The sequence below is a fragment of the Mesoplodon densirostris genome, chromosome 2 (assembly GCF_025265405.1).
Source record: "Mesoplodon densirostris isolate mMesDen1 chromosome 2, mMesDen1 primary haplotype, whole genome shotgun sequence".
Lineage (NCBI taxonomy): Eukaryota > Metazoa > Chordata > Mammalia > Artiodactyla > Ziphiidae > Mesoplodon > Mesoplodon densirostris.
Window position 1 is genome coordinate 111,590,088 of NC_082662.1, and position 58,126 is coordinate 111,648,213.

General features: G+C 49.6%; 3 protein-coding genes across 13 annotated transcripts; 1 reads left to right on the forward strand and 2 right to left on the reverse strand.

Annotated features, from left to right (window-relative positions):
- Window positions 1–3,344: 3,344 nt before the first annotated feature.
- Window positions 3,345–12,351, forward strand: ZNF687 (zinc finger protein 687). 3 transcript variants are annotated; one of them, XM_060090518.1, is made up of 9 exons: window positions 3,345–3,470; window positions 6,865–8,990; window positions 9,140–9,318; window positions 9,739–9,915; window positions 10,010–10,172; window positions 10,318–10,650; window positions 10,775–10,887; window positions 11,082–11,223; window positions 11,371–12,351. In XM_060090518.1, exons 2-9 carry the CDS (start codon window positions 6,882–6,884, stop codon window positions 11,866–11,868), a joined length of 3,714 nt encoding a protein of 1,237 aa, XP_059946501.1. In that variant the 5' UTR covers window positions 3,345–3,470; window positions 6,865–6,881; the 3' UTR covers window positions 11,869–12,351. The 3 variants fall into 3 exon arrangements, with proteins under 3 accessions (XP_059946501.1, XP_059946500.1, XP_059946502.1); XM_060090517.1 differs by having other exon boundaries at window positions 3,345–3,455; XM_060090519.1 differs by lacking the exon at window positions 3,345–3,470 and adding an exon at window positions 4,848–4,972.
- Window positions 12,352–12,717: 366 nt separating this feature from the next.
- PI4KB (phosphatidylinositol 4-kinase beta) lies at window positions 12,718–40,371 on the reverse strand. 6 transcript variants are annotated; one of them, XM_060090523.1, is made up of 14 exons: window positions 39,985–40,371; window positions 37,783–37,961; window positions 36,836–36,966; window positions 31,929–32,865; window positions 27,342–27,386; window positions 24,673–24,900; window positions 23,083–23,310; window positions 21,337–21,446; window positions 20,647–20,751; window positions 20,334–20,457; window positions 19,342–19,607; window positions 15,040–15,172; window positions 14,675–14,795; window positions 12,718–13,607 (listed from the first exon to the last, which is right to left on the reverse strand). In XM_060090523.1, the coding sequence occupies exons 4-14, from the start codon at window positions 32,835–32,837 to the stop codon at window positions 13,426–13,428; spliced, it is 2,451 nt and encodes an 816-aa protein (XP_059946506.1). In that variant the 5' UTR covers window positions 32,838–32,865; window positions 36,836–36,966; window positions 37,783–37,961; window positions 39,985–40,371; the 3' UTR covers window positions 12,718–13,425. The 6 variants fall into 6 exon arrangements, with proteins under 6 accessions (XP_059946506.1, XP_059946505.1, XP_059946504.1 ...); XM_060090522.1 differs by lacking the exon at window positions 36,836–36,966; XM_060090521.1 differs by lacking the exons at window positions 36,836–36,966; window positions 37,783–37,961.
- Window positions 40,372–45,305: 4,934 nt separating this feature from the next.
- Window positions 45,306–54,579, reverse strand: RFX5 (regulatory factor X5). Of its 4 annotated transcripts, XM_060090530.1 has the most exons (11): window positions 54,046–54,086; window positions 53,461–53,589; window positions 53,179–53,212; window positions 52,682–52,764; window positions 52,082–52,201; window positions 51,776–51,895; window positions 51,553–51,634; window positions 51,047–51,248; window positions 50,722–50,822; window positions 50,464–50,568; window positions 45,306–46,037 (listed from the first exon to the last, which is right to left on the reverse strand). In XM_060090530.1, exons 2-11 carry the CDS (start codon window positions 53,574–53,576, stop codon window positions 45,960–45,962), a joined length of 1,041 nt encoding a protein of 346 aa, XP_059946513.1. In that variant the 5' UTR covers window positions 53,577–53,589; window positions 54,046–54,086; the 3' UTR covers window positions 45,306–45,959. The 4 variants fall into 4 exon arrangements, with proteins under 4 accessions (XP_059946513.1, XP_059946510.1, XP_059946512.1 ...); XM_060090527.1 differs by lacking the exons at window positions 45,306–46,037; window positions 54,046–54,086 and adding an exon at window positions 54,458–54,579 and having other exon boundaries at window positions 49,010–50,568; XM_060090529.1 differs by lacking the exons at window positions 45,306–46,037; window positions 54,046–54,086 and adding an exon at window positions 54,398–54,480 and having other exon boundaries at window positions 49,010–50,568.
- Between the last annotated feature and the right edge of the window lie 3,547 nt (window positions 54,580–58,126).

Genomic DNA, 58,126 nt, shown 5'->3' on the forward strand with positions numbered 1-58,126 from the left:
CCACTGCAATGAGAAGCCCGCGCACCGCACCGCAATGAAGCGTAGCCCCCGCTCGCCACAACTAGAGAGAGCCCGTGCAAAGCAATGAAGACCCAACACAGCCATAAGTAAATAAATAAATAAATAAATTTATTAAAAATAAAAGGTCAGTCCACCATGTCATTTGTCACCTTCCCATCTTACTTTGAGAGAAAGCCAAAGTCCTTCCATTAACCCCCAAAGCATCCCATGATCTGATCCACTCCTCTTACCTCTCCGGAAAATGCTCCCACCTCAAAACCTTGTAGTTGTTCCCTCTTCCTGGTATGTTCTTGTCCCAGATACCTGCATGGCTCATTTACAACTTTTCAGCCTTTACTTAAATGCCACCTTCTCAGAAAGGCCTTCACTGTCTACCCTATCTAAAATTGCACCCCTCCTCACATGTCTTGTCCTCCTTCCCTGCTTTGCTTTTTCACATTAAAAAAAAATTAATAGGCTTTATTTCTTAGAGCAGTTTTAGGTTATAGAAAAGTTGAGCAGAAATTACAGAGAGTTTCCATATGCTTCCTTTCCCCTAGTTTCTCCTGTTATTAACATCTTGTATTAGTGGTACATTTGTTACAATTAATGAATCAATATTGGTACATTATTAACTAAAGTCCATATCTTACGCTAGGGCTTTTGACAAATGTATAATGTCATGTAACAACTATTACAGTGTCATAAAGAATAGTTTTTTTTAATTAATAATTTATTTTTGGCTGCCTTGGGTTTTTGCTGCTGCGTGCTTTTTCTAGTTATGAGTGGGGGCTACTCTTCATTGCGGTGCGTGAGCTTCTCATTGCAGTGGTTTCTCTTGTTGTGGACCATGGGCTCTAGGTGCACGGGCCCAGTAGTTGTAGCACATGGGCTTAGTTACTCCGTGGCATGTGGGATCTTCCTGGACCAGGGATGGAACCCGTGTACCCTGCATTGGCAGGTGGATTCTTAACCACTGCACCACCAGGGAAGTCCCAAGAATAGTTTTACTACACTAAAAATCCCCTATACTCCACCCATTCATCCCTCCCTCCATCCAAAACCTTAGCAACTACTGATCTGTTTATTGTTTCCATAGTTTTGCATTTTCCAGAATGTCACATAGTTGGAATCATACAGTATATAGCCCTTTCAGATTAGTTTCTTTCACTTAGCAATGTGCATTTAAAGTTCTTCCATGTGTCTTCATGGCTTGATAGCCCTGCTTTATTTTTCTCCTGGGCAATTTCTTACATGGTTCTGTATATTTTTCACTTATCATATTTATTGTCTTGTCCACAGGAATGTATGTATCACAAGGACAGGGATTCTTGTCTGTTCTGTTCACTGCTGTATCCCCAGTGCCCACAACAGTGTCTTATAGACGGTGCTCAAGAAGTATTAGTTGAACTAAAATATTTCTTAAATACAATTAGTGTATCTAATTGAAGAACAAACCTATCCAGAACCCTCCTGGCAAGGGAATATGTGAAAAAGTGTTTAGCTGTCTGCACTCTTAAGAATTTCAACTTCACTGCCTTCGACCTTGGGCAAGTGACCTAACCGAACCTGTCTGTGCCAGTTTCCTGATCAGTAAAATGGAGCTAATAATAGCACTTCCCTCACAGGGTTTTGGTAACGATTAAATGAGTTACTATACATAAATTCTCATAATAGGTCCCACACATGGTGCGTGTATATGAGTAGTAATTATGGCTCCATACAGGAAGACTCAGAGAAGGAGATGAGAATGGAATGCCGGTTGGCTACATCCAGTATGCGATTCTAGTTAGTTGTTCAGAGGTGGACGAGGCGCTGTGAGCTGGGGCAATTGCAGGCAACCTTGAGAAAGACGGAGCCGGAATGGGGGGCACTAATCCCATTTGCCCATCGCTTTACAAAGCGCTTTTACATTCTAAACGCTTGAAATCCTCACAATCATGTCTGGTGGGCATTATGATCCCAATTTTATCCATGAAAAAACTGGTTCGGGGAGGTTGAACGGCTTGCCCGATGGAACCATGGGATAAATGGTGGCCCCAATATTCCCATCCAGAGGTTCTGATTCACACCTCAATACAGTCGCTATTACCCACGCAAACTCTCGGGGCGCGCCAGAGTGTCTGGGGTCCAGGGGTCCTGGACAGAGTAACAGAACCACCTTAATAACAACATCCAGGTTGTCAGCGACTGTGGGCAAGGCAGGATGTGCAGGCTCGCCGGCCGGCTAGGGTGTGGGAGAGCTGGCACGCTGGACTTGCAGACGAATTCTGCAAGCGCTTGCGGATTAGAGAGTATCAAGGTAACTCAATTTCCTAGCATCCCCTCCCCTTCCCCGCCTCCAGGGGGCGGGGCAACAAAGCGCGGGAAAAACCGGCCTCGACTCCACCCTCTACCCGCGTGCTGGGGGCGGGGAAAGGAGAACTCTTAAATGGGTAATGGACACGGGGCGGGTTTCCCCTCCCCCATCCCCGTGCTTAGGAAGCATTCCACAATGCCGCTTTAAGATCCCTTTGGAAATGGCCCAGGCCACGCCAGCACGCTAACGTCACCTCTCCCCTACTTCCGGTCTGCAAGCCCGTCCCAGGCTTCAGGTGCCGGTGCCTTCCACACTCCAAATCCCGCCCCTGCTACAAGCCCTCCTGCAGAGGGAGGAGCAGTAGGTGACGCCATCGCCCAGGAGCTAGCCCGTGCGAGGACCCCATCCATTCAGATTATATGACGATTTAGACAGTGGGAAAACCGCAAGGAAATGGTCAACCAGATGACGTGATGCTTTCGGTGACGTCCCATTCTGTGACTTCTGCACGGCATGACTGACATTGGGGTTTAGCTTGAGAAAACACCGCAAACGGATCACACATCCGGGCTCCACTCGGGGCCAACGCGGTTCTCCTTAACCTGCCTTGCAACAAATAGAAGCAGAGAGTTCTCTAAATTTGCATAAGTGAACTGCAGGCTTCAGGGATCGCGGCCAATAGAGAGTGAGGGGGCGGAGACACACCTGGGATAGTCACCGCCTCCTGTAGGAAAGCAGGGAATCAGACTGGCTTCTTTTTAAACGACAGTGGCGGAGGCCAATCATTTTTGAGATGCACAGATGGGGCAGTGGGCCGCGGCGCAACCAATGGGAAGAAGCATCTCCAGAAGGACTAGGCTTCTTGCCCAATGAGGCTGGGAAGCCTGTGCGGAGCTGTTTCCGAGCGGCGGTACTTAAGACCAACCCAGTACGGAGCTGGGCGGGGCGCAGTACTGAACGACGGGGGTCTTGACCAATGGCGAGTGCGAAAGCGGGCAGCCCAGACCTGGAACGCGAAGGGAGCTGAGGGAGGGGGAGGCTGAACGGGAGAGAAGCAGGAAGTAGCGGCGGTCGTGGGGAGGGCGGCGGCGGCGGCGGCAGCGACCGGAGCAGGGAAGAGACCGCCGGGTCTCGGCCCGCACTGGGAGCGGAACAAGTAAGCGTGCCTGGGGTAAATACCCGCCTTTGGCCCCGCCCCCTGGGGGGGCGGGTAAATACCCCCGCCCCTCCCCCACTTAGTCAACTGCCCCCTCTCCGTGCCGCCCCCCGGGATGGCTTCTACCGGGGCCCCGACGTCGCCTCCATTCCTTGGGGCCCGTGGGCGAAACTCCTAGCCTGTTGAAAGCACAGCCCCTAGCAGGGTAAACGTGGAGGGGGGGTCGGGGTCTCCAACTCCTGGCGCCCCCAGCCCGAGAGGCGTCCGAAGCGCGGCCCGGGGACTGGAAGCTGCGGGATGTCGCGACCTAAAATGGTGTCCGTGTCCGGGGGTGGGGGCGGGGGAACTGGGCCAGGCCGGAGCGGAGCGTGCACCCCGACTGGGCACGGGTCAACGTCCGGGCCCGGACGGGACCCAGGCTCGTGCCCCAGGCCGCGGCGTGCCTTCCGATTCCTCCCCAGTCTCGAGAGAGCCTCGGGAGCCCTCGTGGGGAGGAGGCTGCGCTGCGCAGGGAGGGAGGGGAGGAGGTCGGAGTTGGGACGGACCCCGGCTGGAGAGCTGCGAGTCTGGCAAAAACTGTCCCCTCCCCACTACTCTCTTTCCACGCCTCCCCTGCTCCGGTGTAGTCTTGGGCCGGGAGGTGCTGCGCGGCAGCTCCCCGAGGGCCTGGCCTGGCCAAGGCCCGTCCTTCCCTTAGCACGCTGGTGAGAGCTAGAAAAGCGCGGCGCGCCTCAGTTTCCCCTCTGGCTTCTCCCATGTACACCCCGCCCCCTTTTCGTAACCCTGGACATGCTCCCCGCGCCGGTCCTCGGCAGATGGCAGGGGCTTAATTCCGGCCGCTGCCCAGCTTGGCGGCAGTCTAATCGCCCCCGGCCGCCGGCCCCTTGCCCTGCTCTGCACAGCAGGCCCCGGGCCAGGGAAAGGGACGCGGAGCCCCCACCCGACCCAGGCGAGTTCCCCCTCTTCCTGTTCAGCCCTTTCCTTTGGCTTTTGGGGAAGAACAGAGGGAAGGAGGGGGGCTGGAGCCCAAGAGACAGGGCGCAGCAGCCGCAGAAAGGCCTGAGCCGTGGGGCGGGGAAGCCTCTTCGGCCTTGAGCTCCGCTGCTTGATCTACTGTCTGCTCCTGGCTCTCCGATGACCTCTAAGTCACTTGGACGCCAAAGGGGGAGTTGCTTGTGGGAGGCAAGTTTGCAGATGTTTTCTCATAGTCCCCACTGATCTGTGCTCCACCAGCCCACTTTTCTGAGGGCCTGAGCGGAAGGTAGCTCTGGTCTCTTGGGGTCGGGAGGGAGCCGGCCAGGGGAGGGCCCTAGCGATCCAGCTGGGCAGAGGCAAGGGGCGGAGGGCTTTGTTTAAACCCAGATCCTGTAAATTAAGTAGACGGGGATGAGAGGAGCACTCCCCTTTCGTTCTTCCTCTAGTTGGTACCCTCTCCCTCCACCCCCATCTTGGTCCCAGCAATGCCAGCTGCCACCTGCTGGGACTATCTCCAGTTACAGTCTAAAGGCTGGAAAGAGGTGAGAGAATTGGCCCTGGGAAATGGCTTGCCTTGTGGGCAGGGAATGTGGAGGGAAAGAGACTTTTTCAGTTGCTTCTTCCTAGATATAGAAACACTTGTGGGGAGAAATGGGTAGGGAACACACCTGGGTCCCCCACAAGCTCTAGGCTGGCCTTCTTGTTGGTCTAGTGCCACATAAGTCTTGTGGGACCTTTTTTTTTTTTTTTTTTGTACTGGGACAGATGGGGGTTGGGTGAGACTTCCTGGGCCACTGTTGCCAAGGGAAAATGAAAAGGGTGAGGAGTGTGAGTTGGGGATAAACTGGGGTGAGGAGCTCAGAGCACAAATGACGGGTGAGGGGCCTGGCTTTTCCCCGCTGAGGCAGCTGTGCTGGATAAGCTCATACCCTGGAGTTTTAGCCCTGAGAGAGCAAGATGGGGAAGGAGGGAAGGAGGAGGGGTTGGCTAGGAGAGGGCCAGGCACTCTTGGGCAGGTAGGTGAGCGAGCAGCAGGTGTTTGTGACAGGAGAGGCCTAGGCTGGGGCCCTTGTGACCAGACTGCTGTTACGGTTTTCCCGTTTCTTCTCTTTGTCTCTTTCTGTTCCTGTGTCTTATTCTTTCCATCTTGGTCTCTTGGGTAACTTCCCTGAGCCCACTTCTCCCTGTTAACCAAGCTAGATCTCCAGGTGCCAGTAATGACCCCAAGTGGCCCAGACTTGAGCTTACATGACCCCTGACTCTTGTCTCTGACCCCAGCCCTAAATTTCCAGTGCTTATTCCCTCCCAGCTCCTTTTCGGCCTGGCATATCCTTGTTGTCCTATCTGTGATAATAAATCATACTCTGGGTTCTGGCTCTCATGTTTATGATTCATATCATGCTCAGAACAACCCTATGATATATAGATTACTTGTCCCCTCTTTCAGACAGCAAAAGTAAGGCGGTGGAGTAACTTGCTTATACAGCAGGCCATTGATAAGGCTGGAACTAGAATCAATTCTTACATCTTGTCTTAAGTCACATGCCCCTTTGTACACATGGCCTTTCAGATCTCTGTGGACCCCCAGAAGATCCGTGAAGAATATGAATGGATCCCATGCTGCCATGAATGAGCCCTTAAACCTAGAGCATCATGTACATCCTCCTCCTTAATAGTAGTATTGATTAATTGATTCTGTGCTGGGCACAGGAGGGGTTGAAGTGGTTTCAGCTAAGATGCTCACTGAACTCCCTCCGTCTCTACTCCCTTATCTCTTATCTGTATTTTTTTTTTAAGATTTACTTATTATTTATTTTATTTATTTTTGGCTGCATCAGGTCTTAGTTGCGGCATGCGGAATCTTCGTTGAGGCATGTAGTATCTTTCGTTGCGGTGTGTGGGCTTCTCTCTAGTTGTGGCACGCAGGCTCCAGGGTGCGTGGGCTCTGTAGTTGTGGTGAGCGGGTTCCAGAAAACGTGGGCTCTGCAGTTTGCGGCCTGCAGGCTCTCTAGTTGAGGTGTACAAGCTCAGTATTTGTGGCGCGTGGGCTTAGTTGCCCCCACAGCATGTGAGATCTTAGTTCCCTGATCAGGGATCAAACCTGCGTCCCCTGCGTTGGAAGGTGGATTCTTTACCACTGGACCACCAGGGAAGTCCCTTTTATCTGTATTTCTGAGAAGTCTCTTTTCCTTTGCTTTCTCTGGATTTTGGTGTCCTCCCTGGAATGTGCATACTACATTCCTTTCAATTTTAGGGTTTGGCAAAACAGGTGCCTCCACCAGCTCTCTAGGATTTGCACTATGGTGGAGGTGTACCCAAGTCAGAGTGTGCGTGGGTTCTGAGAGCGGATGAATTTGGAGATCTTGAGGGAGGAGGTCCAGTGCTCCTGCTTCCAGAGGTCTCAGTTTCTCTCTCTTCTTCCTGTTTTCCTCAGGTCTGGGACCTGTTGCCATGGGGGACATGAAGACCCCTGATTTTGATGACCTCCTTGCTGCCTTTGACATCCCCGACATTGATGCAAATGAAGCCATACACTCTGGGCCAGAAGAAAATGAGGGGCCAGGAGGCCCAGGGAAGCCAGAACCCAGTGTAGGAGGTGAATCTGGAGAAGCAACAGCAGCAGCTGCCGGGGATGGCCCTGGCTTGCCCGCCCAGGCCTCTGACCATGGCCTGCCACCGCCAGACGTCTCAGCAGTCAGCGTCATTGTCAAGAACACTGTGTGTCCTGAGCAGTCAGAGTCCCTGGGTGGGAGTTCAGGAGGGGAAGGGGCCCGGGCTGGGGGAGTGACTAAGGAAGGGTCTATGGGACCTCGTCTGATGCAAAATGGTTTTGGGGGCCCTGAGCCGTCCCTTCCAGGAACCCCGCACTCTCCAGCTCCTCCCAGTGGGGGTACCTGGAAAGAAAAATCCATGGAAGGGAAAGCTCCCCTGGACCTCTTTGCTCATTTTGGGCCTGAGCCAGGGGAGCATCCCGATCCCCTTCCTCCCTCTGCGCCCTCCCCACCTCGGGAAGGGGCCATGACCCCACCTCCCTTCTCCTCTCCCTTTGAGCTGGCCCGGGAGAACGGCCCAGCCCTGCTGCCCCCTGGTTCTCCCCCACTGCTGGGGGCCTTGAAGCAGGAAAGCTGCAGCCCTCTTCATCCCCAGAGCCTACCAGGCTCAGGCTCAGGCTCTAGCCCTGAGGCCACGGGCGTCCCTGCCAGTGTGTCCCCTTCCCGGGTTGCAGGGGTGTCCTTCTTCAAGAAGTCTCCAGGGCACCAGAGCCCTCTTGCCTCCCCTAAAGTGCCCAGCTGTCAGCCCCTAAAGGAAGAAGAGGATGAGGGACCAGTGGACAAGTCTCCCCCAGGAAGTCCCCAGAGTCCCTCTAGTGGAGCCGAGGCTGCAGATGAGGACAGCAATGACTCCCCTGCCTCCTCCACCTCCTCTAGGCCCCTCAAGGTACGGATTAAGACCATTAAAACATCCTGCGGGAATATCACAAGGACTGTAACCCGGGTCCCCTCAGACCCTGATCCCCCTGCCCCCTTGCCTGAAGGGGGCTTCCTGGCAGAGGCTAGCCTCCTGAAGCTGTCCCCTGCAACCCCGACCCCTGAGGGTCCAAAGGTGGTGAGTGTCCAGCTGGGTGATGGCACGAGGCTAAAGGGCACCGTGCTGCCCGTGGCCACCATCCAGAACGCAAGCACTGCCATGCTGATGGCAGCCAGTGTGGCCCGCAAAGCCGTGGTTCTGCCTGGAGGTACTGCCCCCGGCCCTAAGACGATGGCTAAGAATGTGCTGGGTCTGGTGCCCCAAGCGCTGCCCAAGGCTGAGGGGAGGGCAGGGCTGGGGGCCGGGGGGCAGAAGGTGAACGGTGCCTCGGTGGTGATGGTGCAGCCCTCTAAGCCGGCCACCGGGCCGGGGGCAGGGGGTGGCACGGTGATCTCACGGACCCAGTCCAGCCTGGTGGAGGCCTTCAACAAGATCCTCAACAGCAAGAACCTGCTGCCTGCCTACCGGCCAAACCTGAGTCCACCGGCTGAGGCCGGGCTGGCCCTGCCTCCCACGGGCTACCGCTGCCTCGAGTGTGGGGACGCCTTCTCGTTGGAGAAGAGCCTGGCGCGACACTATGACCGCCGGAGCATGCGCATCGAGGTCACCTGCAACCACTGCGCCCGCCGCCTAGTCTTCTTCAACAAGTGCAGCCTGCTGCTGCATGCCCGTGAGCACAAGGACAAGGGGCTCGTCATGCAGTGCTCGCACCTGGTCATGAGGCCGGTGGCCCTGGACCAGATGGTGGGGCAGCCGGACATCACTCCCCTGCTGGCTGTCCCACCTGCCCTCGGACCTCCAGCCTTGCCTGCCTTGGGCAAGGGTGACGGGGCCGTCACCTCCTCCGCCGTTACCGCAGTTGCCGCTGAGGCCCCTGTGCTGCCACTCTCAGCCGAGCCGCCTGCCGCCCCTGCCACCTCTGCTTACACCTGCTTCCGCTGCCTGGAGTGCAAGGAGCAGTGCCGGGACAAGGCCGGCATGGCTGCCCACTTCCAGCAGCTCGGGCCCCCCGCTCCTGGCGCCACCAGCAACGTGAGTTACTTTTCCCAGCCCCTCCCTGGGACAGGGACAGCCAGATGCCACGGGGACAGGATCTAGGAAGGTGTGGGGACTCGGTTAGGAGAAGGAATGGGGGACAGGCCACTCCTCACAGACTCACCTGGTTTCAACCCCCTTGACAGGTGTGCCCAACCTGCCCCATGATGCTCCCCAATCGCTGCAGCTTCAGTGCCCACCAGCGCATGCATAAGAACCGACCTCCCCACGTCTGCCCTGAGTGTGGGGGCAACTTTCTGCAAGCCAATTTTCAGACCCACCTCCGGGAGGCCTGTCTGCATTTCTCTCGCCGCGTGGGATACAGGTGCCTCCCACCTCTCCTCCCCATAGTCCCTCAACACTTTTCCTCCTGTACTTGGTGGTCTCGTGGCTCCTGGGACCAGCCTTTCAGATGGCCTCTCACGGAGGCGAGCCCCATCTCTCCTGTTGGATCACTCAGCCCCGGTGTGTTAGCAAATGCAGCCAGAGCGCTCTCCGCCTTCCCCGCGTTCCCCACGGAGAGGCAGCAGGCGGGGCCCCCTCCGGAGCATCAGCTCTGCCTCTCTGCCCCTCAGGCTTCCCTGGGGGAGCTGGGTGCTGCAGCTCCCTCCGTCCTCCACCTGCCCGTGTTCCCCCGCTGATGAACTCCTTAGAGTCCACCCCGTCCCCGAGAATGAGTGTGGGGTTGGAGGTGGCTGTGGAGATGCCCGCAGCTCACCACGGCGCCTCCTGCTTACTCCCCAAGGTGCCCCAGCTGTGCAGTGGTGTTTGGGGGTGTGAACTCCATCAAGTCCCACATCCAGACGTCACACTGTGAGGTTTTCCACAAGTGCCCCATCTGCCCCATGGCCTTCAAGTCTGCGCCCAGCGCCCACGCCCACCTCTACACCCAGCATCCTAGCTTCCACACGCAGCAGGCCAAGTGAGACCTGGGGAGGGAGCGTGAGGAGGGGCGGGTGTAGGGGGCTGGGCCTCGATGGGGCAGGATGTCTGCACTGTCTTCTCCACCCGCCCAGGATGATCTACAAGTGCGCCATGTGTGACACAGTCTTCACTCACAAGCCCCTCCTCTCCTCGCACTTCGACCAGCACTTGCTGCCCCAGCGTGTCAGCGTCTTTAAGTGCCCATCTTGTCCTCTGCTTTTTGCCCAAAAAAGGACCATGCTGGAACATCTCAAGGTACAGGGGTCGAGGGATGGAGGCGGGGCGCTCAGCTGTGTTGACCGGGGACCCCTCCGGAAGTGGGAGCAGGGGAGGAGCCGGGACTCTGGCAAAGCCAGGCCCTCCCCCACACCAGCCATCCCCCCTTGTCTCCCTCTCACAGAACACCCATCAGTCTGGGCGCTCGGGGGAGGAGACTCCTGGGAAAGGGGCCGGGGGTGCCCTTCTGACCCCCAAGACTGAGCCTGAGGAGCTGGCTGTGTCTCGGGGAGGAGCAGCTGCCCCTACCGAGGAGTCGTCTTCATCCTCAGAAGAGGAAGAACTGCCCAGCTCCCCTGAGCCTCCTCGCCCAACCAAACGGCCCCGGCGAGAACTGGGGAGCAAAGGCGTCAAGGGCGGGGGTGGGGGCCCTGGAGGCTGGACCTGTGGCCTTTGTCACTCCTGGTTCCCTGAGCGTGATGAGTATGTGGGTCACATGAAGAAGGAGCATGGCAAGGTGAGTGGGGTGCCCCCGGGGAGCAAGATGAGCTGGAGGGGCAGCATTGGGATTGACCTGTGTGGCAGTGGAGATGGGGTGCTGCGTGGAGCCTGGCTGAGACCCCCAACCCCTGCTCTCCTAGTCAGTGAAGAAGTTTCCCTGCCGCCTGTGTGAGCGCTCCTTCTGCTCCGCCCCCAGCCTGAGGCGCCACGTCAGGGTCAATCACGAGGGTATCAAGCGAGTTTACCCATGCAGGTAACCCTTACCCCCTGGCCCCCTTCCTCTTTTCTGTCCAGCTGGGTGCCCCCAGCCCTGGTTCCCCAAAGTACCTTCCCACCTGCCTCCTAGGTCTGAGTGGACTGATGGTTGAGGCCTCCTTCTGCTCAAGCCACGAGCCTTGGCCTTCGGGCTGTGCCGCTGGCGCCCACCCCGCCCGCTCTCCCCTTTAGGTATTGCACAGAGGGAAAACGCACCTTCAGCAGCCGCCTGATCCTGGAGAAACACGTCCAGGTGCGGCACGGCTTGCCGCTCGGGGCCCAGTCCCCTGGCCGGGGGAGCGCCCTGGCTCGGGGCCCTGGTGCCAGAGCCCAGGTAGGCGGAGGCCCACCCTGCTGCATGAGGGCTGTGGGAGCGGGAGCCTGCACGGTTATAGCCGAGGCCTCAGGAAGCTGGGCAGGGGTGCCAGGGACGGTGGGGGTTGGTGACAGGGAGGCCCAGTTTCTTGACTCTCTTCTCCAGGGGCCAGGACGGAAACGCCGTCAGTCCTCTGACTCTTGCAGTGAGGAGCCTGACAGCACGACACCTCCAGCCAAGTCCCCCAGGGGTGGCCCCGGGGCGGGAGGCCACGGCCCCCTGCGCTACCGGAGCAGCAGCTCAGTGGAGCAGGGCCTCGTAGCGGGGCTGAGAGTGGAGGGCGGCACCCAGCAGTGCCTCGACTGCGGCCTGTGCTTCGCCTCCCCTGGCTCCCTGAGCCGGCACCGTTTCATCAGCCACAAGAAGAAACGGGGTGTGGGGAGTGCCAGTGCCCTGGGCCTGGGGGATGCAGAGGAAGAAGCCCCCCCCGCTTCCAGGTCTGACCCAGAGCGGGGAGATTCACCCTTGCCAGCTTCTGGAGGCCCACTGACATGTAAGGTCTGTGGCAAGAGCTGCGACAGCCCTCTCAACCTCAAGACCCATTTCCGCACACACGGCATGGCGTTCATCAGGGCTCGGCAAGGGGGCAGTGGGGACAACTAGGGCCCAGGCCTGGACTCACTAGCCCCCTCCCTCTTCCTTGGGAGCCTGGGTCACTGCTGCTGCCTGGTCCCTGGGCTGGGGAGTTCCATTAGAATTCATGTTTTGTTCAGCTCCTCTCCCGCTAACCCCCAAGGACAAGCTTTTGAGAATGGTAGTTATTTGAGGTTCCTGCCTTGGGTTTGGCCCTGGGGTCCTAGTAGAGTGGGTCCTCCATTCCTTCTTTCTGAGCCCAACACTAATTATTTTCTTGCTGCAGCCCCCCCATGTGGGACGGGGGGGTGGGAGGACGGGAAGGCCCAATGCTGGGGTGGTCAGGGGCACGCTCCTCAACCCCTGTGGGCACAGATGAAGGCCCTGGCCTTGCCCTAGTGCCCCCCTCAGACTCCCTGGCACTCAAGCCCTCCACCCCTGCAGTGCCTTTCACTTTTTTTTTTCCCCAGAAATCCGGGGTTGGGGGGGGGTTGGTGGAGATGAGTCCTGTCAAGGGGGGTCCCAGGGAGAGGAGGGGACGGGCTCTCAGGAATCCTTTATTCTTGTAGTAATAATAATACTAACAAACAGTGGGGGAAATGGGAAGGAGAAAACCAGACCATTAAAACTGCTCGTGGTTTAATCCCCATTCAAGCTCCTCTTTTTATGTGACTTAGACAATGTGGATGTGTCTGGGAGCGGGTGAGTGACAAAGCTGGGAAGGCCCTTCTTCAGGGAAGAGGTGGTATTGGCCGAGACAGGCAGGGAAAAAGCAATCTTCCTCCACCTCGTTGTGTGTGGTGCCTTTTGTATCCTGGACACTGAGGCATCTGTTCACTCCCTACCCCTGAAAGAAAAATACAACTCAGAAATGACACAGATGGCTAACTAAGGACTTTATTTCAAACAAAAATGAAAAATAAAAAATTGAGAGCTAGTTCCCTGGGTGTGGGGAAGGGATAAGGGCAAGGAATTCCCCACGGCTAGGCCAATACCCTCAGACCGGAGGGGCTGTGATCATTCCCTTCCTCACTCCTGGGATGGGGAACCTCAGCAAGTGCAGGACCCTATGCCAAAGCCCACCTACCAAGGGGAACTCGGGCTAGGGGGGCAGTCCCTGGGAGGCGACAGAGTCGGGCAGCAGCATGGCCAAAGGCCAACCACAGGATCGAGTCCTTAGTACCAAGAACCTACTCTTTTCTCCTTCCTGGGACCCAGGACACATTAAGAGGATGGCCTGCGGAAAGAACCTCTCGAATCCTAGTGAGGAGAAGGCAGGCCCCAGTGTCCCTCACATTGATCACTTCTGTTCTCTGGAGGGCGTGAGCCCTGGAGTCTGCCAGCTGGTAATACTGGCACAGCTGGTGGGGGGCGGTAGGGAAGCCCCAAGTCTGGACCCCACAGCTGGTTCTCCCAACCCCCCGGCAAGCTCTACAGTTACCACATGATCCTCTATTTCTTGCCTTGCATTTCCCTTGGTGGATGGCTGGGTGGGTGGGGCTTCCTGGTTTAGGGTTTCTCTGACATGGGCCTTCCCAGGGAGGGTCCCCTGCATCCCCCACTGCTCCGGGGCCTGAGAAGGAGGTGTCACATGATGCCGTTGGTGAGGTACTGGAAGCCATCGTAGAGTTTGGTGGTGATGGACCGCATGCTGCCGTCCACCATCTGCTCCACCAGCAGCTGGAGCTGCTCCTCAGTCATGCTCATGTGGAACCTCTCCTTGAGGTTGCGGATGGTACTGGAGCCATGGAAGCAAGGAAGCTGAGAACCTGGGGGCAGCAGCAAGCAAACAGGGTCACGGATGGAAAGGAGGGAGCGGCAAGGTAACAGCCGCCACAGCCAGTGCAGAGCCGGGCTATCTAAGGTGCCCCTTCCCTCCCACCTCAGATCCCTGACAGTGTGGATGCAGTTCTGCTTGGGCACAGAAGGGAGAATTGGCAGGAGGCCCTTCTTGAGCCCTTTGTCCCACAATCCTAAGCCCCTCTAGGTGAGGGCACGAGGGCAGAGGGCCAACACATCTCCCCCAGTAAGGGCGGAGGGAGCAGCCTTAGGACCCAGAGGGAGGGCTGGGAAGCGTCTAGGGAATGGGCCCTGAACTGGGCACTCATCTGCTTGCAGGCCTCTGCCTATGCTACGTCTGACACTCACAGATGACCTGGGCCACCGTCATCACGGGGCCAGACGGGGATGCTCCTGAGCAACAGCGACAGCCTGTGGGGTGGGGGCAGGGATGGGGAGGAGGAGACTGGCAGCTCAGACCGGGTGGACACCACAGCCTTGAGGGAGTGGGGACGAGGACCCAGGGATCCTGGACAAAAGACTGTAGATGGCAAGGCCGTGAGGAAACAGCAGTGAAAGTAGATAAAGATGAGAGAGGAACCCGTCTCGGCTCAAGAGCAGAAGGGCTGAGTGTCAGGACAGGGAAGGGGTCTGAGGAGAGGGCAATCAGAGGTCAAAGGCCAGTGGCTGCAAACACCTGAGCTGGTGAAGAGCCGAGCGATGGAAGTTAAACGAGGGGTGGGGAGATGAGACGGGACCAGGAGGCTGGAGACAGGGCTGTCCTTTCTCTGAACGCACCTGGGAGGTAGTTTTCTGCCGCCTCGCCCTCCCACCCCCAGGACTAGCTCTGTGAGGAATCGGGAGGAATGTGCGGGAGGAGAAAACGGGGGCACCGGACCAGAGCTGGAAACCCTCTGGGAGGCCCCACCCCCAGTCCTGAGGTGTAGTAATCAACTTTCTGGAGGTTCCATGCCCCAGGGCCCCAACGTAAGTGGGAATCCCAGGGCACTATGGGTACCGCCCTATCGCCAAACGCCTGGCTTCTCCCCAGCCCCACCTTGCTGCATGATCTCCACGATCTGCACCACTTTATCCATGTGTTTCCGAGCAGCAATCAGCCCCTGCAGCATCAGCATCTTGTAGTAGTTGAACATGTCGCCATCCAGGCCGCCCATCACCTGGGAGGAGAGGAGAGAGCTGTGTGCGCAAAGGGGCTCAGCGTCAGGACTTCCTCCCTTGGGCCAACGTGCCAAATTCCGTTACTTCCCCAACTCTTATCAGGCAGGAAGCCTCCCAGGACATCCAACCTCACCCTGACTTATGGCCATTTCTGTTCTGTTTGTCCCCATTTGGGGGGAGCCCGTCAGCTCCCCATCCCACGACAGAAAGAACACAGTGAGGCACCTCTCCTTCCTGACTCACGTCTACAAACTCTGTGGTCAGCTTAAAGGCTGATGTCTCAAAGCCCAGGTTTCGGGGTGAGCTGGACAGGATGAAGCCAAAGTCGATGTGGATGATGTGGCCTTCTGCGTCCAACAGGATGTTCCCATTGTGCCTGAGGAGGGGGCGGAGCAGAGGGAGAGGCAGCAGTAAGTCCCACGGAGGTGGGAGCTTCCAGCTGCGACACACTGGCCCCAGGGCACCAGGCAGGGGCCCCGCCACGTCTCCCGCTGCCTGTAACTCTGGGTCCAGCCTCCTAGAACCCAAAGCTAGCAGTGAGAAGAAAGGAAATCAGAAAAGGAAACTGCTAACAAAGCCTGTGGGGCCTCACTTGCTATCATTAACAGCTTAATAAAATAGGTTAAGATGATCCAAATTTCCCGGTAATTGTGATTCTAAGCACCCAAGCCAATCCCAATCTAGCAGAGAACTGGGAAGCTAGGAAAGAAGGCCTCTGCGCGCCAACCAGCTGTTACAGAGGCCAAGCACTTGGCTTAGGGGGAGGCCTCCAGTCACAACCTAATTACCTGTGTTCTGTTTGTAATTCCTATCGGCCCATTGCAGATCAGAAACCCCACCCCACCGGAAGGGAGCAGAGATCCCAGGCTGAGTGGAGTTTAAATGTGAAATGGTCTGGGGCTTCGAGGAGTCAGTGTTAACTATCTGGTAAAACCACTTATGTAAAAAAATTCTCAGGAGGCAATTCCTACAGGCTAGCTGCTGGAAGAACAGTTAAAGGGAGATAAATCCTAGGTCTCTGTGATTCCCACATGAATGGCCAGTCGAAAGAGGAACAATTAACATGCAAAGCATGTGAGGCCTGGCCCATAACAGACCTCCTCAGTGTCAACAGAGGCTTTGTTAGGCTAAGTGCTCACGGTCTGAGGCCACCTTCTCTGGGGTTGGTCTGACTGGCCAAAAGACGGGACAGAGGGAGAACCCAGTCCCACCCGAGTCCTTCCCCCTCTGGGAAAGCATGACAAGTTTAGCAACACACACAGTCTTGAAAGCCAGAAAGTTCTAGATGTCCTAGTCCAGCCTCTCATTTTACAGGTGAGAGGTGAGGAAACAGAGGCCATGAGAGGAAAACTGACTGACTTGTCCAAGGTCCCAGGCCAGTGAGAGGCAGTTTCACTCTCTCCTTAAGTGCTGGAGTTGGCTCCAGCCGCAAAGCTACGGGGAACTCATTCTGAAGCAGTTAAGGAGACCTTCAACTGCTTCCCGCTTGGGGCCCCCTTCACCGCTGCCACTTCTCTCCAGTGGATGAGTCCATTCATGACTTGACTATATCTACTCTTTTTTGAGTTATGAAAGGTTAACCAGCTGCCTGCCCCCCTCTCCCCCTTTTAAAGGATGGACTCCCATCTTCCAAATATATTAGTCTCCTAAGGAAAAGCCCAGAGGCCTGACTAGCACCTGCTTCCCTGCCTCCACTTACTCAACCCAGGGGTTCAGGCTCCAGGCTCTCTGGGCCCTGGGTTCCAAATGCTGACTCTTTAGGGACAGTCTAAAGCTTGCAACCAGATTCCTTATAAATAATGACATTTCCCCTCAGTCCTCAAATGCAAAGCCTCTGCTGGCTTTATCTGTAAGGCTGGCAGGGTGGAAGGAGCACAGGTTCTGAAAGTTCCCTGACCCTTATTTCCCTCCTGAGGAAACACCTGTCTGACAGCATTTTCATCTGGTTTCAATATAAGAATGTCAGGCCAAACAGGCCTGTGAAAAGATGCTCAACATTGCTAATTATTAGAGAAATGCAAGTCAAAACCAAAATGAGGTAACACCTCATACCAGTCAGAATGGCCATCATCAAAAAGTCTACAAATAATAAATGCTGGAGAGGGTGTGGAGAAAAGGGAATGTAAATTGGTGGAGCCACTATGGAAAACAGTATGGAGGTTCCTTAAAAAACTAAAATTAGGACTTCCCTGGTGGCACAGTGGTTAAGAATCCGCCTGCCAAAGCAGGGGACACGGGTTCAATCCCTGGTCCAGGAAGATCCCACATGCCGTGGAGCAACTAAGCCCGTGTGCCACAACTACTGACCCTGCATGCCACAACTACTGAGCCTGTGTGCCACAACTACTGAAGTCCGCACACCCTAGAGCCCGTGTTCCACAACAAAGAGAAGCCACCGCAATGAGAAGCCCACGCACCGCAACAAAGAGTAGCCCCCACTCGCAGCAACTAGAGAAAGCCCACGCTCAGCAACGAAGGCCCAACGCAGCCAAAAATAAATTAATTAATTAAAAAAAAGGATACATGCACCTCAATGTTCACTGCAGCATTATTTACAATAGCCAAGGCAAGGAAGCAACCTAAATGTCCATCAACAGATCAATGGATAAATAAGATGTGGTGTGTATGTGTGTATGTACACACACACACACACACACACACACACACAATGGAATATTACTCAGCCACAAAAAAGAATGAAATAATGCCATCTGCAGCAACAGGGATGGACCTAGAGATCATCATACTAAATGAAGTAAGTCAGAAAGACAAATATTATGTGGTATCACTTCTATGTGGAATCTAAAAAACTAATACAAATGAATTTATTCACAGAACAGAAACAGACTCATAGACACAGAAAACAAACTTATGATTACCAAAGGGGAAGGGGGCAATAAATTAGGAGTATGAGATTAACAGATACACACTACCATACATAAAATAAACAAGGGCTTTCCTGGTGGTGCAGTGGTTAAGAATCCGCCTGCCAGTGCAGGGGATACGTGTTCGAGCCCTGGTCTGGGAAGATCCCACATGCCACAGAAGCAACTAAGCCCATGCGCCACAACTACTGAGCCTGCGCTCTAGAGCCTGCCTGCCACAACTACTGAGCCCGGGTGCCAGAACTACTGAAGCCCATGCACCTAGAGCCCATGCTCTGCAACAAGAGAAGCCACCACATTGAGAAGCCCACACACCTAGAGCCCGTGCCCTGCAACAAGAGAAGCCACCACATTGAGAAGCCCACACACCGAAGTGAAGAGTAGCCCCTGCTCGCTGCAACTAAAAGAAAGCCCGCAGGCAGCAATGAGGACCCAATGCAGCCAAATAAAATAAATTAATTTAAAAAAATAAAATAAACAACAAGGATTTACTGTATAGCACAAGGAAGTGTAGTCAATATCTTGTATAAAACTATAATGGAAAAGAATCTGAAAAAGAATGTGTGTGTGTATGTGTGTGTGTGTATACCTGAATCACTTTGCTATACACCTGAAACTAACACAATATTGCAAATCAACTATACTTCAATTAAAAAAAAAAAAAGAATGTTAGGCCATCATAGGCATTTAATAGATGCTAGATTTCTGATAAGTGGCTCTGTTTAGCTGATCTTAATGTGCTGCCGTAACACTGGAAGCACAGGCCACTGAATGAGTGCTTTCCCAGGACAGCTGCCCTATGCCCTCGGAGAGGCACAACTCACAGGAGCATTCTAGGTATTGACCCTGAGTCACTGTCTGGAGACGGTCTTAAAAAGCAGAGCCTCAAGGGTGTAATTATCTTTGTATGGTATGTTGTTCATCTACATGCGAAGCTGAGCTTCATAAAGGTCACATGATATCGAGAGAAATGACAGCTCTGGGCAAAACAACAGATACGTAAGAGTTTTGGAAATCGTATGTTGGAACGAGGAGGAGCGTGTAGGGCTGGGAGTTTCAACTCTGTGTCCACCGTGTCTCACAACCATCTGCGCCTTTCTGCTGTCAGTCACCACCACTGCCCTCAGGCCAGGCCTCACTACCTCTAGCTTCACTGCAAAGGCCCACTTACATCCAACATCACCCGCGGTGCCAAAGGGCGCATTCACTCAACACAGACTGGATCACGGCACTCCCTCTGCCTGCAGAATAAAACTCCTCAGCCTCATAATGAAGGCCCCACTAATCTGGCCTCAACTTATCTGACATCACTGCTACTACTGTGCCATGCAGTGTGGCCCAAGCTTTAATCACCTCGAGCAGTTTCCTCTGCCTGGGACATCCTTCCCCCACAGCTTTCTCTGTCCTCATTCTCATTCGTCCTTCAAGACCCTGCTTGCTCAAACCCTTGCTCCTCCCATGAATCCTTCACTTCTTTGGCCCTTACCCTGATACTTGTCAGTCTGCCTCCTAGCCTTAATGGCACATGAACGTGTCTGTCTCTGCTTAAAATATGTTGTTTCACCTTTACATTTTGGCAATGGAAGGTCGTGATGAATAAATGAAGGGCCAGAGGGAACCCTGAAGGAAAGGTTAGGACGAGGGACAGGAATTCACCTACCTGTCTTTGACTTGCAGCAGGTAGCAGACCAAGCAGTAGCCAGCACAACTCTGCACAAAATTGCGCTGAGCACTGAGGAATGCCTCAGTAGTGTAACTGCCATGCTCCTGCAGGAAGTAATCGAGCAAGGAGAGCTGTGACTGTTTCTTCACCTGGTGGATAGACACAGCATTGACCACTGGTTCAATCATGCCACTGTCGGCCGAAATCACAAGAATCTTGTATGGCTTGATCCACAGGGGTACTCGCTCCTGTTCCCAAATGGACTGTGAGGAAACACAGAGGCATTGTGACTCTCTCTAAGTGGGGGGAGGAGGCTAAAATCCCCTCTGTCCCCAACCTTGGACAGTTCCCATCCTTAGTGGCCTTGAATTCTAGGCCACCAAGTGAGTAAAACCCCCTGATCCCACTGAGAACCAGGAAGTTTTGAAAGCAAGTCCAGGGTCTGACAAGACACAGGGTGGCATGTGAGAAAAGGTATCTCATAGAGAGATATCCAAAAAAGGGAGGGAGAAGAGGAAACCTTGCTGTCACCTCCCAAGCTGGGTGAGTGGGAGCTATTAACCCAAGTTGAAAGAACAGGGGAAAAGACCAAAAAGGATTTAGGGTCAGAGAAAAGTTTCTCCAGAAAATGAAAATATTTATATAAAGAACTGATTAAACAGGTGAAGTTGCTTGTAGGCAACTAACCTGGGGGTCAGGGGGATTGACATCTCAGCCCACTGCAACCCACTTGCTGCAAATCAGTTGGGAGTTCCGATCAGTGATCAGAACAGGTGCCAGTCACAAAAGGGCCACAAGAGGTCGCTGTGGAGCCGCTCCCGGGGCTGTACTTCCTGGTAGGAGCACCAGCTTAGCTTAACATAAATCCAACTTAGACCTGGGCAGGAAGATGGTCCCCAGCAGAGCTCCCTGCAGAAGGACCTGCGTGATCACCTCAGGTGGGCTGCAGATGGGCTGAGTTTCCCTTCTTTCTCCCTCCCTTCTCTTACCTGCAGTTGCTTCAACACCTGGAAGGCCAGCAGCTCCTGCCGAAGGTCATCCCCACACTTGACAATGACTGACAGGAGCCGCCAGTTGGGGAGATGGCCATAGGGGGAGCCCTCTCTAATGCGCCTGTGAAGAGAAGCAAAAAGGTATCAAAGGGTGATGCCAGGTTGAGGACAGAGACAAGGCTTCTATCAAAAATCCAAATCAAACTCCTCACAAGGTAAGGACCCAGACCTCCGCCTGGGGGCCTGATGGATTTTGCCGGCGGGTGGTGAGCTGAGAGACAGTATGGATGGTGGACCCCACCCAACTCACCGCACTTTCTCCTGCCAGGGCTCTTTGAGAGCAACTGCAGAAGGGTCTTCTGGGTCTCGTTTGAAGGCTGTGGGGGTGTGAGCCAGCTGCTCCGAAAGGCGCCGTCTAGCAGGAAGAAACTATATCATTTGCTTGGAGGAGTTACCCCAGATCCTCGTGTCCCTGTCTATGCCAGCATTTCCTGCACTGATTCCTTGATTCTGGGCACACAGAGATAGAAACCTGGGCTGAGAAAGACTCACGGAAGGAAACACACCACTGATATCTTTTTGCTAATCTGGTGGTTTGTAATCATGTTCAATGCAGATTACCAGGCCCTGCCCATTCTCCTACCAAGATTCTGCATTCAGAACAGGTGTGGCTCCCGCATCTGCATTTCCAACAAGATCTCCTCCCTCTCCCTGGATTCTGACACGTGTGTCCTCAGACCCACTCTGGGAAATGCCGTTGTAATTCCTTCCTCTGGTGCTTTCATTCCTTTGGAGTCCTTTTAAAATTTAACTTCTTTCTGTAGTAGTCCACTAATTTCTCAACCCACACCTTCAATGCCTCAAGTTTGGTGGTCTCAGGACAAGGACAGAGTAAGGAGAGAGAAGAGGGAAAGACACAGGCTGACAGAGAGGAAGCGGACAGAGAGAAAGGCAGTGCCTAAGAGAGGGATGAATGACGGGCAACATGGTCTGGCCATACCGGATGTCGCCTGCTGCAATGAACACAGGCTCCTTGCTCTCCTGGCTGGTGATGCTGTCCACGGAGAACTGGGAGATGTTGTCACAGCTGTTGGTGTGCACTTCAGGGAGCTGGGGAGAGCAGGGGACTGCAGGTCAGAAGCGCTGAGCACAGGGCTTGCCTCTTTCACCTCCTCCTCAGATCACCCTGCGTGCTGCTATGTCCACGACACGATCAGCGCTCCCTTCCAAACCCTGCTCCAAAAAGCCTCCCCTGGTTACGCACCATCCTGACCACTTGGACCCCAAACTGCCTAGCCACCCCCCCCACAGATCCTCTAGCAGTGTTTTTCAATGTGTCAACTACCTGCATCAGAATTACCTGGAATGCTGCTAAAACGTAGATCCCAAACCTCACCATCAATCTGAATTAGAATTACTGGGAATAGGATCTGGAAGTCTGAATTTCTAACAAGTTCTCCAGAAGACTTCTAACACACTCAAGTTTGCAAACCACTGCCATGACCATCACAGAAAGCTGAACTTTCAGGCTTATATTGAGAGCTCCCCAAGGCCAGGGATGCATTCTCCCTTAGGGTCCAGAAAAGACCCTCTCCAGGCTAGGTTCCTCTGAGCAATTTCTTCAACTTAAGTCATTCAGTCTTATCTCCCCATCTCTCTCTAACTATATTCTACCAGACCCCATGGTCCGTATCAAGTCCCTTCTTTACTCTTTCCTTTGTACAAGTGCATTTCTCCTTAACCCCATTGATCACTTACTGCACATTGCCTTGTTGTGTATCTTACACACAGATTTTTTTCTTAAATGTCTGCATCCAGTCTCCCCATTTGGACTGTAAGCTCAAGTACAGAGTCTGCCTTTTCACAAAGTGAAATCTGGTTGTGCTACAGCTCTAATAAAATCCTGCTCTGGATCCCTACAACCCCAGAACAAAATCCAAGTTTCTTTCCACAGCTTACAATCTGGCCCATGACGGCCTCTCCAGCCTCATTCTTCACCACCTCCTCATCTCACGACCACACATCACAGCCACACAAAATTTCTTTCTATTCTTAAAATGGGCCAAGCTCTCTCATGTCTTCCAGTCTTTGCATTTGCTGGCTCCTCTGCCTGGAATACTCTGTACAGCTAATTCCTACCTACCTTCAGGCCTCAGCTGAGATATTATTTCCTCCAGGAAATCTTTTGGGGCATGTCCCACCCCAAGTCTGGAATAAGTGCTACCTCCACCCTCAGGTGCTCCCATGACACCCCATCCTCTCCAGCACAACCTGGATCACACCTCACTACACCTACCTGCTGACTGGCCTCGTTCCCTCTCCTATTAGGTCATAAGCCCCTTGCAGGCAGGGGCCAAGCCTTGTTTACTAGCACACAGCACTCAGGGCTGGCACAAAGGCCCTCCATAAACATTCCTTGAATGAATGAATGTATGACTGATTCTTCTCTGCGTTCCTAAGACAACTTTATATCGTAGGTGTTCAATGTATATTTTGATTAAATTTTTCACACTCCCCTGGGCTTAGAAGTTCCTTCTTACAGTAAGCCCAAATTCTTCTTGCAGGAAAACGAGCTCCACTTGAATCTGTTCCAGACCAGAGCTGTTCAGAGCTGTCCCCTCTCACACCTGTCACTACCTATGGCACTCATTTGGGTACTTGCTTCAGCCTGCCTCAGGGTGTGTCGGGTTGTCTTAAATACATTGAAAGTTCCAGAATAGGTGCTGTGCCCTTGGAGCTCCCTCACCTCCACCTGCAGCTCGCCTATGTCATCCACCGACCAGGCCTCATCATCGTTGTCATAGTTGGGCACAGTGCTGAAGCTGCCTGCCCGCTGCTCGTGGGTGATGCCACATTCGGGCAGGTTCTCTACAGACCGGGTGCTACGAATTCGGTTCTCTGGGATCCGGGCGGGGACGTTGGTGGTGTCGAAGTTTTCACATTCGAGGACTTCCACGTAGATCAGGTAGGGAGCCTGCAGGTAAGTGAGAACAGTATTTGCAACTTACCTCCACCACTGTTCCCCCCAACCCTCAACTCTGCTAACACGGTTCTTCCTGCTGCCCACTCCTGCTCCAACCTGAATCTATCGGTCCCCTGACACCAGGAATGCCATATTTAGGGCAGGAACTTATCTTATGGGTGCTGCTACTTTGTGAGCTCCAATTCTTAACGTCTTTTAGTTCTCTCCTTAATTAAAAACATACCTGAGGTGTTTCCCTCTTCAGCCATGGCTAAAATACTAATGTTTTCCCCTGAAGTAGTGCTTCTTAAATGTTGGTTTGCATGAGAACCACCTGGGGTGCATGTTGAAAACTGACTTACTTGGGGCCCAACTCAAATCTAGTAACTCAGTCTGGGGCTGGAGCCCAGGAATCTGCATTTTAAAAAAGGCATCCACCTTCCCCAGGTGGTTCTACTACAAGAGGTGTCCCCCAAACTGAACAGGACACAGTCTTGTAAAGCAGTGGTCCACACGCTATTCTGCTTATGTACTTCCTAAAAGTATTTTGAAAAATCATGTATCCCCTCAGTTTTAAGTTGACAGCTAAAAGTTTTCATGGGAAGTTAGTTGCCAAAGTATATACTTTCTGGTGTCATGCAAATATTGATATTTTAAAATAAAACTGTTACATCACTGTCTTAAAAAAAAAAAAGAATCTGGCTGAGAGAGTACGCAGGTCTTTAAAATGTTTCAGCTCAGCTTCAAAATGTATAGATGATGCACCCGGGCAAAACCATTCCAAATCATCAATTACCACCCATTCAAAGAGGCCTGAATGCCTCTGTGGGCTTGTCCTAAAAACAGACAAAACGAGTGGGAAAAAGTTGGGCATCGTTCCAAGCAGGATTCTAATCTTCAATGCGTCTTCTGGGAAAAAAATCTGAACCATTAGTGCTCATTTCAACCAGCAGACTAATTTAGCTAATTCTCTCCTTCTCCCTGCCCACTGTGATCAGAAAAGGTCTTAGAAACAAAGATTTCTCTACTCTCATTGTTGCTGTACCTGGAAAGCCTAAGAGTTATAGAAGGGCTGGAGAAGAGCTACCAAAAGGACTGTGAGGAGCGGAGAAGAGCGGCTCTCTCCTAAGACATGGCAAGAGGCAAGCTGAAAAGACCAGGCCTCTTTGATCCAGAAAAACAAAGCCCAAGAAGGGGGACAGGAGGGCCCTCGGAATCACAACAGTACTCAGGTGAAGTCAAGGCTGACACGTGCACGTGAGCTACGGAGGGAGTCTAGGATGCTGGTGGGGCACCCCTGGGCACATACACACACCCTGGACAACGACAGGAGTAGTCAGATGAGGGGTATGGTTTGGGCCAGAGCCCACCTACCTTGTCCTTAGAGTTGAGGACAACAGCCTGGGTGTGGGGCACGCGGACCACGTGGTGGTCAAAACCAGCAGTGGGCAGCCAGACTCGGGCAGGGAGCTTATGGTTGAGCAGGGAGAGCTCTGAGATCAGCCGCTGTGTTTTCTGTTCCTTGGTGGGGAGCGTGGCCAGCCGCTTGCCAATCGCCATCAGGGACTTGATGAATTCTCGCTCGGGAGCCAGTCTGACGGGCTACAGGGGGTTGGGGTGAAGTAGAAGATGGTGAAGAAACCATAGAAAAAAGTGGCCCAGTCACTCCTGGCCATGCAGGGCAGGAGTCTCAGTGTCTCTAGAACTCCAGGGAAGGAGCTACCTTTAGGCCCTTGTAGGAGATCCCGCCCACCCCTGTCAACTTGAATTGGGAACAGGTGGAAAAGCCAGCACAGTCCTTCTCCACAGGCTATTTCTTGAGGGTAAGGGGGGGATGTGTGAATCCAGGTCACCAGGTGCACCCCTCTTCTCTTGGACTTGAGTTTCTGAGGAACTGTCCCAAGGCTTCCAGATGGGTGGGGGGATGACATCCAAGGAGGTTAGCCAGGGACCCAGAGAGAAATGCTGCTTACACCTGAAGTGCTTCACCCATCTCAAGAATGAGGCTGTCCCTCTCCCCACCTGGATGCTTGGGCTGGGTGTCCGCCAGGGCCCACAAGACTAAGGAGGGGAACGGCGAGTCAGTATCTCCCCTTTCAAAGGAGGACTCAATCTATAAGTGACTTTTGTTGCTTTCCACGGCATCCCCCTGTCCACCCCACAATCTCTCACAAAGGGTCAATGCACATGCAGGGGATGAGGGAAGGATGAGCTGACTTTGCACTAATGAGGGAACAATCAGTGGGAAAAGAAAAAGCAGATGGAGGGAGGTAGGGGTGGGCAGGTGGGTGGAGAAAACAACAGCTCCTTTCAGCCCCTGATGATGGCCCTGAAGACCTGTCTTTTTCAGTGAATCCTCCTTGGATCCTCTTCCCCTACCTCTCAGGGACTAGGCTCCCCATATTAGCTCCCTCCTGTGAGCTTGGCTGCTCACGCTGGGCACTTCATTCTCAGAAAGGGCAAAGTCAGTCTGGGGAGTAAGGCGGGGGTGGGGAAAAAGATGGACTCAGCTAGACAGGAAGAAGGGCTCTCTTCCCAGCCTAAGTCCTTCTACCGTAAGGGGCATTTTATCAGGATAGCCACCCCGTTCCATCTCTCCTCACCTAGATAAGAACAGTATCTCTTCCTCTTATAGAAACAGTAGTATTTCACTCAGCAGGCTTCTCTCCCTCTCTGTGTGTCTTGCTTAGTTTCCTGAGTGAGAATTTCTACCCTCATTCCCTCACACTGCAAAAAAGAACTTTTGAAAGCTGGGCAGTACCATGCCCACCTCTGCATGTGTACAGAGCCAGGGTTCAAAGGGACAGCTCATCTCTCAGCCTCTACCCCACAGGGGGCTGGCTCAGGTCCCCATACAATAATGAAAAACAGGGAGTCTGAATCAGTCAGGAATGCTTTGGGAGGCACAGTTGAAGAGATAAAGACAGTAAGACAATAGAACCAGACCTCTATGGTCCCTGGAAATATCCCAGTGGTTTAATAGAGAAAGAGAAAGAAAGGAAAAGGAAATTTGGAGACTCACTCCTTTGTTCATCCTTATCCCCTAATCCATCCACTCAGGTGGCAAATGGTCATGGTCCCAAGGACCCTCCACCCCAAACAATTCATAATTATCTCAGATTAGAAACAACAGAATTCCTTCCCATCCTCAATTCAGCATTTGGGTCGGGGGCCCCTAAGTTACGTCAGCATGTTGGAAATATGACCCCAGGCCTCGAGAGAGAGGCACTGCCACATGGGAGGAGATAGGAATCATGACTGAAAGGGGATCAGCACAGAACAAACTGATTGTGTAGACAAATCAAAAATAAAGTGTAATAAAATCATCCAAACTCCCAGAGGGTCCAGCATTTCCTCTCACGTCTCTGCCCAGCAACAAGGTCCGAGACCCTGTGGGACCAGAGGGTCAGGGGTTAGTTCAGAGGGAACAAGAAAGGAGAATGAGGATTAAGGAACATCGTGGGCCGTGAGCTGGGAAAGGGAAGAACTCAGACCTGGAAGAAATGTGGTTGAAGTTAAAAAGAAAACTGGCTGTGGGGAGGCAAAACTTTCCTTCAGGCCAAATCCTGTTTGCTTTTCGGGTCAGCTCACCCAGCACAGGGCCTAGCATTTGGAAGACACTGAATAAGTATTTGATGGTCTGATGGCAGAAGCCGTGGGGAAAGGGTTCTGGGTGGGAGAAACAGGATCCTCAGGGTTTCCTGCCAAGCAGTTTTTGGCTCCAATCCAGGGATAAATTCTACCTCTCTCCCAGCTGTTTGCTCTAGAGACCCAGGAGCTGGGGGCTGAGTTGCACTGCATCCCAGATGTCTCTGGGAGAAGGATCAGCTGAGCCCCACTCAGCCTGGGCTCAGAGCACTGGCAATAAACAGCAGGGGGCTCCTCCAGGTCTGGGAGGCCTGGGAGGGAGGAGCTGATGTCCCAGGAAGAAAAGGCACCTTTTAACTCCAGCCTTGGCCTGGGGACTCAGAAGACCTGGGGACGGAGAGGAAATGCGGCCATGGGGGGAGCCTGCCACCCAGTCCCAGCCTGGCCCCACTTACGGAACTGAATGAAATATCAATACTCTCGGTGCTGGAGGAGAGCTCCTGGGAAAGGGCCAAAGGGCAAAGGGGAGAAGGAGGGGGCGGAGAGGGAAGGGAGAGAGACAAAGGCAAAGAATTTAGCTCCAACTTGGATCATAACTGCTTCTCTTGTGTAGCTCTACCTTTCTGCTTTAATGAAAGAAAGTCAACCCACAAATGCCACTTGCCCAGAATCTTGACACTTGTGGAAGATGCTGGAAAGCTAGTGCAAACCTTGAGGTCAGAAAGGTTGAAGAGACAACTGTCCTCTGCTTTCCACTTTCTTCCCTTCTATTCTTGCCTGCACAAGTCTTCCTTCTGGGACAAATCCTAAAGCTGGATCCCTCAGGGAGGTAACCGCGCTGCCAAGCTTCCCTGCTTTCTCTTCATCCACTCACATGCTCTCAACCAACCCCTTCTCCATGGAGACCACCATCGAGAGACTTAACAAGCTTCAGGGCCCCCACGCTGGAAATGCCATGTTCCTCCAGCTTCTTGGAAGCGTCGAGGAGGAAGCAGAAGAGCTCAGCTCTCAGTGCCGGGTGCCTCTCCTCTCGAATCAGCCTCATTATCACCCTGGGAAACCTAATCCCAACCTTCAATCATGTGACAAGGGATACCATGGACCCATGAGCATGAAATTTCTGGGCTGGATGCTGCTGGGAGTTAAGGATGAATAACTTTCTTACCTACCAAACTTCTGTAGGCTTCCTATCAGGGTATTTCACATGATACTCAATAAATTACAATTTTTTTGACGTAAGTTGGGGAGCCAGGTACCAGCTGAATCCAACTGAGAAAGCTGAGCAGCAGCAGCTGTCCTAGTCCCAGCCCAGGGGATTTAGCTAAACCTCACCCCATTCCTATGTCTTACTGGTGTCTGTAAGAAAAACAGGGGAAAGGGCCAGTACTGAAGCTCATTCAGCGGCTCTGCTGCAGCTCGTGCACAGGCCCATCCTGGGTTCTGTCCACCAGGGTCTCCCAGAGCAGGAAGAAGGGGCAATATGTGTGCACAAATGTGCAGCAAGGGAGGGGCCTGGACTTGAGAGACAAAGTCCCGGGAACTCCCAGGGCAGGAGGACAGTGGTCACTGAGCTACTCTGCAATCCGCGTTTGAAGCAACTACTTAATTCAATTCCACGGTTTAAGTTCTATTCTAGCTGAAGGTCCTCTAGTCAGGTCTTTCTTTGAAGAACCTAGGGAGAGGGGCACTTTGAGGGAGAAGTGAAGCTGAACAACTGCTTTGGGCAGGGGTGGGAGGGAGAATTGAGGCAGCGAGGATGCTAGAGGCTATGGTGACTTACTGGTTCAATTTTTACTCATGAGCTGGGTGGGGAAGGAACAGCAGGCAGGATATTGGTTCCATGAGCCACGCTCCAGCTGACTCTCCTACAGACAGGACTGTCCTGACTCATTAACAGCTTTGGGGGAAGGGAGGTATATCATGACCTGCTCCGCTCTCCTACTCTGTAGGCTTGAGTCACTCAAACTGAGTCAGCTCCAAGGAGAAAAGCTTGAGGCCAAGAAGCTGACATCACACTCTATTAGGCTGAAAGGCCTGCTGCAGCTTACAGTGTGATATGCAGCATATTTCTCTGTACAAAGGTTATTGCCCTGAGAAGACAAAGCTGATCTACAAGTGTCATTATGTGCAGTGTGGGGCTAGCAGCTAAATTACTGCCCCCTGCACCCCCAACCCTATGCCAGAATATTTACCATTTGGTTACAACTGCAAAACTGCCTGAACAGAGCTCCCTGACTAGGCTGATAGAAACTGCTTTGAAGGAGTGGGCTTGGAAGGGTGGAGAATGGTGGGAGATGGAAGGAATCAGCGCTAGAGCCCTCTGAATGTAGGGGAGAGTGTAAAGGATTCCTCATTAAAAGAAAACAACCTTCTGTGAGATCTGGGCAGAGAAGAACTCTGTAGGGATACCCCAGGCAGGAAGAGACTTGTATGAGCACCTGGGCCTTTTCTTTGAGGCCTCTCTTCACCCTCCTGAGCTTCCCTACTGGTGGCAGGAGGGTAGGATTAAACTCCGAACCCACAGGAAAGTGAGAGATGGGGAGCGGTGTGTCTCTCCTTCTGGAATCTCTGCTCAGACCTGAGATAATTATGTTTTGTTTTAGGAAGCTGTATACTTCCTCCTCATATGCAGGAATCAACATTTCAAGAGTCACAAGCTCCACCAAGAAACTGTTAGAACTAATAAATTCAGTAAATTTTCAGGATACAAAATCAAGAGCCACAAAGTAAACAATTTCCTAGTTAATGCGATCTCCATACAACCTTGTAAGTTCCTGGAGTGAAGGACAGCATTTTACCCTTCATCCTCCACTGCCTCTAGTGCAGGGCTCCACACAGTATACAAGCTCAGGAGCTATATGTTGAGTGAATAAATGTTGCATGATGGGGAGAAGGAGTATTAGAAAGAAAGAAAAACAATTCCCTTGGTATTTGGGAGACAAAGGCCTTGAAAGATGTATTCTCAAAATGCCAAAGGGGTTTGGAGAGACCTCTGTGCTGAAGACTCCAATGCTCAGACTCCTGGTGACTCTCACTCTCACATTTCCTGAGGAGCCACAGTGGATTCAGGTGTCTCTTTCTGCCAGCATCAGATAACTTGGAAGTGCCTGGGGACGTGGTATCTCCTTCCTTTCCTGGATCTATTGACCCAAGATAAAGGAGCCAGGTTGGGAAGAATGGCAGCTGGAGAAGCCAACCTAGAGGATTTAAGCACTCACAGAATACCTGTGTCTCAGCATCACCCCAAATCCCATCCTAGACAGGAGTCAGATGCAAGGAAGAGGGACTGAGGACCAACACAGAGTAAGAAAAGCCAGAGGCCTGTTTTTCTGGTCCTAAGATAAGAACTACAAAATGCCTGCAGAGAAAAGCCAAGAGGCACCAAGGGATTCACTTGCAGCTGCTCCCACTCATACTGATACAGGCTCCCTCTGATACCCCAAGAGGAGGAGCTCCCAAACACTTCACGACCTTAGTCCCACCGGCTCTGGATGATTCTTCTTGCTGTGCAACAGCCTCCCTTCATGACCCTAGGCCGCCCTGCCAAGCTCAACCAGAAATGAAAATGGTCTATTCTGGTTCTGAGAACACTTGGGCTCTGCCTGTGCATGGATGTGGAAACCTTCATGGCTAAGGCTTAGGCTGTTCTTCCCCATATGTACTCCGACAGCTGAGGCCTGGTCTGATATGCACTGGTTGAGAGACCTGGGGCAAATCATCTAACCGCTCTAAGCTGTTTCCTCAATGGTAAAATAATACCTGTCTCTTAGGGTTGTTGTGAGGATTAAATGTAAAGTATTTGACATGATGCTTGGCACGTAGTAAGTGCTCAATAAATGTTAGTTCCTTTAGCTTCACTATTATTCTCACAATAAAATACCCAATTTCCAGAGAGACCAGGCTCTGTAGTCTCCCCTGCTCTTGCCTTTTCCCTTCCCTAGTCACTCTGACCTCTCTCTAGTTGAAAGAAGTCCCTTTGTATCAAAAACGTGAGTGGGTTATGTGCCCCACAGAGGCAGATGCCAGCACAACTATATGCATTTTCCAACAACGCAAATTCCTCGTTCTTTTCTCCCTTCTTTTCTCGGCTAGGCTGGCAGCCAGGATGGGAGCGTGGCTGGTGGTGAGTCAGGGGTGGGGTGGGGACGGGGACACCATTGTCTGGCTGGGACATCAGGTCTCTGATACTACTGGTTGTCCACCGAGCAACTTCCCCTGCTGTCTGTCCAGATATGGAATGAAAGGTGGGTATAACCTACTGATGTGCTTATCTCATCCCTGCTCTATATCCTAAATGGGATACCCTGACTGCTGCTTTCTCTTCTTTAGGTTTCAGATCCTTGACTAGACACTGGGTATGCCCAAGATTTACTCTATTACCAGGACTGCTTCCCTCTTCCTTTTGTGCTTCTCCCAAATGATATGGGAAAAAAACAAGCAAGACATCCTTTCCCCCAAGGAAAGGCGGGGGGGAGGGCATTCTGCAGATGCCTCAATGATAGGGAATGAACCTTACCCTTATGTCAACAAACAGCAGGATCTTCAGGGAGTGGGGGAGAGGGATTATGAGGAGTGGCTAGGAGGATGAAGCTGAGGTTCCACTTAACATCTCCCCTCCCGCAGCACACACAAAATTCACACACAGGGTCCCTTCTCCTCCCCCATGGTTGCTGCTCTGAGAGGTCCTGGTAGATATCCCAGGTTTCAAGTCAGGCTGGGGAGGGTCTCTGCCACAGTTCTCAGTAAGAGAATGGAAGTGCAGTTTAGGAAAAACACATTGGACAGGGTCAGGAGTATCAGCCTTGCTGTTAGCTATATGACCTGAGGAAAGTCACTTTATCTCTCTGGGTCTCCAAGTTCTTCCTTTGTAAAATGAGGCAGCTGGAATACATGAATTCTAAAGTCTTTTTCCATTCTAACATTCCATGCTTTTATCGATGAAATGAAACAGAGGGACGGAGAGAAAAGGACAGAGTAACCCTATGTCAGACATCCTGTCTCCATGCCACCTTGCTTACCCCTGTCCCTCCCGGGAATTTTACCTCATCCTCATTCTCCACTTTAGGATTGCTGGCTGTTCGTTTCAGGTTGCTGCTGAGACTTATGCTGGCGGTGGCATCTGACTTAGAGCGCTGGTGAGTCCTTTTAGAGGGAGACAGCCCTGTGTCAGGGGCTGGGCTCAAGGAGGGCAGCTCCCTCTTTCGGTGAGCTGGCTTCAGCTCATCTGAGAGGATCAGCTTCCGTAGCTTGGTCCCGCGGGAGTGTCGTTGAGTGGAAATGTGCATGTCTGAAGAGTAGGCCCCCAGCAACAGGGCACACTGGAGAGAAAAGTTAATGCTCTGGCGGCAACGGTGGACGATATAGGGCTTGATGGCATCACCCACGTCCTCATCCATGTGAATGTACATGTTAAGCAACTGGGGCAAATAGAAGTCCACATCCTCATTACGAAAGCAGAAGAGCCGGTTGCCGATGTACGCTTGCACTCCGGGCTCCTTGGAGTTATACAGGTATGAAATGGCCATGGAGATGTCAAATAGTTTCGACTCAAACAGCCTCAGCAGCCAAGACTGTTTGGCTGAGTTGTTCTGCCGCCGCCTTCTTGCTCCCTTGGCTGTGCCCGAGGCCACCGTGGCCCCCATCTCATCTTCCTCCTCCCTTATCTGGGAGGATGGATCATCCAGGCAACGGATCTCACTGTCCACACCATCCCCATTGACCAACTCCAGTGGGGTGCCTCTGATAGAGATGGCCACACCTCCATGCAAAAGCTTGACTTTCTCCAGCACCTCCTGGCAGGCCTTCTGGGCCACCTCAGGGTCTATCACTGATAGTTCCCCGACCCCCTCCGTGATGACACTTAGCAAGGAGCCCCCATTGTTCCCTGATGGGCCAGGAGTGGGCTCAGAAGTTGGCTTCAGCAGGGCAGGCTCCACTACCGTGTCTCCCATGGCCACAGCCAGACTTCAAGCTTCCAGGCTACGGAAGGAAGGAGGGAGGGAGAAAGGAACAGAAAGGGAGACACGTACACACACTGGTTAGTGGTGCCATCCTCAGGTCTTCCCTTCATCATGAAACCTTCCCTAGCACCTCCCTTCTTTATGTCTTCCTGGACTCATTCAAAATCAGATGAAAAGACCTCTCCTCCCAGGAAGCTTTCCCTGACTACCTCTCTCCACTTCTGATTGCTACATTACTCTTCATTCCTTCTGCACTTAGTTACTCAGCTTAGCCTCTATTCTTAACTTGTATTTGCAGAATGCTGCTTTACATGTGTTTTGTTCATATAGGTTTACAAATTCTTCAGGTAGACTGGGAAGCAATTCTGGTTTTAATTCCCTTGTCCCCAACTCTTCAAATGCTTTTCTATCTCCATATCTCCCTTTAAATGCCTGCCAATAACCTTTTCCTTTTCCTCTTTGAACTGTATTTTCTTACTCATATAACACTCCATACACTGGTCCTGAACATCTCACCTTTATTTAGTGTTAAAATCTTGATGTATTTTTCTAGTTACAGATACTTTCTTACCTCCCCTTTAGACTCAAAGTTCCCAAGAAATAAGGGCCAGCATCACACCCGGCTTCACTGAGAAGAAAAAGCTCTAAAACAACCATCATCCCTGCTGAAGTGTGCCATTTCTCTGTTCGTCTGACTTCATGACATCATTCTCCCTTTCTCAAGTGCTGTGGCAAGCTGAAGGATAGTGGAAAAACTCCTGAACTTGGAGTCAAATAGGCTGAGGTTCAGAATCCTGGCTCTGCCATTATGAGGATGTGTAAACTTATACAAACCACATATCTTCTGAGTTTCAGTTTCCTCAACTGCAAAATGGGAAAAACATATCTACTTCTTATTGTTGCTGTGTAGAATAAATAACTTTATGTGTGTAAAAGGATCTAACACAGTCCCTGGCACACAGTAGTACTTAACAAATGCTAGTTGAATCCTAATCACCTAAAAGGTTAGTAAACGATGCGTGTGCACACACACATGTTGTTTATAAGGGAAGTGAACTGCAGTTAGTGCTCGTTACTTGAGACTCTTCCAAAACAATTATCCCAACACTACTTTCCCCATTCTCATACACACACTCCAAGAACTGGAGGGGCTGTGAGAAGGCAAAAAGATATCAGGCTGGAACTCATGTGTCTAGAATGTCCAAAGAACAGGGAGGGGCAGGAATCACATAACCAAGAATCCCTCTCTGGAGGGACTCTCAGAAGGAAAGTCAGTGAGAGAACACTGTTGATAAAAGCCATTGCCTTTCTAGAATGATTCTTCAGAGCCTCACCAAATCCAAATCAGGAGAATCAGTGCAGAACAGGAGGAAATTTCAAAGCAAGGACTGGGAGAGGCACACTGTTAATGTCAGACCAACCCAGCTCTGGAGTCTGGCTGTAGTCAGCAATGGACTCAGAGGCCTCTTCACAAAAATACAAATAGAGTGCATCTAAGACACACTCAAGAGCATGAGCAAGAGGAAGGCAGAAGCAACTGTGGAGCTGGAATGCAGGTAATTTCCAACCGACAGTGACATCAGCTTTGACACTAGTGAACCTGGGTGCATATACTTTGGGTAAGTGGAAGGAGGCTCAAGATACAGATTCTCTAGTCACTCTGCAAAGCCCCGGTTTCCACTGCCACTCTTCCACTGCCTCTTCTTGCACCTCTGAAATGTTAAGACTCAAGGTTACCTTCATTTGCCCAACATTATATAGTACAGCTCCCTGACTCCCAGCAGTCAACCAGTAAAGTTTTGCAGGAAGACAGATGGGGAACTCAAGTTCTCAGAAAGCATCAAAAATGGCTGCTTTGGCTTATCTTTCTCCCAACTCTGTCAAGCAAGAAGTTCATTCCCAAATTTAGTTTCTCTGATGCAGTTTTGAGCTTGGGATCAGCAAAAAGGTGGCAACTCTTTCACTATGCTCTCTCCCAAATTAGGCAGTGCCCTCTGAGCAGCAGAACCAGCATGGCTGCCCGTGCAGATCTGTCTCTACTCGCAACTATGGGTTGCACAGGAATAATAAGAAGGAAGCTTTAGTCATTCCCTGCCGCACCTTTGTAGGACACTCTGCACCAGAGGGTCACTCAAATTCAACTGGGACCACTACCTTTTAGGTCTGCTTAGAAACTCACACAACAGCCTCAATCACTTTATACAGCCAACTCTTTTTTCTCAATCTCTCTCTGCTTGGCCCATTTTTCTCTTTCCCTCTACTCCAGAGACTTCCAAGTCACCAAAAGCTCCTAAAAATCCACTTTTCAAAACTTGCAAGGGAAATGAAGTTCAGACATTCTCCACAAACAGCATCTCAGACTTCACTAGGAAACACAGAAGATTTGGAAATGGTCACAATTGGGATTATTACTGGCACCAGGAAGGAAGGAAAGGAGACCATCATTTCTTTTATTCCAGGGCTCAGTTAGAAATCCCACATCACAGTGTTCAGGGGACTTCCCGCTGAATAGAACAGGTCCCCAATTTGGCAGCCTCTACTCTCCAGGGAACAGACAATGTCAAGAGAAGGAGGAAAACCAAACTCCTCTCCGGTATAGGCAGCTCTGCCACTAGAAACTACCAAACTGGAGCTAGGCCTCCCTCCTGGCCTTTCTGAGCCTCAGGAAGTGCCTGCATCTGAAGCAAGTCATGGGGAAAAGGAGGAGTTGAAGGAAATTTAGGTTGTTTTGGCAATTTAGGCAATAAGAAATAAGAAATGGATTCTCCCAAACCTAAATCCAGAGATGGTCTTCAACATCAATTCATTCATTTTCAAATGCAAAGAAAACATAGCTTTGATAAGTAACTATTCTAAAGAGAGTGAAAGGACTAGAAAGCGAAAAAGGAAGAAACAGTTTCTGTATTCACCACCCTTCTCCTTATAAGTCAGAGAACAAGAAAAACACGAGAGAAGGAAATCCAAACCTTTAGGATCAAATGACTCCTATGGCTCTCAAGGACATTCAGACAACTGAGGCTCCACATTTCACGCTGGGAGCCTAAACTGGCCTTCCAGGGAGACTGGAAGGGAACTGAAGAGGCCGACCCGCCCCAGACTAGCAGCTGGCCTCTAGGAAAGGGGTGTGTGTGTGGGGGGGGGGGGCATGTTGAAAACCGACTGGCTCCACACGTTATGTCTGGGCAATGCAGGGAATCTTCAGCTGAGCATCAGAGGGTTGTTCAGGGCAAAGCAGAGAACAGCAGCAGTGAAAGAGGACAGAGAGGGTACATATGCATGTGTTCTGTGACTGAGCATTTAAGTAAATGTTTGCAGAAGACTCTGGTGGGGAGGGAATGCTATCACTTAACATGGCTTCCCGCCTCTCATCACCTCAAAAGATTTTAGGCAAACAACCCTCCATGGCCTCCGTTAAAGGACCTGGTGGGTTGTTCTCTGGTAGGACAGGATATAAAGGGCCCCAAATCAATTTCCTCACTCAGTTAATCACCATTCCCTTCTTAAAATCTTTTTCCATGAACTAGATAAATACAATTGCTTCAGATCACGTTTTTATGTGTTTCTGTGTTTTCATAGATGACCCGTAAGAGATCATCTAATTTAGCGTTCTGCCTCCAAGCGGATACGTGAGCTCAATTTTCTTCCACTTCCTTTTAAAAGATCCCTTTGGAAAAAAAAAAAAAGACCCCTTTGAGATGGATCATGTGAATTGGAAAAAAGAGCAGTGGAGCCAGTATCTTCATCCTACAAGGTAGATAGTTAAGAGAGGCTATTAAAAGTTAAGGGAAAGATCAGAAGATTCAAATATGTTATTTAAAGTTACACAGGGGACTTCCCTGGTGGTGCAGTGGTTAAGAATCCGCCTGCCAATGCAGGGACACGGGTTCGAGCCCTGGTCCGGGAAGATCCCACATGCTGCGGAGCAACTATGCCTGTGCGCCACAACTACTGAGCCTGCACTCTAGAGCCCATGAACCACAACTACTTACTGAGCCTAAGTGCCACAACTACTGAAGCTCGCACGCCTAGAGCCCGTGCTCCGCAACAAGAGAAGCCACCGTGATGAGAAGCCTGCGCACCGCAAGAAGAGTAGCCCCCGCTCACTGCAACTGGAGAAAGCCTGAGCGCAGCAACGGAGACCCAACGCAGCCAAAAAAAAAAAAAAAAAAAAAAAAAAAAGTTACACAGGCTTCCAGTAGAAATAAAAATGACAATATATAAGCAAGAGGTGTGAATCTTCTAAAGTGCAATCTTCTTTTGTAACAATTAATAAACCAAGAAACAAAGGCACAAGCATTTTATCTAAGGCTATGGCAATAACTGTCAGAGAGAAACACTGAAATAATTAAGATGTTAACTCTAGGAGTAGGGATGAAGGGAAAGGGAGTATAGATTTTCATCATAAACTCTTTAAGTACAATTGGATTTGTTCAAATGCATGTATGCCTTTAGTAGTAATTTTTAAAAGAAGTTGCTCTTCTAAAGAGACTCCTAATCATCCTAAGCTGCCTGTTCTGTGGTTGAGAATTTCCTCCTCACGTCTCAAGGTTTAACTCAAACCTTTCTTTAAGGAGGTCTGAGCTCATCTTTCCCCCTTAACCTTAACGGTAAAAATGGAGATTGAGTACAACCTTCTCCTTGTAGAAACAAAGAGTCGAGCAGTCAAACAGGCTCAAGCCCTACAAGGAACCAGGTAAACACTTACCCAAGGCCCCAAGGCAGGGTGGCATCAGGGGAGAGGGCATTCTCAAGCTACCAACAGGAGGGTAGGGAGAGCAGTGGTCTCTGGGTAGTTAAGTCAATATTGAATCAGGCTGAGAATTCTGTTCAGGGCTATAGAGCTGGTATAAGCAGATTCTAGCCAGACAGCCCAAGCCAGCTCTGGGAGCCCCTGCTGTAACAGACAGATGGCAAAGAAAGCAACCTGTACACTCACCTCTCTCTGAATTGTTCCTTCCTGCTGCAAGCTCCAAATGCACTTGAACTAGGCCCTCTCTTGTCTCATGCCAGTTACTGAGAGGTCCCTCTCAAACTTCTTCCCCAAATCAAAGAATCTCAATTTGCTGCTTTAGATGGCATTCACCAAACATGTTCTTGTGCAGTGTGGACCCAGCTCTGAGAAGGAAGCAGGGAAACTAAGGGAAATATGACTTCTCTTTGGGGGTGCTTCCAAGGAGTGAAGCTGCTCCTAAAAAGGGGAATTATGAGATTGGACACTGGCTAACGAGGAGGGGGACAAAGGGAGAAGTGGGATGAGGCAGCACGATTACTTTCAAACAGGCGTAGAGTAGGAAGATGAATGGAACTTCATATGCTCTCTTCGCTATCGCAGGCCAAGAGACATGGCATACAAGGAAGCAACTAGTTTCCTAAGGCCTAACTCACTCCAAGGTTTCTTTTCCAGCCAGTTTCTTCAAAGGACTTTCCCACAAACATACTTTCCATCTACAGAATCTGGAGTTATGGCTCAAGTACAAGAGGAACAGCAAAGGTGGTCAGCAACTTACAGCAGTGGGGGAAAAAAGCAAGGCAGATGAAAGAAGATGGCCTGGAGCTTGTCTTTCAAACTGATTTACTCCCATGGTTTTAAGACTAGAAAGGCCCAACAGAGAGACCAGAATGAAAGAAAATTCTCAGAACAACTAAATCACTACTCATAAATACCTTGTGTCTGAGGAACCCAGAATGTTTTGTAAACAGATAATTAAGTCTCATTTTTCCCCCCAACCCACATCCTGCTATAAGCCTATTACTGCACTGATGCCTATAGAGTGGGCCATTTTCCCAAGAAAAGTCACTCTAAAGGTCAGGTGAGGAAGTCACATGCTGAACTCAGGAGTCCTGATTCTGAATATACAAGCTCTTTCCATTGTCTCATGTTCCTTTCCCCAGTTACCCCCTGACCAACCCCACTCCAGGCCTAAACTCTTAAGGAATCAACCAAAACCATTCTAGTGAAGCCACAGACAGTAAACTGATTCCTCTTAGGAGTGGGAGGAGCCTCTATTCTGTGATCCCTTTAAGACAAGCCTAAAATTAAATAATCCAAAACAAAACTTCTCACAACCTCATTCAGTTCCCATGCAGGACTGTTCGTTCTCCAACAAAGTGTAATCTGATAGGAACTTCTTTTAAACTTGCTCCATCCTTCAGAAACACCCTTCTGTCCAGAGAAAAGCCTGCGACAGCTGAGGCTCCCCCCCCCCAACACATTTTCTTCTTAGCTCAAGGTTTAGCTGATCCCGAAATAAGTGGTATGTAAAGGTAGAGTATGACAGAGAACACGTAAAGACCATAGGGAAAACAGAACCAAGTGTCACAAGGATCAGCAAAACCCTTGAAACTCGAGGGAGGTGTCGAAGTTGGAAATCCTGAATGGGAAGGGGCACTGTCAGATCTCTCTTCTACAGGAACAAATCTCCAGAGGTTGGGGGAATTGAGGAAGGGTAGAGGGAAGTTAAAGAAAGTTACAGGAATCATAAAGCACTCCAGAGAAGAAGGGTAAGGCGTAAGGTCAAAGGAGAATGTAAGTAGTACTTTGGGAATGATGGTGAGAGCCTAGATCCCTTCAGGAGAAGGGAATAGACAATTCTTGGAAGCCAGGAGCTGGGTGGGTGGGTGGCAGTGAGGTAACGGAATCAGAAGCAGCAGAGAAGAGAGGGCCACAATCTTTAGATCAGGGAAAAGGGAACCCAGTGCTGGGGTGGCATAGAGACATCGGAGGAAAGGGACAAAATAGGAAAAGGGGTAAAGGCGGAGGCCATGGGAAAGATCCGGGGCTGGAGCACAGACAACGAGGAAAGACAAACAAGGATGGACATTATTAAAGGAGTCGTGATGTGGAAAGGGTTGACGACTTAAAATAATTCGGGACGGAGGCAACAGGGATAAGAGTGAGGGAGGGGGGAATCCCCGGGCAGAGGGAGGAGCTAAACAGAAGAGGAAGCCAAAAAGCAGAGGAGGACCCCAGGCTTGGGAAGAAAGGGTGGAGAAGGAACCCAGGGTGCAGCTGCCACCGGGAGGGCAGTTTTGTAGTCAAACCCAGGTGTGGGGGCGGGGGACGCTGTGCGGGACAGGGTGGGAGAGGGACCCCTTCACACACAGGGCAGGGGGCACTCACGGGGTAGGAGGAGCTCACCTCCGGGGGACCCCGGCGGAGGGGGTGCGGGCGGTCGGGGTCGGCCTGCCGACACCGCCGCCTCAGCAGCAGCAGCGGCTCCCGGGTTCCATTGGCTGCCTGCGCTTCCCTGACAGCGGCCGCGGCGGCTGCACCAGGCCCCGGCTGCCGGGGCTGCCCTCGGCGCCGCCTGAGGGGGCCTTCGCGCTGCCTCACTTTCGACCGGGCCTCACAACTTTCTCTTCCTCCCTCGCACAACCAAGACCAAAAAAAAAAAAAAATCCCCAGCAGATCTCGATTTTCTTCTGAGTTCAGGCCCTTCTTCGTGGGCTATGCTTTCTTGCTTCTCCGACGCTCAGGACCCTACCGATCCCATAGTAATCTAGGGAGTCGGGTGAGCTGCCTGGAACATGCCTGTTCAGAAATAGAGAAGGGGGCGGGGAAGAGATATTTGGCAGCTGGGGAGGGAGGAGAAGACGGGGGGAGGAGCTTACGGGTGGGAGGAGGGGCCAATCTTTGGGAGGCGGACCTAAGAGGCAGCGTTTGCGAGGCTAAGGAAGCCGAAAGGGAAGTAAAATTTGCTGGATAAGGGGAAGGGGCTCCCGGGCTAGAGCAGAGAGCGGCAGTGTGGCAGGCGGGCGTGGGTGCCCTGTTAGAGGAGTGCAGACTTATCGCGTACTTCAGAAAGCATAGGAACATGCAAATTAGATGTAAATGAGCCCGTTCGGCTTAGCAACCGAGTTAACGTAATTGCAATCAATGGCTTTCCCCCTCCGTTATTCCACACGACTTCCTTAGTAAATCAGGTCAGGGGATGGACGCTGGGGATCCAGCTGGACAGCAGAAAGACAAAGGGCAGGCGGGGAATATAGTCACCTTCACTATCCTTTTCCTACTCATCTTTAAGGACGATGCCAAGATTACACCTCTTATCGCTTGGGGGGAATGGCGCGGTCCAACCGCGTCAGTCTTTCGCCGTTAGCGGCGCGACTCGAGGCGGCGGTTCTGCCTCCGAGGTCACCACCTGCCTGGGCAGCCTTTGGCCTCCAGCCTCCGGACCTCGATCCAGCCAGGGAGAGGCTGGACAGGGCCAGGTCGGAAGAGGTGAGTGAAATGACAAAAGCTTGGAGGGCATAATCACTCCTTCCAAACGAAACAAAACCATATAAAACTAAACAAATAAAAAATACGCCCCACAAATGGACTTCTGGTGTTGGTTTTGTGTATTTATCAGATAGCTTTATTGACTAGGAACCCTTTACGTCAGAACCTCTGTCCCAACCCTCATAGGGCCTTACTTAATATTCTACACTGGGGCTAGCTGTTTGAGCCCAGATCCTGGATGCCACCTTCCCTGCCACTTAAAGGCTGTTTGATTTGGAATGACTGATTTAACCTCTGTGAACCTCCGTTTCTGTGTCTGCAAAGTGGATCCAAGAATATTAACACTTTACAGGATTTTGTGAGGATTAAAAGAGAGTACAGGTTACTACTATACGTAGTACTATATTACTATTATTGGGACAATAATATAGAATAGATGACAAAAGGAAAGAGGGTCACTGCCTCAGTGTTCGGGAGGCAGAATAAAGATTAATAGCTTGAAAATACCTATGTAAAACATGCAGTATGTACAAAAGTAGAACAAATGGGGTACCTGATTGCTGAAGGAACATATTGTTAATTAATACAAAAGGCCACACTGTATATGATGAATGAATGAATGAATGAAAGGTTTCTCAGAAATACTGTGAGCCAGCTCAGAGAAGAGTTGCTAGAAATGATCCAGCCAAAGAAAAAAGAGGAGAGCATCCTGAAGGGAATTTGCTCATATCATGGGAGGGCAAGTTGATAAGCTAGGTTAAATCAGGAGTACAGTAATGAAAGATGAACAAAGAAAGAGGCCAAGAGTGCCAAAGATAGTTTAAATTTGTCACCGCTCGTCTGGAGTGGGGAATCACCAGTCCATCTGTCAGGCCTAGCAGCTCTTGGCCAGCTCCCAGTCAGCTGTCTGGCAAGTATGGAGAGGTGATGACCCTGGTTTACCCTAGAGTTTAAAATGTCACACATCCGGGCTTCCCTAGTGGCGCAGTGGTTGGGAGTCCGCCTGCCGATGCAGGGGACACGGGTTCGTGCCTCGGTCCGGGAAGGTCCCACATGCCACGGAGCCGCTAGGCCCGTGAGCCATGGCCGCTGAGCCTGCGCGTCCGGAGCCTGTGCTCCGCAACCGGAGAGGCCACAACAGTGAGAGGCCCACGTACCGCAAAAAAAATAAAAAATAAAAAAATATAAAAAATGTCACACATCCATCCCATCAAGGGATAGGGATCCCAAGGGCTGTAAGATGGCTTTTTGAAACATTGTAAAAAGAGATGTGACAAGCTTACTTTATATAGTAGGAAGTTTTTTATTTTCCAGTAACATCTCTGTTCAAACTAAGTAGGAACTTTTTGTAGCTACAGCAGTTATAAGTCCTTTATTAACTGAGACCCACTCCCACCCCATACACACACACAGACAGTATTATTAGGTACAAGATTTTGTTTCAAGTTTTCTGTGTTCATAGGGCTCTTATGTTCTAAGGGCTCTTATGTGTAAATTTCTGTGCATCTCTTTGTGACTTTGTCTTTCTGCCTTCTTTTGGAATTTTCTTTGTTTCCCTCTATTTCTGGGTCTCCAACCTCCTCTAGTCTGAGCTCCTCAAGGCAGGAAAGGATTTATCTTTGTATCCTAGCTGTATCCTTAGTTTCTACCACAGGAAAAAATGTTTATATTTGTTGATACAGCAACAGATTGAATGCAGAAGCAGATACGAGAATCCAGTCAAGCATTAGATTTCCAAAAATGCACAACAGGGCCAATTGTCTGATTGTTTGTTGTCGTAGTTGTTCTGGAAAAATAGTTATCTTTCTTAAACGAATTAATAAAATAAGAATATTTACAAACAAATGTTTTGACTAAATTATTCCCCTCCCTTCCTGTTTGCTTTTCTTTTCTCCTGTCTCCTTAATTGTCAGATTATAAAACTGAATGCTATTCTGTTTCCCATATTTAATTTAAAAGCATAACATTTATAATATTCTCTAAAATTCCTCACCACACTGAAACTATTTTTTAGATTCTCTTTTGATAGAAAAAAACACCACTTACCTCTATCTTAGGTCCCAGGGAGCTGGTACAGGTATACAACTATGTATGGTTGTACATGGATGACTCATGTACATGGTGACTCTATAGGAACCCCATACTGTCCTGTATGCACGTGAAGCCTCTTACTTTGGTGGGAAAGCATGTACGCATGTGGCACCTTGGGGTGTGAGGGCAGGAAAGTACCAACAGGGTCAAGTAATGTCATTTACTTATTTAAATGTCATCAAACTGGGGAAAGAAGTTGACTTCATCAAAAGTTGGTAAAACTAGAGGACCCAGGTCATAATACAGCTCCAGTTATATTTTAAACACCCCTATGATTAAAGCAATAATAAAGAGTAATTTTTCTCCTGAACCATAGATATTATGGGCTTTTTTTCAGAGAAAAGAAAAAGAAGCTACTAGCAGTTATTGCTTGTGGGCTCCTACTGTGTATGAATACAAACATTACCTCATTTATTCCTTACTACAACCCTGTGAAAGAGATTTTATTTTATGGAGACTGAGCTTCAGAATGGTTAAGTCATCGTTTTTTGAAACTGTTTTACTTCAACCCACAGTAAGAAATAGATTTTATAATCAGGACCACTGAAGAGCACATAGACATGTCTTCACTGAAATAAAGGTTTCATGAAATAATACTTACCCTTACTATAGTCAATGCATGCTGATATTTTCTATTCTATTTTATTTCACTCTTTAAAAACACTGTTTTGCATCCTGCTAAATCAGTTTCACAACCCACTAATGAGTTGCAATCTATTTTTGATTCCAGTTTGAAAAAATTGGACTAAGTGTTCAGAATCATTTGGAAACTGGTAAAGCTAAGATTTGAACTGAATTCATGCTCTTTCCAGTAAGCAAATGCCTCTTCATGAACATTTCTTAAGAAATACTGCATTATATATATATATATATATATATATATATATATATATATATATATATATATATATATATATATGTTAAGATTAGCTTTACCTCATAGGATGCAGCCAGCAGGATGATCCTAGACAAAGGACTTAGGCCTACTGATGAACCACAACATGAGACAAAACACTTAGACAAATATATAATGACATTAATTCCTCCGTTTAGCATGTGGTATTTGCTTTGATTTTATTAAGAAAATTGTTACCCACAAAAATAAACAATAAATTCATTTATTTGAGGCCATAGACTAAACATATTGAGTTTGACTTGGTTTAACAGCAAAAGATTATTTCAAATTTTAGTAAATTATAAATTACCTCTAACAATTTACGATACGGCTAAAATGAAAAAAGACAACAATGGGAGTGGGGAACAGGGTATTGAGGAGAGAATAGGGAATGGTAGAGAGGAAGCAGTAGGCAGTCCCCAAAACCTTAGTTTAGCCCTTCATCTAATAAACTGAAGATTGCCTGAACTACAGAAGATTTACTTGTTTCATGTTAGATTTTTAAAATAAGGTAAAGATTTAAAATAGGCTACTTAAAAGCCCCCTAATATTCATGTAAATCTTAAAATCATCCAGTGGTCTTGACTCCCAAAGTGAATGGATACATCCTCAAACCCAATCATGGTGAGGACAATATTTCCTTGGATGCTTCTATCTATTCTAGCACCAGTGGTTTATTTTTCCATATGCCTATGATCTCTAACATGTCAGCAGCCTGGTCCAGTCCCTCATTTCCACCCAGGTGGATAATGGCAACAGCTGCCTGGCTGGTTCTATTTGACTTCAGTTCCTCCATCCTCTAATGCAAACTTCATACCTTTCATTCATTCATTCATTCAATCAACGGGTAACTTTCAACCATTCATTCAATGGTTGTGTGTTCTTCTTCCAGTTTATTTCTCACTCTTGTTCACACACATCCCTTCTGCCAGGTCTCTTTACTGGGTTGTACTGCCATGTCTTTGCTCACGTCCCTTATCCCCAAACCCGTGCTTTTCCTGGAATACCCTCCCCTTTTTTACCTATTTAAGCTCTACTTACCTTAAAGGCTTAACTCAAGCCTACCTTTTCCATGAAGCCTTCCCAAATTACTCAATCTCTTTGAATTTACACCTCTTATGCAGCAGAATGAGTATCATGATTTAGTTCTTTTTACCATATGTCTTGTTGTTCTGTCCTTGCTTTATGAATTAGACTTGTCCGACCCACCTTTACTAGGAAGTCATTTCTGATCTATATGCTATTCCTCTGGGCTCCCATAGCTCTCTGTGCTTACTGCTAACATAACTCACACTGTGCTATGATCACTATTGACTTGAAGACAGTGCCTAAGTCAACTAGCTTCCAACAAGTGCCTAGGTCTTAAAAAACAAGAAGGGAAATGTCAAAACCACAGTAATGGACTCCTACTTCTGGCAGCACGGAGAAGAAAAAGGGCTCTCCCATTAGAATACAACTGGATCCTGGATAAATTACAGCAAACATAAAGTTTAGCACATTGCTGGCCTCATCAGAAAGTAGAAGAGATCACTAGAGGAAGGAAAAATAACATTTGAGCTGAAACCTTATGAAGGATGAGTAACGTGCAGTAGGAGAAGCTGGCTTGCCCTGCGGACAAATGCCAGTATCATTATTGTGAACAGAGGTTAAGCCCTGGGCCTGGCCAAAGCAGGGGAGAAAACCTGGGACTCCTGAATTAAATCGGGACCCTTTTTTTTTTTTTAAAGATAGATTTTATTTATTTTTGGCTGCATTGGGTATCCGTTGCTGCGTGTGGGCTTTCTCTAGTTGCGGCGAGTGGGGGCTACTCTTCGTTGTGGTGTGCAGGCTTCTTATCGCGGTGGCTTCTCTTGTTGTGGAGCTCAGGCTCTAGGCGTGCGGGTTTCAGTAGCTGTGGCACGCGGGCTCAGTAGTTGTGGCTGGCGGGCTTAGTTGTTCCGCAGCATGTGGGATCTTCCCGGACCAGGGCTCGAACCCGTGTCCCCTGCATTGGCAGGCAAATTCTTAACCACTGCACCACGAGGGAAGCCCAAATCAGGACTCTTGAAGGGGCTAACACAGTCCCAGGTAAGGAGCACCCTTTGTCTCCTGGCAGAAACAAATGCATATCCTCTCTGGAGGAAAGTACACTCAATTTAGGCCTACTGGATTTCCGTAGATTAAGGAATCTTAATCTAAGATTAAGAGCTCAAAATAGGAGCTCAAAATACTAAAATACAAAATATACAAGGAAATAAGCTGCCATGGGCAGGAGTCAGCAGAAAACAAAACAACAGATTTAGACATCCAAGGTAAGTTACAGAATATAAAATAACACTCCCAACAAACTTCAAAGAATTGGTATCATAGAGACCACATTTTCTAAGCACAAATGATTAAACTGAAAATCAGTATCAAAAAGATAAAAATTTAAATATCCAGATTTTGGAAATTTATAAAACTTTTCTAAATCATGAATCAAAAAAGTTATAAAGGTAATTTAAACATTCTTAGAACTAAGTAATAATTTAAATACTTTAAACAGAAAAATTTGGAGAATATAGGGAAGTGGGTCTTTTAAAACTTACAATAGAAAAAAGACAGCTTGAAAATTAATTAGATAAAAATTAAGATTAAAATTAAGATGTTGTAAAAGAACCTAAAATCTAAAGAAAGCAGAAGGAAATACTATAGATAAGATCCATAATTAATGAAGTGGAAAACAAATATATAAGGCAGAGGATCAACAAAGCCCAAAGTGGCAGCTAAAATCAGACAAGTAAAATAAATTTCTGGTGTAGTTGGTCAAGGGGAGAAAAAAGAAGGTGCAAGTAAACAGAAGAAATTAAAAGGAGGACACAACTACCCAGGGAGCAGAAGCAAAAAGGAACATGGAATAAATTTCATTTAAAAAAAATGACATAAAATGCACAAAATTCTAGAAAAACATTTTACCTAAATTGACTCAAGAAGAAATAGAAAGCCCAAATAGCCTATAATTATTAAAGAAATTAAATCAATAGTTAAAATATTTCCCACAAAGAAATGCCAGGTTCAGAGGGATTAGCAAGTATGTTTTATCAAAATTTCAAGGGACAGTTCATTTCAATCTGATGTAAACCCTTTTAGAGAATGAGACAAGAGGGAACAGTCTCCAACTCAGAGGGTGTACAGACCAAAGGAACCATCTTAGAAATCTTACTAAAAACAAAGGCACTGGGACTTCCCTGGTGGCACAGTGGTTAAGAATCTGCCTGCCAATGCAGGGGACACAGGTTTGACCCCTGGTCCAGGAAGATCCCACTTGCCGTGGAGCAACTAAGCCTGTGCGCCACAACTACTGAGACTGTGCTCTAGAGCCCATGAGCCACAACTACTGAGGCCGCGTGCCACAACTACTGAAGCCCACGTGCCTAGAGCCCGTGCTCAACGCCACCGCAATGAGAAGTCCGTGCACTGCAACGAAGAGTAGCCCCTGCTCACCACAACTAGAGGAAGCCTGCGTGCAGCAATGAAGACCCAACATGGCCAATAAATAAATAAATAAATAGAAATAAAAACAAAGGCACTAACCTGTACAAGAATGTTAGTAGCAGCATCATTTGTAACAGCAAAAAACTGGGAACAACAAATGTCCACTGATAGGTGGATGGGTAAATTGTGGTTTATGCACTTGAAATATTATATGGATAAAAATGAACAAATAATAGCTATCTACAACAACATGGATGAATCTTAGAAATAATGTTAAGTGAAATAAAAAAGCAAACCACAGGGGAGTATTAGGGAATAAAATGTTGTAAAGCTAAAAAGCAAAACTGAACAATACATTTTTAAAGAATATATACATATATGGAAGCGCTATATATATATATATATATATATATATATATATATATATATGGCAGGTAATTAATAAACACGGAATTAAGGATAGTGGTTACCTCTAGGGAGAAGCAGAAGGATAGGACAGGGGAAGAACACAAAGGAATTCAATGGTATTTCTAATGTTTTAATGTACAAATTGGGTGATGGGTCATTTAATTATTATGCTTCATAACTTATCCATTTTAAATATATTCTTTATAGATATCAAACATTACATATTATAATTTTTAAAGATCTGCAATGGTGGAAATAAATGAACAAATGAATGAAGGCTCCCTGAAAGAAAACTGAGAATCCCTGACAGAAGCTACCCTATGCAGAAGACACAGTAGGTCCTCAAGTAATATCAGCTGGTTTACTGCTTTTTCCAAATACACACCTGGATTCCCTTCCTACTGGTGCTCCCTGATATGCGCAGCGACCCCCTTCCATACACATAGCCTAAGCCCCACAATCCTGGCTAAGTCCTGACACATACATGACAAGAGACTGACACCTGGTGGATACAGAATGAATTTAATAAAACGACTAGGGAGTAAATCTTTCACTCTACATGGTGAAAGAGGCAGTAGGGTGGGGGACGGGGAAGCAGGAATGAGGAGGAACCTAAAATTTGGAAACAGGAAAAGGAAGGATATCCATCTCTGAGATGTAAAGAAAGGGGACTGTCATCTAAATGAGACTAAAGAGATAGTCCCTAAAGAAGAATGATTTCCCTCTCATTCCTTCTGAGACTGGAACAAGAGGAAAGAGATTATACCTGCAGTAAGGAAAATGCAAGACTATTTGGAAAAGAGGAAGCAGGTATAGCTGATCTCAGCAAGCTAAAACCACAGGTACTTCATAGCAGTGGCTAGGTGTCAGCTGTCTCCCCAGGAACTCCCCACTCCCAGTTTCCATTTAGGAATCTATGTGATTCTACGGAGGCTGATCCTGCCCTTTTTTCGAAAGGTACAGTCCATGATGTAGAATAAATAAGCAAACTAGCATTTACCAAACTCCTGGCCACAGTGATTGGTTAGGGGCAGGCATGTGACCCACGCTGGCCTAACCAGAGTGAATCTTAGGGCTTTTGCTAGGATTCCTGGCACAAAGATGCCCTCTCTTTCTGGCTGGACATGAATGAGGAAAACATGTAATCCTAGGAGTGCTGGCAGCCATGAGGTGGACCAGGCTTGATCCTACAGAAGGTAGAACAGTAGGGGAAGAAAATCAATCAGGTGTTTAGAGACATACTGAGCCACTGGATCAGCTTTACCTGGAGCCAGCACTACCTCTGGACTTTCCAGTCACATGAGCCAATAAATTTTTATTTTTAAGCCAGTTCGAGTTAGGTTTTCTATGATTTAAAATTGAAAGATGCCTAACCTATACATTCATCATACTCCATCCCTGTATTTCCACAGGATAGCACAGGGATCCAGGTAAGATGGTCAGTACAGATTTATTAGTGACTCTAAAGCCAAGGGTATTGAGCTGGAAAGGTAAGAGGCAAGAACCAGGCACTATGCAAGACAGGGTGCCTCAGCTGTCTATACAGAAGAGAATGAAGAGCCAAGCGAGAAGCAAGTGCAAAGAAGGGCCTCTACTAGGCAGACAGGTAGAGTTAACATAGCACTCTTCCCCACATACCTATCATGGGGGTGTTGCTTTGGGGTCTTTCACTCATGCGGTAAGGAGCTTTGAAGCACAAGCCCCTTTAAGTCTTTATTACCCTGTGCTGCAGTGTCTACCTCTCCCTTGACCAAATGAAGAGCCTCCTTTTGGCTTCTACTGCCCTTGATGACACTCACTTTTGGGGTGACAGGAGGAATTTTATCTTCTGCTTCTTTGGCATGCCGGGAACTGGGGCCCCTTCCTCCTCTGGAAACAGCACCATCCACCTGACCTTGGGCAAGCATCTCCTTCTCAGCCTCTCCCATTGGCCCTGGCCTCTCTGACCTTCCAGCCGAGTTGCCTTCCCCTCCAGAGGCCCACGTCTCCAGTGGTAACCTTGAGAACTGGGCAGAGTCCACGGCAGCTGCTGACTTGTCAGGGGTAGAATTCCTTTCCCTACTTCCACCTGATTTTTTTCGAGGGCGCCCCCGTTTTCTTTTGGCATCACTTCCTGTATCCTCTATATCCTGCTTTCTTGCTTTAGCTGGTGGGTCCTGCCCACTGGCCTCACTCACAGGTACTTCAGCTGTCCTCTTCACACCCTTATCATGGGGTCCCGGGTCACCACCTATGCCCACTTCCCTGTTCTCTGTGCCCCTCGGCTGAGTGAGCCCCCCAGGTGGAGCTTGCCCAGGCCCAGGCCCAGGCCCAGGCCCAGGCCCAGGTCCAGGTCCAGGCAAAGCAGGAACAGTTGGTAAGATCATGTTAATGATGGGCACAGCTGCTTGGGGTCCCCCAGCTCTAGGGGGCAGAGGCAGTGTAGCCATTTTCAGAGTGCTTGAAGAAAGCTTGGGGGCCAGGACGGGTGGAGAGACTCGGATTGGTGGAATAAGTGAGCGAGGGGCCCGAGGGAGAAGCAGAGGCAGCCGGGCCACTAGGGCATTAACCTGTGGGTTATTGGCTGCTGGCGCTGGGCTCTCCACTACACCCTTCTTTCGCTCTCCGCGTGCTGGGGGGCCAGCCCCAGCCCGGGGGTCCAGCTCCTTAGGAGGCTAAAAAGTAAAGAGAAGAACACAAAAAGTGGGAAGACTGGACAGCGGAGGAAATACAGACACAGGAGGTGAAAAAGTACTGGACCCACTGGGGGAAGGATGTACTAAACCCCCAACCCAGGGGAGCAAGGTCAAGGGCATCAACTTCCTTACCTGGGCCTGTCTCTCTTGTCTCTTATGGGCTCCGCCCTCCAGATTCTCTACACCATTCTTGGATTTAGATGACCGTTCCCGAGGGGCATGTTCATCCTCTTCTGCAGAGGTTCCAAAAAAGGTAACAAGGTGAGGAGGAAACAGAGTGGAGGAGGGAGGCGATTCTGACTGACTGACTGGTAGAGGCAGGGGAAAGAAGGTGGTCTAAGGTATGTCCTAGAAGGCTCTCTAGGAATAGAAGGTGTCTCTATCCTAGGATGTGGGAGGGCCTTTGAGGTTGAAAGTGGCTGAGGGTTTCTCAGAACATAAGAGGGGGTCCACTCACCAGCAAGCCCCATAGCCTTGAGCACATTGGCGTGTGCAGATCGGGCAGAGATGAGATGCTGCTGTAGCAGGAAGCGGGCGACCTCAACGATGGAACTGAAGGACCGTTTCAGGATTCGCTCTGCCCAGTCACAGGTCAGGGCACAGGCTGCTTCAACCAGTTCATCCCGAGGTGCTGGGGTTACTTCTGGGCCCATTTCTGGCTGCAGGGGGGAAGGACACGCCCAATCACACTCTGAACAAAGGACCCTCCACCCCTCTCAGAGACAGTGTTGACCATAAGTAAGACCAGACTAGAGATGGGAGTAGCCTCTATCAACCCATCCCAGAAACCCACAAATTCTCTCCCTCCTCTGCCTCAGCCGTAGGGTAGGCAGAAGGGCATGTCCTATATACCCAGAAACTGTGTGCAGAATGACCTAGGCTGTGTCAGGCTTCAAAACGTCTCCCAAAGTCCTCTGACTTCTACCTTGGAGAGAAGAGTGCAGTCGGAGGGTTGTTACTTACACTCTCAGAGCCCTTTAGGTCAAGTCCGGGCAAGGGCGGCATAGATACCAAGGTCTTCCTTCGTATGCCACTGTAGCAATATCTGACGTTTAAGTTAAGGGGCAACCAACACATGGGGGTCTCCAAGCCCCTTAGGAAGGTTGGGCTGTTTCCAGTCCTGTCCCTTCACATACTAAGTTTTCCTCCCCAGGTCCTCTAGCACAACCTCCCCAGTCAAGGATACTTGGACTGGCCCCGGCCACCAAGCCTTCGGGCTTTGATGTCAGGGAAGATCTCTCTGATGATTTTGCCAAAGTTGGCTGTGCTGAGTGGGCGGCAACAGGCGAGACTCTCACAGTACTTCCTGAGTGCGTGGGGGACAGAGTGGGAAGATACTCAGAGAAGGAGGTTTGGGAGTGGGTTCAGAGGGTCCCTGAGGATGAAGGTTGGGAAACCCTTTAAGAAGTCAGGCTCTGTCAAGGCAGGGAGCTCTCCAGGGATGAGGGGGTAGTCCTGTGCCCACCATCCCACCCACCCCTCATCCACCCACCGATAGGCATCATAAACACTTTGTTTTGGCAGGCAGGTGTCAGTATGCTCTTCTAGGTGGTTGCGGATCCACCTATAAGCATACATGTACTCCTCGTTGCTGAGTGTACTTGGCTCTGAGCTGCAAGAGAAATAAAAGAGACAAGTATTACTAACATCCCAACAGCTGCCCTGGTTGTAACCAGATTATCACCCCAGTAGTGCTGGCCTGAATCAGTTCATCCAGAATCCACCTTTCCCTGGTAAACCAAGGCAGGTCAGGGACTTTTCTTCCCCACTAAGGATACTGTTATGAGGATTCCTATTCACCCTGCCCCCTTTTAGGGAGCCTTTCTTTAACAATCAGAACCTCTGGGCTTCCCTGGTGGCGCAGTGGTTGAGAGTCCGCCTGCCAATGCAGGGGACACGGGTTCGTGGCCCTGTCCGGGAAGATCCCACATGCTGCGGAGCGGCTGGGCCTGTGAGCCATGGCCTCTGAGCCTGCGCGTCCGGAGCCTGTGCTCCGCAACGGGAGAGGCCACAACAGTGAGAGGCCCACGTACCGCAAAAAAAAAAAAAAAATCAGAATCTCTGATATCTAAAATTCTAGCACCAAACCTACCTTTTGTCTCCAGTACTGGGCCCTGAGGGGAGCTGAAGGTAGAGATACAGCTTGTCGTTGTCTGAGAATTTCTGTACATCTTGCTGAGGTAGGGAGGAACAGAGGCAGGAGAAATAATAAGGCCAAGAAGGACCCAAGGTAGGACCCTCTGATCCTCACTAAAAAGTCCAGCTGACTTAGTGACTGGCAGGCTGACAAAGGACCTTAGAAATGATTTGAGGCTGTGCGTTCACTGTGCCCTGAGGAGCCCTTAGGGGCTACCAAGGAGAGAAGGGGAGCGGAGGGGATCACCTCTGATTTTATTTCTACTGGGCTTCTACACAAGAGGTCACAGAGGTAAAGTGAGATGCTCAAGGTCAAAGTGATAGCAAGTTACGAGGCCACTTATCTTCTGATAGACAACACTGACTAGCATAAACCTTTCTTACCCATATCCTCACCATCCTCATCTCCCACCAATTCTATCTCCCTGTTGCCCTCTTCCCCAGAATACTCACCAGGATTCCCTCTACTTTGTTCTGCACGGCCTTGCTGTGGAGAAGAGGAGAAAGCTGGAGGTCACACACAAGATTTTTCCCCATCCCTATGTCTGACTGCCAGGGAGAGGAAGAGGTCTGAAAAGCCTAGCAGGTGCTCAAGAACTGCTACCATGATGAAGACTCTCCCCTGGTCAGATGCACTTGCTTGGGAGGGGGAGATCATCTACAGAGGAAGTCAAGTGCTACAGGGATCTATCCCCAGGTCCGGAATGAGGTTTAGAGGTGGTGATGAGTACTTACGAAATGGTACCTCGGAGCCTCTGAAGGAGGGTGGTGGGTTCCCCTGCCTCAGCACTACCTGAGGGGGCCCTTCCCCCAGTCTTTGGGCTCTTAGCATCAGGTTCATCTTCTGCCATCCCGGCATGAGGGCTGGAGTTGGGAGAAGACAGGACAAGAAGATTTAACTTCCCTCCCCCACACCCCCCCGGAGGCCCCAGGGCACTCCTCACCTCTCTACCCAGAAAGATAGAAAAACAGAAAGAAAGCCTCCAAATTTCCCCAGTGGTCTTTTTCTAAAACTCGCCTTCTCCAAAAATTAGAAATTATTCCATTACTTCTCCAGGGCCATATATACCCAGAGATCTTTGCCATCTCCATTCTATCTGCCCCACCTTTCTGCAGTCTCCTAAATGTGGAAAACTGTAAAGGAAGAGATAGGGGCGATTGGGAATCCACATTAGAAAGAAAATTTCATTTCTGCCTCTGACCCCATACTGCCCTCCTTCCCCTCAAAAACAACAATAACAACCACAAGACAAAGTTGTTTGATTCTCTAATATGCTCCTCACCACTGAATTTGCCTGGGAGGTCAGAAAGGATACGAACATTTTCTGCCCTTCCAGGCTTGGAAAAAACTGGGCCCAAGTTCTCATTACTTAATCTCGCCACGGCTTCCCCCGCAGCTCCCCTCCCCACGTCGCCGGCCCCTACGTCATCTCCCTCAACATCCCATCCTGATGCGCGCCCCCACCTCCCTCCCTTCCCCCTCCATTCAATCCCGCGTTGCTTCAAAGTGAGGGGTTCAGGGTAGCGGAACTCCTGGGCTGGGCGTAGGAAACCCGGTTTGGGGGAATGGGGTCCCAGATTCGGGGCACGTGCACATGGGTGAAGAAGCAGTTGAAAATACAGCCAAAATCTTTTTCTGCTCTCCTCCCAACTCATATTGCGCCCTCCCTACCTTTGAATAGTCGCCTTCCAACACAAGCAACAATAAAGGTAAGGGAGAAAGAGAAACTACCTCGCAGCCACCTTCACTCCAGCCCAGCCCCACGGTCCTGGCCCAGCGGGCTCGTGCGTTGCTTTATTTTCTTTTTTCTGAATGGCTGGAACAGCCCCGATCTGCCTAGATACTCGGACGGCCTGTTCTACCATTGGTTGTTGCTGCTACCCGGAGACAGAAGGCGCCGGGCTCGCACCGGCGGCAGCTAAAGTCTGCCTGGTAACAGAATCTGATTGGTCAATAGGGGAGGGAAAATCCAAAGTTGGTATTATTTGAGTCAAGAGGGGGAAGTCCGGGTTAGGTTTCGGTTAAAACTGGGGTCGGTTGGGACTGCCGGTCCCAAGAGGTTCTTCTCTTAAAGGGACCGCAGGACGAAAGACCGGGTGCTCGCCTCCTTTTGGAGCTTTCTTTGCTTTTGCTTTCTCCTTCCGTGTTTCAGTTTTGCCTTCGGTCGTCAGAGCTACTGGAAGAAAAGATTCAATCGATGATAAAATAACTAGAAAATTATAGGTAGTAGTGATGGAAGTTCGCTGTAAGCTCACATTATCCCCTTTTGATGAAAAACAAGTTGAACCATTCCCCCCAGCCCTCACCAGCCAACACTCATGAAGACACTCACAAGAAACCTGCAAACACGGGCTCACATTCCTCATTGATGGAGGCCGCCAAACCTCAGTAGCTGTACCACGTTAAGCTAAAGTGCCCGTAGTGTTCCTAGGTTTACCGAGTGTACTTTATCTCCTTCCAGAGTGGCTAATGCCTTTGCATCCCCAAAGTTCTGCAGTCAGTGAACACTGGAATTTTGACTGACTTCCCCAGGGGGTGCTGGATGCCCACATGAATTTTTTCTCCTCGGAGAACATTGTACTGAAAGGTCAAGGGTTCTTCACTCTCTTAGTTAAGGCTTTTTAAGGTCATGAATCAGATGAAAGCAATGAACCCTCTGCCATGAAAAATGCAGGAACAGACCAAGCGGTGCATCTAATTTCAGAGGTCACAGACTCAAGGGTAACCACCCTTTGAATGGAGTACAGTATTTTGTTTTGCACAGCAGATATGTTACACCCAAAACTATCAATATATTTATAGTCCTGGCTTATAGTTCTCCAGTCTCATCGTCATTGTGCTTTTGTAAAGAGGACAGCAGTGTTGCCTGATTTCATGACCATAGCCCTTTGCAGCTTCCATTTCCCTACTACCAGCTTCTGTGGGTCGCAGGGGAACCCAGAGGATCACAGAGCTGGGGAAATAAGGATATACTGGCAGGAAGGTTTTCTAATAACAGCTAAAGTTTATTTGGTAACTGTGTGCCAGATACCAGACCAAATGTTAAACACCTCGGTTTGAAGTAGGAACTATTATTGCCTCCATTTTACAGACAAGGAAACAGATTTGGAGAGGTGAAGGGACTTGTCCACAGTTACATTGTTAATTAGTGCTGGAATCAGGATCCAAAGTCAGACAGTCTGCCTGCGGAACCCATTCTCTCTCTCTTTTTTAAAAATAAATTTATTTATTTTATTTATTTATTTTTGGCTGCGTTGGGTCTTCGTTGCTGTGAGTTGCTGCGTGCGGGCTTTCTCTAGTTGCGTTGAGCGGGGGCTACTCTTTGTTGTGGTGTGCAGGCTTCTCATTGCAGTGGCTTCTTTTGTTGCAGAGCACGGGCTTTAGGGGCACGGGCTTCAGTAGTTGCAGCACGTGGGCTCAGCAGTTGTGGCTCGTGGGCTCTAGAGCGCAGGCTCCATAGTTGTGGCACATGGGCTTAGTTGTTCCGTGGCACGTGGGATCTTCCTGGACCAGGGCTCGAACCCGTGTCCCCTGCATTGGCAGGTGGATTCTTAACTACTGCACCACCAGGGAAGTCCCAGAGCCCATTCTCTTGAACACTGCCCTAGACTGCATAGATTGGCAGGTGCTCAGCTACAAATATGGGTATAGACTGATGGAAAGATACCCCAAACACCACTGTTTGGTATGAAGGGGAATATAGAACACTTTAACTGGAAAAAGAATTTGGGGTAAATTATGCTAGCTTAGGAATTTGCAGGTGGCAGAGAATAAGTGGGAGCTTTAGCAAAGGGAGAAAAAGTATCATAGCTATGTAAGGGAGATTATTTTGACAGCACTGTAGAAAGGTGAGGTTGAGTGGGGAGGCTGGGGGAGGTTAGAGATGGGAAAAACAGGCAACTGACTATTCATTTATGCCAGGTGTTATGCTAAGAGCTGGGGATACAAAGCTGAATAACATACAATGATCCTTGCCCTGAGAAGTAACAAGAAAAATTGTCTGATAAGCATCATCATAACAGCAAATATTTATATAGAGCTTAACATGTGCTGAGGATTGTCCTAAGGGCCTCATATATGTTACCTTTTTATCCTGAGGCAACTCTATCAGATAGGATAGTCATCTGATAGGTTATCCCCTTCTTACAGATAAGGAGACTGAGTCATTGAGAGATTAATAATTTGCCCAAGTTTACACAGTAAGTGATGGAGTTAGGATCTGAACTGGGCTGCCCAGATTCAGAATTTGTTCTTAGGCGCTATTATACATTGCCTACTAATATATATTTTTAAAATTTATTTATTTAATTTATTTATTTGTTTTTTACTGTGTTGGGTCTTTGTTGCTGTGCATGGGCTTTCTCTAGTTGCAGCGAGTGGGGGCTACTCTTCTGTTGATATGTTCAAATCAGTATCAGCAAGGTCCACACATTGCATTGCATTTGGTTTTGGTTGATGTTTCTTAAATCTTTCTAATCTATACGCTCTCTCTCTCAATTTATTTGTTGAGGAAACTGGTCATTTGCTCTATAGAATTTCCCACATTCTGCATTTTTATGATTTCACCTTTATAGTGTTTTTAGGTTTTTAAAACTCGTTCTTCTGTCTCCTGTATTTCCTATAAACTGATTGTGAACTCTGCAGGCTTCATCAGATTAATTTTGGCTTTTTGGCAAGAATACTTCATAGGTGGTGCTGTGTACTTCCTATTGCATCACAGGAGGTACTCTTTTTGTGACGTAAAGATTGAATAGTGTATTCAGGTTTTGTCGCCTGATCTATCCATTATGAAGCCCCATCTCAGTCTTTCATTGAATGGTTTTAGCAGCCACTGATGAACATTGCCTGGATCCAATTGTCATTAGAGGTTACAAATTGGTACTATCCAAATTCTGTCACTCCTTCTGAATTTACTAGCTGAAATTCTTTGCTGTTGTTATTTGGTTGGTTGGTTGTTTTGTTCGTTTTATGTTTGCGTCAGGTTGGGGGGATTTGCGGTTGGGGGCATCGATTTAGGGGCAGTGGTTGATGTCCCGGGGAATGAGAGGACGTGGAATCCAGCTCCCACAGGCTCTCACACATTGGGGGAGCTAATGCCTACCCCTCCGCACAGGGCCAGACCCCGGGGCCTAACCACCTAGGGTGCTGTGGTGGTGACTCACCAGGACCATGCATTCCTGTCTACTAGCTGAAATTTTGTAAAGGACGTTTCCTCATCAACTATTTGCTTATCCCAAAGCAAATTCTTTCTGAAGAAGTTTGGTTATTGAAAAGGACAGGGTAGAAACCTAGGATAGACTTCTGTTAAGACCCAGTAAATCCCAAGGCTCCCTGTAATTTAATTATCTTTTATAGTCACTTATTCATTAATGCACACTATGTGCTACTATCCAAGCTGGG

Bases quoted from the DNA above. Each gene is read 5' to 3' on its own strand.
- PI4KB (XM_060090521.1), bottom strand. From the start codon at position 32,837: ATGGGAGACACGGTAGTGGAGCCTGCCCTGCTGAAGCCAACTTCTGAG. The intron at 27,387-31,928 runs GTAAAATTCCCG...GCCCTTTCCCAG, and splicing joins AAGTGGAGAATGAGGATGAG to GAGCTCTCCTCCAGCACCGA. The intron at 14,796-15,039 runs GTGAGTCAGGAA...CTCTCCTCCCAG, and splicing joins TGACCACAGAGTTTGTAGAC to GTGATGGGCGGCCTGGATGG.
- ZNF687 (XM_060090518.1), top strand. From the start codon at position 6,882: ATGGGGGACATGAAGACCCCTGATTTTGATGACCTCCTTGCTGCCTTT. The intron at 9,916-10,009 runs GTGAGACCTGGG...CCACCCGCCCAG, and splicing joins TTCCACACGCAGCAGGCCAA to GATGATCTACAAGTGCGCCA. The intron at 10,173-10,317 runs GTACAGGGGTCG...TCCCTCTCACAG, and splicing joins CCATGCTGGAACATCTCAAG to AACACCCATCAGTCTGGGCG.
- RFX5 (XM_060090527.1), bottom strand. From the start codon at position 53,576: ATGGCAGAAGATGAACCTGATGCTAAGAGCCCAAAGACTGGGGGAAGG. The intron at 51,896-52,081 runs GTGGGTGGATGA...CCACGCACTCAG, and splicing joins AGTGTTTATGATGCCTATCG to GAAGTACTGTGAGAGTCTCG. The intron at 51,249-51,552 runs GTAAGTAACAAC...TCCCCCCTGCAG, and splicing joins ACCTAAAGGGCTCTGAGAGT to CCAGAAATGGGCCCAGAAGT.